Source organism: Callithrix jacchus, chromosome X (genome assembly GCF_049354715.1).
Source record: "Callithrix jacchus isolate 240 chromosome X, calJac240_pri, whole genome shotgun sequence".
NCBI lineage: Eukaryota > Metazoa > Chordata > Mammalia > Primates > Cebidae > Callithrix > Callithrix jacchus.
The window spans coordinates 90,063,197-90,135,285 of NC_133524.1; positions in this window are offsets into that span (position 1 = coordinate 90,063,197).

Here is a 72,089-nt window from a genome sequence, read left to right on the forward strand (position 1 = left end):
AGGAACCACTTACACTGCTTTCTTGTATGTACACGTACACTTATTTAACCTTTAGAATTTTGACTAAAGCTTTAAGCCCTTCTTTAATAGCTGATTGAAATTTATTATGTAAATTTACAAAATTAAGGGTAAATAAGCCTTCTGCAAGTAGTGTTGCCTTTTAAGGTAGAAAGCAGGTTTTGCAACTTATCAGTTAATTAGAAAATTCTTTTCTACTGAGAAGCAAAGCTATATGGCTTGCTTCTAATTGCTCCTTACTAATTCATGGGCTAGTTGTAATTTCCTTCAGAGGTTACTGCTTTACTTATATTAGATTTTAAAAGAGCCACATTTAAAGGTCTTACAAATCCTTAAATTTTACTTAAATTTCAGCAGAGAATTACAATGTGGGATGTTACTTGTTTACAAAGAACACATAAAATTTCTTTGTGGAACACCTGTAGAGTGCAGCGTGTAGGTGTCTGGACCTGGACCTGCCCAGCTGCTGCTTGCTATTTGCAGTTTTTGCCGGACTTTTGCTTCTGTGGCGCTCCCCAAGCCCGGGCAGCAGCTGCTGTCCTTGGGCTGAGACTGTTTGGCTTGAACGCCGCTGCTGGAGCAGCAAGTTTCACTTTTGAAACCGCCTCTGATTCCTCTAACGGAGAAATGTCAGGTGGCCACTCTTTGATAAAATACTGAGGAGGGGCTGACAGACTCCTTTTTCCTCATTTACTTTTTCCTTTGTCTTAGCTGGGTTATCTTTAATTTAATCATCCCATTTATAGTCTTCTTTTTTCCCATCTCCTTCTTTATAAAGCAAAGAAAGTAACAGAAAAACACTAAGAAATCACAGGTTCATTGAGAACAACTGACGGAGCAAGCAACTAATATTATCTCTCCCTCTTAAGAGGTTTTTTCTTTTAGCTCATCCCATTTGTTACCCTTGCATCTTCCCAAGTGCATCTACTTACCTTACCTGTAGTACTGATTAGTTTCATCCTTGGGGTTCCTTTGTCGTTTCTACACTTTACCAGGGTCAGGTGTGCCTTCACAGAAATTGTTGAGCTCCACAGTTGGGGGTCAGAATGTAGGGAACCAGCCCCACATCACACCCGTGGGTACCCCGAGTTCAGTGGCAACAAAGGAATGAGAAAAAGATTAAGAGAGAAAGTGGGACCAGGGGGCCATCACTCATTACTGGAGGAGACAGTAAAGGCCGCAGCTCTGATCGGATGATCACTATTTATTGATTACAATCACTTTGATTTTTAGGGTAGGAGTGGAGTGATGGTGGGGAGAAGGTGAAGTGATGATGGAGTGAATCAGTGAGCCAGAACTGATGTGTCATACTAAAGATTGATAACAATGATAACGGTTTCAGGAGTTTCACAAAACAAGAACATGTGGTTATCTTTAGCCTGTTATCTATGTACAGCTGGTGGAACACGGACCTTACAAGGAGCCTACAAGTCTGGCTACGTCATAGTGCCACGAAGGGGCTTTACGTCCTTGAACACAATGTTTACAGTAACAGAGCCTAGGTCACCCTGCACTGGAACATGAGGCATGGAGAGGCCTTCCCCCTTATGGGTCTCCTGCTGCCTTCTGCACTTTGTTTTTCCTTGTTTTTGTGTTACTCATAACCAATTTATGTGGGCACAGGTATTCCAGAACTTAACGTATATCAAAAATAATCCAATCTTACCATTTGCCTAGAAGAAAACATCCTGGCCAGACTTATTCAGTAAGCAGCACTAATGACTGCTGCAGCTGACAATCAGCAATAAACATATTCTTTGGATTCAGGAAGCATCTTCTGCATCACTGGAAAACATATATTTGAAAGTCATAAAAGAAAGTCTGGAGGGAATAAGTCATAGAACACTATGTTTAAATTCAAACTAAAAGCAATGTAAATTAATGTTAATATTCTCTTGTTTTTATTATTATCATTTTCTAAATCTCATTATTTTTTACTCTAGTTCATGCCAATTTTAGGAGCCACAAACTTTGCTGAAGTTTTCAACAATAACCAATAAACATTCCAAAAATATTGTTGGGGGAATATCACAAAGCAAGGGGAAAATATTAATATTATATTTAGAGACTATTCTAAAAAGTAAACTATGCCCCTTTTCATTAGACACTCATTTCAACTGTTCTGAATTAACTGTTTAAGGTTTGATTTTCACAAAACAGTGTTGGAGTACAATATGGTATTAACCTGTGTCCCAAAAAGAAGGCACATGCTGACAGCCAAGACAATCAGAAAGAGGCCTCACAGGTACTCCAGAGAACTTCAGAGTAGCCCCTCCTATCACAGGCTCAGAGGTCTAAGAGGGAAGAATGGTTTCCTGGGCCAGGCCCAGGCTCCCACAATCCTGCAGAGCTTCAGGACACTGCTACCCACATCCTAGTCCCTTCAGCTCCAGCCATGGTTAAAAAGGACCCAGATACAGCTTGGTCTGCTGCTTCAGAGAGTGCAATCCATAAGCCTTAGCAGCTTCTGTGTAGTGTAATGCTCACAAGTGCACAAAATATAAAATAAGAGGCTTGAGGACCTTGCCTGCTATGAAAAAAAAACATAAATATCCAGAAATAAGACTGCTGCAGAGACAGAATCCACATGGAGAACCTCTACTAGGGCAGCATGAAGGGAAAATGTGGGGTTGGAGCCCCCACACTGGGGTACTGCCCAGTGGAACTATGAAAACCAACATCTTCCAGCCCCCAGAATGTATATCCACTGACAACTTGCACCACACACCTGAAGAATCCATGGCTGCTCAGTGGCAGCCCATGAGAGCAGCTGTGTGGGTCAACGCCTGAAAAGCCAGAGGTGCAGAGCTTCCTAAGCCTCTGGGAGTCCACAACTTGCAGCAATGTGCCCTGGATATGGGGAATGGAGTGAAAAAAGATTATTTTGAAGCTTTAAGGTTTAATGCCTACCCTGCTGGGTTTAGAACTTGCACAATGCCTGTAGTCCCTTTCTTTTGGCAAATTCCTCACTTTCAGAAAGAAAACATATACCCAATACCTATAACCCCTCATATCTTGAAAGTAACTAACTTGTTTTTTTATTTTATGTGACCATAGGTGAATGGGACTTGCTTTGTCTCAGATGAGACTTTGGACTTTGGACTATTAAGTTAATGCTGGAATTAGTTAAGACTTTGGGGGACTTTTGGGAAGGCATGATTGAGCTTTGAGTGAGAAGAACATGAGATTTGGGAGGGTCCAGGGGCAGAATGATATGGTTTGAATGTGTGCTTCTGCCCCAATATGATGTTGAATTGTAATCTCCAATGTTGGAAGTATGGCCTGGTGGAGTTGACTGAATCATGGGAGTGGAGTTTTCATAAATGGTTTAGCACTATCCCCACTTTGAACTGCATAGTGAGTGATTTCTAAGGAGATCTGCTTGTTTAAATGTGTGTAATTCCTCTCCTCTCTCATTCTCCTTCTCCTGCTCCAGCCATGTAAGATGTTCCTACTTCCCCCTTTGTCTTCCACCAAGATGGTAAGTGCCCTGAGGCTTTCCAAGAAGTTGACACCACCATGCTTCCTGTACAGCCTGCAGAATCATAAGACAATTAAACCTCTTTTCTTTATAAATTACCCAGTCTCAGGTATTTCTTTATAGCAATGTGAGAACAGACTAATACAGAAGCTGACCTACTTAAACAGGCTCCTTATATAGAACTGTTAACCAGCATAAGGAAGGGTTAGTTGATAAGATCACAAAAACCAAATCCGAGGAAATACAATGTCTAGATCTTCTTCTAACTAGTTGGTACTCTATCAAATAATGAAAAGAGAGAAAAAATACATTTTACCAAAAGTATTTTACAAATATAGTAATACAATAAAGGAGTGTGATATAGGAAACAACAGCCCTATACTTGATTTTACAAGACATGAGTTTGAGGCTCAGTCTTTAGCTGTATGATTTTGAAACTTTATCTAATCTCTTAAAGCTTTAGTTTTCTCTTCTGTGAAATGGAGACATTATTACTTTATCTACCTTCCTGCTAAGACTATTTCAAGAATTATTTGAGGCAATATATGTGACCTTTTGAAAAGGTAAATTAGAAATGTTATATTTCTCATTATGAGTTACATAAGCAGCATCCCTCAGAAAACACTTAGGATATTAGGTGTTAAATTTCACAACTCACCTCAAGATTTTTATTTTAAATAATGATATTCTTTATAACGTTTCAAATAAAAAACAAAGAATAACACTATTTTGTATAAAAATATTGTGGAGGCCGGGCGTGGTGGCTCACGCCTGTAATCCCAGCACTTTGGGAGGCGGAGGCGGGTGGATCACGAGGTCAACAGATCGAAACTATCCTGACCAACATGGTGAAACCCCGTCTCTACTAAAAATACAAAAAATTAGCTGGGCACGGTGGCGCTTGCCTGTAATCCCAGCTACTCAGGAGTCTGAGGCAGGAGAATTGCCTGAACCCAGGAGGCAGAGGTTGTGGTGAGCCGAGATCGTGCCATTGCACTCCAGCCTGGGTAACAAGAGTGAAACTTTGTCTCAAAAAAACAAACAAACAACAACAACAACAACAAAATATATATATATATATATAGTGGATACATGATACTAGTCATTTGTCAAAACCTAGAGAAATTTATGGCAAAAAGAAAGAACTTTAATCTACACAAAAATTAATGTATCTTTTAGAAAGTCAGCAGACTACAGGATTAAATGCAGAATATAATGAAACAAACTAACTGTATTAGAAAATGTATGAAACAACCCTACTGAACGAGGTGAGGAGAAAGACACTAACCTCAGTAACTTAATGACTGAAAACTATAAGGCCAGAAACAAAACACACAGCACTATTTACTAGTTGATAAAGTTGTTTCCCTCAGGGGTATTTCTTAACAATTTTGAAATCATTATATATGCATACCAGGGTTGCAGGCATAAATAAGCAAATGGTGGGTAGTGCCAGTTATTTTTCTCACTGCTGAAAGAGGAGATTATAGATAAGCCAGAATGAATCAATTGGTGCCGGAGCAGTGATAGAGCCACCAGTGTGAACTCATGGTTAGCTTAATATAGATATTGATTAATAAATATAGAAATAATTACAGATACCTGTGTATACATGAGTTGGTGTAAACATGTATTTCCAATCTTTGTATACTAAGAAGACTTAGAAGCAATGACAGCTCAGTAGCAATGAGCATACCTGCTACCCAGATTTTGATTTCTAATGCCATTTTCAAATTAAGAAAAAAAAAAGCTCCATAGACAGATGGCTGATTCAAGGACTGGGGAAAGGAATATACAAGATGAGCTTAGGGACAAGACAGAACAAGGTGGCACAATAGAAGTGTCCACTGATTGTATACCACACACACAAAAAAAAATCAGTTTAACAGTATGTACACAAAAAACATCGCCTTCATGAGAACCAAAAATCAGGTGAGCACTCAGAGGACCTGGTTTTAAATTCATATTGATGAAAAAGACACTTAAAAGATAGAAAAAATAGTCTTAAAATCACTGAAGCCACCCCTCTCCCAGCCCCCAGGTAGTGGTAGACTTGTATAGAGAGCCTTTCTGTGAGCTGGGGGAAGGATAATGTAACAATTATAAGGCCTTGATCTCCATGCTGTCCTGTTAAAGAAGAAAGGAAAACCAGACCAAATGCAGCTGACACCTACCCACAGAGGGACCATTCAATCCAGCCCTCAACAAAATTGAATCACCAATCCCAGAAACTGGGACTTCAGTTCCAACACAAGCCTCACTACTGTGGACTAAAGTGTTCTGGGGCTCTAAATAAACTTGAAAGGTAGTCTAGGCCACAAGGACCGCAAATCAGATGTGAGTGCTAGAGGTAAACAGGACCCAGAGCTAGTGGACTGGGGGGCAGCATACAACTTACTGTTCCCCTCTTAACCCGAGGCTGCACAGCTCACAGCTCCAAAATTGCTTCCATTTGTTGAGGACAGGAGAGGGAAAGATGAAAAGGATTTTGTCTTGCGTCTTGGTTGCCAGCTCAGCCACAGAACAATAGGGCACAGGTCAGAGTCATGAGGTCCCCTTTGCAGGTCCTAGCTCCTGGATGACATTTCTAGACGGACCCTAGACATAAAGGGACATGCTGCCTTGAAGGAAAAGACCATGTCTGTGCAGCATTTATCACGTGCTAACTGAAGAGCCCTTGGGCCCTGAATAACCAGCAGCAGCACCCAGGTACTATGTCTAGGGCTTTGCGTGAAACTCTGAGACTTGCTGGCTTCAGGTGATACTCAACAAATTTCCACCTGTGGTGGCTACATGGTCAGATTCCTTATGCTTTATAAAAACAGAGGGAAATGATAAGGTGACTTTGTCTTGCAGCTTAGGTGCCACCTCAGCCACAGTGTTGTAGAGCCCCAGACATCCTCTTAGGATCCCCAATTCTAGGACTTGGATCTAGTGTGGCGTTTCTAACCTGCCCTGGGCCAGAAGGGGGCTTATTTCCCTGAAGATTGGATCACTGGACTGGCAGCATTTACCATAAGCTGATATAAGAGACCTTGCAACCTAAAAGGACATAGGCAGTAGTCAAATAATACTCCCCATGGGCCTGTGGTGGTGGTGGCAGCAGGGTAGCTCCTCTGCCTTTACAAAGAGAAGGAAAGAGTAGGAAGGACTGCATCTTGTGGTCTGAACACCAGCTCAGTAGTAGTAAAATTAAACACCGGGTGAAATACTAAGGCTTTTTACTCTAGTTCCTGCCTCCTGTGCAGTACATCTGAATATGCCCAGCACTCAGAGGAACTCACTGCCCAGAAAGTAAAGATACAGGCCTGGCTGGGTTTCCCACCTGATAGTTGTAGAGCCCCAGACAATTGAGGAAACATAGACAGCATCCAGGGAGTGGTAACAGTAGGGCTTGGGCAAGACCCAGTGCTGTGCCAGCTTCAGATCTGACCCAGCATAGTCATAGTAGTGGTGGCTACAGGGGTGCACCCCCAGCTTCAGGTGGCTCAGAGCAGTGACACAGAGAGAGTGAGAGACTCTATTTGATGTGAAAGAGTAAGAAAAAAGAACAAGAATCTGCCTGGGAATCCAGAGAATTCTCTCAGATGTTGACCCAAACCATCAAGATGATACCTCTAAAAGTCTGGAAGAATCACAACATTACTGGGCTTGTAGTGGAACCTAAACCAGATACAGCTTATATAACAAGACTCAAGTACTATGAATATCTAAAAAACCTTTACAGGAAGAATGGGTACAAAAATCCCAGACTGCAAAGACTGCAATAAATACCAAAGTCTTCAATGCCCAGAAACAGATGAACATTTGCAAGTATCGGGGTGACCCAGAAAAACATGATCTCACCAAATGAACTATGTAAGCGACCTGGGACCAATCCTAGAGAAATAGAGATATGTGATCTTTCAGAAAGATAATTCAGAATAGATACTTTGAACAAACTCAAGAAAATTCAAGATAACATGGAAAAAGAATTCAGAATTCTATCAAATGAATTTAACAAACATATTGAAATAATTTTTAAAAACCAAGCAGAAATCCTGGAGACAAAAAAAAAATGCAGCTGGCATACTATAGAATACCTCAGAGTCTTTTAATAGCAGAATTGATAAAGCAGAAGAAATAAATTAGTGAAATAAATAAATTTCAAGACAAGAACTATTTAAAAAAACAAAGAGGGTTACTATATTATGGCAAATGTATCAAATCAGCAAGAAAATATGAAAATTTTAAACATGTATGCACCTAACACTGGAGCACCAAGATATATAAAAGAAATATTTTTTAAACAGAGAGATAAGCCCCAATACATTAATAACCAGAGATTTTAACACCTCACTTTCAGCATTGGAAGCATCTTCAACACAAAAATCAACAAACATCAGATTAAATCTGCTCTATAGACCAAATATATCTAATATATATTTACAGAACGTTTCATCCAACGTCTGCAGAATACACATTTTTTTACTGAGCACATGGACCATTCTCAAAAACTGGCATATGTTAGGTCACAAAAGTCTTAAAACATTTAAATAAACTGAAATAATATTAAGCATCTACTCAGAACACAGTGAAATCAAACTAGAAATCAGTAAGAGGGATTTTGAAAATGTTACAAATACATGGAAATTAGACAATATGTTTCTGAATGACCAGTGAGTCAATGAATAACTTAAGAAGAAAATTTAAAAAGTTTCTTGAAACAAATAATAATAAAAACAGAGCTTACTAAAATCTGTAATATTCAGCCAAGCAGTAACCAGAGGGAACTTTACAGCTACTTGTGACTACATCAAAAAAGAATGAAAACTTCAAATGAACAATCTAATGGTGAATATTAAGGAACTAGAGACAGAAGAAACCCCCAGATTAATAGAATACAGTAAATAATGAAGATCAGAGCATAAATTTAAAAATTGAATTAAAAAATACAGATATCAATAAAAAACACTTGTTTTTTGAAAAGTTAACAAAAATTTACAGACCTTTCTTTAGGCTGAGAAAAAAAAAAAAGAAGCTCCAAATAAATAAAATCAGAGATGAAAAAGAAGACGTTACAAAAGACACCACAGAATTCAGATTATAATTAGTGGCTACTATGAGCAGGTATATTCCAATAAACTGGAAGATCTAGAAGAAAAAGACAAATTTTTGGACACGTACAACCTATCAAGTTTGAACTATGAAGAAATCCAAAACCTAAACAGAAAATAACAAGGAACAAGATCAAAGCAATAATAAAGTACCTCTCTGCAAAGAAAAGTCCATCACCCAATTGTTTTACTTTCGAATTTTGCCAAACATTTAAAGAACTAGTATCAATCCTACTCAAACTGTTAAAAGAACAGAGGAGGATAATATACTTCTAAACTCTTTCTACAAGGCCAATATTACTCCTGTACTAAAACCAAAGACACATCTAAAACAAAACTAGAGCTTAATATCTCTGATGACTATTGGTAAACTCCTCAAGAAAAGAATAGCAAACCAAGTTCAACAACACATTAGAAATCTTATTAATCATGACCAAGTGGGATTTATTCCTGGGAAGAAAGAATGGTTCAACATGTGCAAAACAACCAGTGTGATCCATCATATCAACGGAATAAAAGACAATACCATATAATCATTTCAATTGGTGCTACATTAGTATTTGATAAAATTCAACATTCATTTCAATATCCATTCATAATAAAAACTCTTAAAAACTGGGTATAAAAGTGATATAGTTTGGCTGTGTCCCCACGCAAATCTCATCTTGAATAGTAGCTTCTATTATTCCTAGGTGTTGTGGGAGGGACTTGGCGGGAGACAATTAAATCATGGGAGCAGTTTCCCCCATACTGTTCTCGTGTTAGTGAATAAGTCTCATGAGATCTGATTATTTCATAAGGAGTTTCTCTTTTTGCCTGACTCACTCTTTCTTGTCTGCTGCTATGTAAGACGCAGTTTTTGCTATCCACCATGGTTGTGAGGCCTACAAAGCCATGTGGAACTGTGAGTCCATTAAACCTTTGTTCTTTATAAATTACCCAGTCTCAGTTATATCTTTATCAGCAGTGCAAAAACTGACTAATACAGTAAATTGATACCAGTAGATTGGGGTTGCTGCTGTGGAAGCAACTTTGGAACTCGGTAACAAGAAGAGGCTGTAACAGTTTAGATGGCTTAGAATAAGTTAGTAAAATGTGAAAATTTGGAACTTCCTAAAGACTTGTTGAATGATTTTGACCAAAATGCTGATAATGGTATGAACAATGAAATCCGGTTTGAAGTGATCTAAGATGAAGATAAGAAACCTGTGAACTGGAGTAAAAGTGACTCTTGATATGTTTTAGCAAAGAGACTGGTGGCATTTTGCCCCTGTCCTAAAGATCTGTAAAACTTTGAACTTCAGAGAGATGATTTAGGTTATCTGGCAGAAGAAAATTCTAAGTGCAAAGCATTTAAGAGGTGACTTTGGTGTTGTTGAAAGAATTCAGTTTTAAAAGAAAAACAGAACATAAAAGTGGAAAATTTACAGTCTGAAGATGTGGTAGAAAAGGAAAACCCATTTTCTGAGGAGAAATTCAAGCCTGTGCAGAAATGATTTGCACAGGTAATGAGGAGTCAACTGTTAATTGCCAAGACAATAGGGAAAATGTTCCCAGGGGATCTCAGAGAACTTTGCAGCAACTTCTCTCATCACAAGCCTAGAACCAAGGAGAAAAATGGTTTCATGGGCAGGGCCTAGGACTGTGTGCAGCCTACAGACTTGGTGCCCTGCATTTCAGCCACTCAAGCCATAGCTAAAAGAGGCCAAGGTACAGCTCGGTATGTGGCTTCAGAGGGTGCAAGCCCCAAGCTTTGGCAGCTTTCATGTAATGTTGAGCCTGCAGGTCTACAGAATTCAAAAACTGAGGTTACGGAATTTCTGCCTAGATTTCAGAGGATGTGTGGAAACTCCTGGATGTCCAGGAATAAGTTTTCTGCAAGGGCAAGGCCCTCATGGGGAACCTGTGCTAGGGCAGTGCTGAAGGGAGAGTTGGATTGAATCCCCCACACAGAGTCCCCACTGGGGCACTGCCTAGTTGAGCTGAAAGAAGAGGGCCACAATCCTCCAAAACCCAAAATGGCAGATCCAACAACAGCTTGCACTGTCCACCTGAAAAAGCCACAAACACTCAATGCTAGCCTATGAAAGCAGCCAGGAGGGAAGTCAAATCCTGCAAAGCCACAGGAGCAGAGCCACCCATGACCATGGGAACTCACCTCTTGCATCAGTACAACATAAATGTAAGACGTGAAATCAAAACAGATTATTTTGGAGCTTTAAGATTTGACAGCCCAATTGATTTCAGACTTGCATGGGGACTTTAGCCCCTTTGTTTTGGCCAATTTCTCCCATTTGGGATGGATGTATTTAACCAGTGTCTGTATCCCCATTTTATCTAGGAAGTAACTAACTTGTTTTTCATTTTACAGGCTCATAGGTGGAAGAGACTTGCCTTGTCTCAGATGTAACTGTGGACTGTGGACTTTTTACTTAATGGTGAAACAAATTAAGACTTTGGAGGACTGTTAGGACAGCATTATTGGGTTTTGCAATATGAGAAAAACTTAAGATTTGGGAAGGGCCAGGGTGGAATAATATGATTTGGCTGGGTCCTCACCCAAATCAGGAAGAAACATATTTCAATACAATAAAAGCCATACATGACAGACTGGCAGCTTCTTTTATACTGAATAAGGCAATACCGAAAGCCTTCCCTCAAAGATCTGTGACATGACAGGGATGCTGACTTTTACTGTTGTTATTCAACATAATGCTAGAAGTGTTAGCTAGAGCCATCAGACAAGGAAAAGAAGCAATAGGCATCCTCATTAGAAAGAAAAAAGTCAAATTATCCTTGTTTGCAGATGTTATAATCTTATATTTGGGAAAACCTAAATACTCCACAAAGAGATTATTAAAACTTATAAACAAATTTAGTAAAGCTGAAATATACAAAATCAAGGTACAAAAATTAGTAACATTTCTATATGACTACAGTGAACAATCTGAAAAACAAATTTGTAAAGGAGCCACATTAACAATGACCACAAATAATACTAAATACCTAGAAATGTACTTAACCAAAGAAGTGAAAGATATCTATAATTAAAAACTATAGTACACTGATAAAAGTCACTGAAGAGGACACCAAAAAATGAAAAGCTATTTCATGCTCACGTACTGGAAAAATCAACAGAGTCAACATAGCTAAACTACTGAAAGCAATCTATCGATTTAAAGAAATCTCTATCAAAATACCAATGACATTCTTTACATAAATAGAAAAAAAATTCTAAAACATATGGAACTACAAAAAAAAATAGTCAAATATATCCTAAGCAAAAAGAACAAAACTAAAGGAATTACATTACCTAACTTAAAACTATACTACAAAGCTATAGTAACCCAAACTGCATGGTATTAATATGAAAACAGACACATAGGCCAATGGAACAGAACAGAGAACCCCAAAACAAATCCACACATCTACAGTTAACTCATTTTTGTCAAAAGAGCCAAGAACATACACTGGGGAAGAGAGAGTCTCTTCAATAACTGGAGCCAGGAAAACTGGATATCTATGTGCAGAAGAATTAAACTAGACCTCTGTCTCTTGTGATATACAAAACTCAAGTCAAATTGAATTAAAGACTGAAATCTAAGACTGCAACCTATGAAATTACTACAAGAAAATATTGGGAAAAATTTCCAGGACATTGGTCTGGGAAAAATTTTTTTGAGAAATACCTCTAAACAGAGGCAACCAAAGTAAACATGAACAAATGGCATCAAATAAATTAAAAAATTTTATATAATAAAGGAAATAGTCAACAAGGAGACAACCCTCAGAATGGAAGAAATATTTTCAAACTACACATCTGACAAAGGATGAGTAAGCAGAATATTTAAGAAGCTGAAAGAAGTCTATGGAAAAAAAATATATAATAATCTGAACAAATAATAGGCAAAGATTTGAATGAGTATTTTTCAAAAGAAAACATAATGGCAAACAAGCTTATAAAAAGCACTAGCACAACTTTGCTGATCATCAGAAAAATGCAAATCAAAACTAAAATAAGATATCATCTTTCCCCAGTTAAAATGAGTTATATCCAAAAGAGAGGCAATAGCAAATGCTGGTGAGGATGTTGAGGAAAAGGAACCCACATACACTATTGATGGGAATATAAATTAATACCCCTACTATCGACAACAGTTTGGAGGTTCCTCAATGAAACTATAAAACCCATGGGCATAGAGGGTGGAAGGATGATTATCAGAGGCTGGAAAGTATGGTGGAGACTATGGGAAATGGGAATAATCAATGAGTACAAAAAATAGAAAGAATAAAACCTACTATTAGATAGCACAACAGGGTGACTATGGTCAAGAATTATTAAATTGTGCATTTAAAAATAACTAAAGGAGTCAAATTGGATTGTTTGCAACTCAAATAAGAAATCCTTGAGGGAACAGACACCCCATTCTCCATGATGTGCTTATTTCACATTGCATGCCTAAATCAAAACATCTCATGTACCCCATAAATATATACACCATGTTCCCCCAAAAAAATTAAACACTGAAAAAATTGAAAGAAGCCAGGAAAAACATGACCATAAAAAATATGAGCTTCAAACCTCTGATAGTGCCAGAAACAGAGGAAGTGTTTAAAATTTAAAACAATTGAAGTATGCAAATCAACATGGGAGCTAAATGAAAAGGCCTCAATAGCCAAAACTGGGACAATTTTAGCAACAAATTAAGGAAGTACCAAACTGTGACTCAAAGTATAAAATAAATATTAATTAATTCATACTGATATAAATAAGTAATTAAATACATAATTAGGTGTGCTCCCATAGGTAAGAATTCCAAATCACTTTTTTAAATACTCTGCCATAAAAATAGTATAGCCTAATTCTCCACATCTTAAATGCAGTGGCACAATCCATATTCCTAGAAGCAACTTTATTCACAATAACCAAATGGTAGAAGCAACCCATATGTCCATCAACAGATGTATGAATAAATAAAATGTGGTATATACATACAATGAATATTATTCTGTCTTAAATAACGAGGGCGATTCTGACACATCATACAATATGAACGAACCATCGAACCTTGAGGACATTGTGCTAAGTGTAATAAGCCAGTCATAAAAGGACAAATAGTGTATTTTATCCAATTTATTTAATGTTGAGGCACACATTGACTTCCTTCCCAAGAGCAAAATATAAAAAGGGAGCAGGAGAAAAAGAATAACTGAGCAGCTAATAAATGTGAAAAACATTACCTGAGCCAGATGATTGAAACCACCGTTGCAGAATTACAACTGAGACAGTGAAAGTGATCTGATCTAACCAACTCTATCTTGCTGCTAAACTCCAAGCTGTCCTTGTCCATTCCTGAACAAAGGCCAAACTAACTGTGAGGAACTTAGTTTATAGTTAAAAAAAAAAAAAAAAAAGACAATAAAAGCCTTTTTCCAAAACAAACCCCCTTCTTGCCTGGGGACTAGACTGCTTCTGTAGTACTAACAAATTAGACAACAGATTAGAAATTATGATTTGAAGCCATGAAGCTGGAGACTACAAGATTCTGACCCTGCCCAAAATGCTCCTGGGAATACTATTACTATTGTAACACCAATGGTAAGTGCTTGAGATATTTTGCAGATCCTCTACTTGATGGATCACCTAGCACCATCCCTAGATTTATAAATTGACTCATCTGGTCTTGTGACCTCCACCCAGGTACTAACCCAGCACAACATAACAGCTTTGACTCCCTATAATTTCATATCTAACCCAACCAATCAGCAATCCTGAGTCACTGGCCGCCCACCTACCAAATTATCATTTAAAATTCTAATCTCCAAATACAAGACTAGTTTTACTATTAATAAAGCTTCAGTCTCCTGCACAGCCAGCTCTGTGTGAATAACTTTCTCTATTACAATTCTTCTTTCTTGATAAATTGGCTTTGTCTAGGGAGTGGGCAAGGTAAACCTGTTGGACGGTTACATAATCAAGGTCAAATTGAAACCACCTTTGCAAAAATTGTAACAATGAGAAAATAACAGTGAAACACATCAGATGTAACCAACCCCCATCTTGCCTTTAACCTCCAAACTGCCCTTAATCAATCATCCCTGACACTGTGGCAAACTCATTTCTGAATACATTCAGTCTATAGTTTAAATAATAGTCCTTCCCCCAAACTAAACCACTAATGTAAAGCTAATAAAAGACCAACAGGTTAGGAGTATATGTGGAGGCTGAATTCTGCTAAGGAGTAGACATAACAGATTAACAGCCATTATTCCAGAGCTCACAAGTTTTGCAACTTCTCCAATTACTCGTGCAGATAACATCAGTATTGTAGAACCTAAAATTGGCCCTCTGAGATGTCTTTTTGAGTTTTTGGATTTCTGATCATCTATGACTCCAAGTGGACCCACTGACCCCTAACCAGCCAGTCCTGTGGCCTCACTCAGATGCAGACTTCCTGGCCCACCAACCTGTATTTGAAAATCCCTAGCCTCCAAATTTTTGGGGACATTGATTTGAGCAATGATTTCATCTCCCACAGGGCATGGCTGGACTCATGCATATAAAATTGTGTGTTGATTGCAATGCCATGGCCTTAGTAAACTGGTTTTGCCTGCTCAGTGGGCAGAAAGAAGCTATTGGGTAGTTACAACATCATCAGTAATAAATCATTTTGATGCATGTATTACTGTGATGATGTGATAAGGACAGTACTTTACCTCTGTGGTCTTCCTTCCAAAAACATTATAACTCCAGTCTAATTATGAAAAAGAAAACAGACAATTTCAACATTGAATAGATCTTACAAAATACCTGATCAATACTCAAAATCATCAAGATCGGGAAGTCAGAGAAGATGGAGCTGTAGGACCAACTCAGGATTGCAACTCCCAGTGAAAGCGCAGATGGTGAGTGGATGCTGCATTTCCAGATGGATCTTTATTGCCCACAGACCAGGAGATTCCCAGATGTAAGAGTCCCACAGGCCGCCAGCACGGCTGTTTGGGCCGGCGCGGCGGTTTGGGCTGGGGCCACAGCACAGCAGCACTCCATACAAAATATACTGGTTTGGTTGCCCTGTTAAACCAGCAATTGGAGATTTCAGAAGGCAGATTAGCGCATTCATCTGATTAAACGGGACTTAAACAGAAAGCCAGGCCAGGAGATTCCCGGGCAGCAATTGGAAACCCTTGGGCTTGAGAGCTTCACGGCAAGCACAGCTGAACCCAGGATGGTGCAGGTCAGTGGAGGAGGGGTGTCTGCCATTACCGAGGCACTCGCCCCCTACGGAGGTACTCTGCCATTGCTGACGCAGCCTGCCATTGCCGAGGCAACCTGCCATAACAGAGAGAGTCCACCACTACAGAGGTGGGCCACCATAACCACGGCAGTTCTAACCACACCCATATAAATAGGACTACAGGGAATTACACACGGCAGCAGGGCAGAGCCCACGACAGCAGGGCGGAGCCCACAGCAGCATAGCATAGCCACTACAGGCAGGCAGTGGTTAGACTGCCTCTTTGCTGGGCAGGACAGTGCAACAGATACTCATAAATAAAGCCCTAACTCCCCGGGACAGAGCACCTGAGGAAAAAAAGGGGCTTTATGAGTTCTGCTGCAGCAGACTTAAACATACCTGCCTAGCAGCCCTGAATGAACAATGGAGCTCACAGCTCAGCACTTGAGTTTCTATAAAGTACAGACTGTCTCCTCAAGTATAAAGTACAGACAGTCTCCTCAAGCAGCTCCCTGACCCCTGTATATCCAAAGAGTCACCTCACAAAGGACTGATCAGATTGACATTTGGCAGGCATCATTCAGGGACAAAGATAGCAGAAGAAGAAACTGGTAGCAACCCTCACGGTTCCACAGCTGCTACAGGTGTTCCCCAGGCAAGCAGGGCCTGGAGTGGACCTCAGTAGTCCTACAGCAGAGGGGCCAGACTGTTAGAAGGAAAACTAAGAAACAGAAATACGTCATCATCAACAATCTGGACATCCACTCACAGACCCAATCGGAAAATCAGCAACTACTCAGATGACAAAGATGGGAAGAAACCAGCACAAAAAGGAGGAAAACACCTGAAACCAGAACACCTCGCCTCCTACAAGGGAACACAACTCCTCACCAGCAAGGGAACAAAGCTGGACGGAGAATGAGTGTGATGAAATGACAGAATCAGACTTCAGAAGGTGGGTAATAAGAAACTTCCGTGAGCTAAAAGAACATGTTCTAACTCAATGCAAAGAAACTAAGAACCTTGAAAAAAGATTTAGGAAATGATAACAAGAATGGACAACTTAGGAATATGAGTGAATTGAAGGAGCTGAAAAACACAACACGAGAACTATGCAAAGCATGCACAAGTTTAACAGCTGAATTGACCAAGCAGAAGAAAGGATATCAGAAGTCGAAGATCAACTCAGTGAAATAAAACAAGAAGGCAAGATTAGAGAAAAAAAGCACAAAAAGAAATGAACAAAAAATGTGGGACTATGTAAAGAGACCTAACCTACGTTTGATAGGTGTACCAGAATGTGACAAAGAGAATGAATCCAAGCTGGAAAATACTCTTCAGGATACTATCTAGGAAAATTTCCCCAACCTAGCAAGGCAGGGCAATATTCAAATCCAGGAAATACAGAGAACACCACAAAGATATTCCACAAGAAGAGCAACCCCAAGGCACATAATTGTCAGATTCACCAGGGTTGAAATGAAGGAGAAAATGCTAAGCAGCCAGACAGAAAGGTTGGGTCACCCACAAAGGGAAGCCCATCAGACTCACAGCAGATCTCTCAGCAGAAACCCCACAAGTCAGAAGAGAGTGGGGGCCAATATTCAACATCCTTAAAGAAAAGAACTTTCAACCCATAATTTCATATCCAGCCAAACTGAGCTTCATAAGTGAAGGAAAAATAAAATCCTTTGTGAACAAGCAAGTACTCAGAGATTTTGTCACCACCAGGCCTGCTTTACAAGAGCTCCTGAAAGAGGCACTACACATAGAAAGGAACAACCAGTACCAGCCATTCCAAAAACATACGAAATGCTAAAGAGCATCAACAAAATGAAGAATCTGCATCAACTCATGGGCAAAACAGCCAGCTAGCATCAAAATGGCAGTATCAAATTCACACATAACAATATTAACCCTAAATGTAAATGGGCTAAATGCACCAATCAAAAGACACAGACTGGCAAATTGAATAAAAAGCCAAAACCCATCAGTGTGCTGTATCCAGGAAACCCATCTCACATGCAAGGATACACAAAGGCTCAAAATAAAGGGATGGAGGAAGATTTACCAAGCAAATGGACAGCAAAAATAAAGCAGGAGTTGCAATTCTCATCTCTGATAAAATAGACTTTAAAGCAACAAAGATCAAAAGAAACAAAGAAGGACATTACATAATGGTAAAAGGATCAATACAACAAGAAGAGCTAACGATCCTAAATATATATGGACCCAATTCAGGAGCATCCAGATATATAAGGCAAGTTCTTAAAGACTTACAAAGAGACTTAGACTCCCACACAATAATAGTGGGAGACTTTAACACTCCACTGTCAATATTAGACAGATCAACCAGACAGAAAATCAACAAGGATATCCAGGGCTTGAACTCAGACCTGGAGCAAGCAAACCTGATAGACATTTACAGAACTCTCCACCCCAAATCCACAGAATATACATTCTTCTCAGCACCACATCACACCTACTCTAAAACTGACAACATAATTGGAAGTAAAGCACTCCTCAGCAAATGCAAAACAACTGAAATCATAACAAACAGTCTCTCAGACCATAGTGCAATCAAGTTAGAACTCAGAATTCAGAAACGAACTCAGAACCGCACAGCTTCATGCAAACTGAACAACTGGCTCTTGAATGTTGATTGGATAAACAATGAAATGAAGGCAGAAATAAAGAAGTTTTTCAAAACCAATGAGAATGAAGACACAACATACCAGAATCTCTGGGACATATTTAAAGCAGTCCCTAAAGGAAAATATATAGCAATAGGTGCCCACATGAGAAGAGTGGAGAGATCAAAAATTGACACCCTGTCATCAAAATTGAAAGAGCTGGAGGAGCAAGATCAAAAAATCTCAACACCTAGAAGAAGACAAGAAATAACAAAGATCAGAGAAGAACTGAAAGAGATAGAGACATGAAAACCCCTTCAAAAAATCAATAAATCCAAGAGCTACTTTTTTGAAAAGATCAACAAAATAGACCACTAGCCAGACTGATAAAAAAGAAGAGAGAATAACCAAATAGATGCAATAATAAACGATAAAGGGGAAATCACCACAGATTCCAAAGAAATTCAAACCATCATCAGAGAATATTACAAACAACTCTATGCACGTAAACTAGTAAACCTGGAAGAAATGGATAAATTCCTGGACACTTGTGTCCTCCCAAGCCTAAACCAGGAGGAAGTCGAAACTATGAATAGACCAATAACAAGGTCTGAAGTTGAGGCAGCAATTAAGAGCCTACCACACAAAAAAAAGCCCAGGTCCAGACGGGTTTACAGCCGAATTCTACCAGACACACAAAGAGGAGCTGGTACCATTCCTTCTGAAACTATTCCAAATAATCCAAAAAGAGGGAATCCTTCCCAAATCATTTTATCAGACCAACATCATACTGATACCAAAACCCGGCAGAGACTCAACAGGAAAAGAAAACTTCAGGCCAATATCCATGATGAACATAGATGCAAAAATCTTCAATAAAATACTGGCAAGTCGAATGCAACAGCACATCAAAAAGCTTATCCACCATGATCACGTAGGATTCATCCTGGGGATGCAAGGCTTGTTCAACATATGCAAGTCTATAAACATAATTCACCACATAAACAGAACCAGAAACAAAAACCACATGATTATCTAAATTGATGCAGAGAAGGCCTTTGACAAAATTCAACAGCCCTTTATGCTAAAAACCCTCAATAAACTTGGTATTGATGGAACGTATCTCAAAATAATAAAAGCTGTTTACAACAAACCAACAGCCAATATCAGACTGAATGGGCAAAAACTGGAAGCATTCCCTTTGAAATCTGGCACTAGACAAGGATGCCCTCTCTCACCACTCCTATTCAATATAGTACTGGAAGTTCTAGCCAGAGCAATCAGGCAAGAAAAAGAAATAAAGGGTATTCAAATAGGACAGGAGGAAGCCAAATTGTCTCTATTTGCAGATGACATGATAGTATATCTAGAAGACCCCATCGACTCAGTGCAAAAACTCTTAAAACTGAAAAGCAACTTCAGCAAAGTCTCAGGCTATAAAATCAAAGTGCAAAAATCACAAGCTCCTATACACCAATAACAAACTTAAAGAGAGCCAAATCAAGTACGAACTGCCATTCACAATTGCTACAAAGAGAATAAAATACCGAGGAATACAACTAACAAGGAACGTAAGGGACCTCTTCAAGGAAAACTACAAACCCCTGCTCAACGAAATAAGAGAGGACACAAACAGATGGGGAAACAGTCCATGTTCATGGTTAGGAAGAATCAATATCATGAAAATGGCCATACTGCCCAAAGTAATTTACAGAATCAACACTATCTCCATCAAGCTACCATTGACTTTCTTCACAGAACTGGAAAAAAACACCTTGACCTTCATATGGAACCAAAAGAGAGCCCGCATAGCCAAGTCAATTCTAAGCAAAAAGAACACAGCAGGAGGCATCACACTACCGGACTTCAAACTATACTACAAGGCTACAGTAATCAAAACAGCATGGTAATGGGACCAAAGCAGAGATATAGACCAATGGAACAGAACAGAGGCATCGGAGGCAACACAACATATCTACAGCCATACAATCTTTGATAAACCTGACAAAAACAAGCAATGGGGAAAGGATTCCCTGTCTAATAAATGGTGTTGGGAAAACTGGCTAGCCATGTGCAGAAAGCAGAAGCTGGACCCCTTCCTGACACCTTACACTAAAATTAACTCCAGATGGATTAAAGACTTAAACATAAGAGCTGGCACCATTAAAAACCCTAGAAGAAAATCTAGGCAAAACCATTCAGGACATAGGAGTAGGCAAGGACTTCATGACCAAAACACCAAAAGCATCAGCAGCAAAAGCCAAAATAGACAAATGGGACCTAATCAAACTCCACAGCTTCTGCACAGCAAAAGAAACAGTCACTAGAGTGAATCGGCAACCAACAGAATGGGAAAAAAAATTTGCAGTTTACCCATCTGACAAAGGGCTGATATTCAGAATTCACGAAGAGCTCAAACAGATTTACAAGAAAAAAACAAACAAGCGCATTCAAAAATGGGCAAAGGATATGAACAGACACTTTACAAAAGACATACATGAGGCCAACAAACATATGAAAAAATGCTCATCATCACTGGTCATCAGAGAAATGCAAATCAAAACTACATTGAGATACCATCTCACGCCAATTAGAATGGCAATCATTAAAAAATCTGGAGACAACAGATGCTGGAGAGGATATGGAGAAATAGGAACACTTTTACACTGCTGGTGGGAGTGTAAATCAGTTCAACCATTGTGGAAGACCGTGTGGCAATTCCTCAAGGACCTAGAAATAGAAATTGCATTTGACCCAGCAATCCCATCACTGGGCATATATCCAGAGGACTATAAATCATTCTACTATAAAGACACATGAACACGAATGTTCATTGCAGCACTGTTTACAACAGCAAAGACCTGGAACCTACCCAAATGCCAATCGACAATAGACTGGACTGTTAAAATGTGGCACACATACACCATGGAATATTATGCAGCAATCAAAAACGATGAGTTCGTGTTATTTGTAGGGACATGGATGAATCTGGAGAACATCATTCTCAGCAAACTGACACAAGAACAGAAAATGACATACTGCATATTCTCACTCATAGGCGGGTGATAAACAATGAGAACACATGGACACCGGGAGGGGAGCACTACACACTGGGGTCTATTGGGAGGAATAGGGGAGGGACAGCAGCGGGGGAGCTGGGGAGGGATAGCATGGGAGAAATGCCAGATGTGGGTCAAGGGGCGGAAGACAGCAAATCACACTGCCACGTGTGTACCTATGCAACTATCTTGCATGTTCTGCACATGTACCCCAAAACCTAAAATGTAATTTTAAAAAATCATCAAGATAATCAAAACAAGAAAAGTCTGATTTATTTCTGTCATAGTCTACAGAAGCCTAAGGAGATATGATGACTAAATATAATGTGGTATGTTAGATAGGATTCTGGAACAGAAAAAAAAAATAATGGAAATCTACGAAAATTCAAATAAAGTAGCATTTTTTGATAATAATAATAAATAAAAATTGTTTCATTAGTTGTGACAAATGTATCATAGTGTCAACCCCAAATACCTGAGACAGGTCTCAGTTAATTTAGAAAGTTTATTTTGCCAAGGTCGAGAACACATGCCCATGACCCAGCCTCAGCAGGTCCTAATGACATGTGCCCAAGGTGATCAGAGTACAGTGTGATTTTATACATTTTAGGGAGACATGAGAAATCAACATATTTAAGATGAATATTGCTTTGGTCTGGAAAGGCGGGATAACTCAAAGCGGGGCGGAGGCTTCCAGGTCCTAGGTAGATAAAAGACAAATGATTGTATTATTTTGAGTTCCTGATTAGCCTCTCCAAAAGAGGCAATGAGATATGCATTTATCTCAGTTAGCAGAGGAGCGACTCTACATATAATGAGAGGCAGGTTTTCCCTAATCAGATCCCACCTTGACTTTTCCCTTTAGCTTAGTGATTTAGGGGCTCCAATATTTATTTTTCTTTCACAATAGTAACGTAAGATGTTAACAGAAGAGAAAACTGAGTAGAAAACTTATAGAGTCCCTTTGTATTACCATTATAATTTTTCTGTGAATCTACAATTAAAAACATGTATGCATTTAAAAAGGAGGCAATGCAGTTTCAAGGCTCCCCATGCAATGAGATATACATTTGTCAGTGGTAATTTTAGCCAGGAGAAAAACACTTCTTCATATTTAATCCTGATCATGCTTCAATATTAGCAGATGAATTCAGTATGATTTAGAAAAGAACCGGCAACTTTGCTCAGGGCTTTAAGGAATACTGAAAAAATAAAACTTTACTAGTTCGTCTCTGATTTTCTAGTTTCTGTTTGTGTTTAGCCATAATAAAAATATGCAAGTGATGATGAATATGCTCTATTTTAAAAATTATCTGGAACGGGAATTTTGTGCTATCATAAGAGCATTTAATGTATATCTTGCCCACATGACCAGAAAGCTTACATAAATAGTTGCATTATTTTAAATTTCTCCATGGACCTATGATGTGGGTGCTGTTATCATCATCACTGTGGAGATAAGGAGAATGAAGCCTCAGAAAGGTTTAAATGCCGTGGTAGTCTAACAGATAGTCCCACACTTTCCCCACCCCACCACCACATTGATCTGGTCCTAATCCCTGGAATGTGTAAATGTTGCTTTAAAGAGTACTTGTAGATAGGATTAGGATTTTCAAATCTCACTTTTCTCCAGGTGGAACCATGGAGGGTGTTGAAAAGAGGAGGAAAATGTTCCTGCTGTGCCAGAAACCCTTAACAATAAGTAAAAGGAATTTCACGTAGCTGGAGATCAAGCACCAGAGAAAAAAAGTTTGCCCAAAAGGTGCTTTGAAAGTCAAGGAGAACGAAGGTGAGCATGCTTTGTCTGAAAAAAGTGAAGTCCTATCACGATGACTATTGGCAGATGTACAAAACTGAAATTTGAATGACTAGGATGGCAAGAAAAGCTGGAAACTTTTATGTGCCTGCAGAATTCAAAACGGCATTTGTCATAAGGCTTAGAGTCATTAATGGTGTGAGCCCAAAGATCCAAAAGGTGTTGCTGCTTCTCTGCCTATGTCAAATATTCAATGGAACTTTCATTAAGCTCAACAAGCTTTCAATTAACATGCTGAGGATTGTAGAACCATAAAGGTACCCAAACCTGAAATCAGTAAATAAACTAATCTACAAGCACAGTTATGGCCAAATCAATAAGAAACAAATTGCATGACAGTTAACACTTTGATTGCTCAATGTCTCAGTAAATACTGCATCATCTGCTTATGACATCTATAACTTTGGAAAATGCTTCAAAGAAGCAAATAACTTCTTGTGGCCCTTCAAATTATCCTCTCCAGAGGTGAAAAAAAAAAAATCCATTCTGTAGAAGGTGGAGGTGCTGGCAACAGGGCACAGCAGACCAATAGATTTATTATAAAGATAAACTAAAGTGTCTATCATGATTATTTTTGTAACCTGGTCAGTTAATAAACAGTAATTGCTTTCAAACTGAAATATTAAAAAGGGATTTTAAAGATCTTGAGAAGGAGAGATTATCTTATATTATCCAGGTTGGTTCCAAATTCAATCGCAAATAGAAGAGAAGACAGTGTGACCACAGAAGCACAGATTTAAGTGGTTCAGCCACAAGCCGAGGAATACTGGTAGTCACCGGAAGCTGAAAATCATAAAAGCAGAATCTCCCCTAGAGCTTCCATAAAAGAAAGCTGCTCTGCGAACATCTGAATTTTAGCCCAGTGACACTAATTTCAAACCTCCAAACTCCAGAATTGTAAGATACTAAATTTTTTATTGCTTTAAGCCATGAAATTTGTAGTAATTCTTTATGGCAGCCATAGGAAATTAATACAAGAGCCTCTTGCCAAATTCACATAGTTAGAAAATGATGAAGCTGGTTTCTCAAGCAGGCTTTCTGCCTCCAGAGCCTACATGCCTAATTACTATGCTACACTCCTTATGATATCTAAAGGCATGGAGGTCTAGAAAAATAAATGGTTTTAGGGGTGGGGTCCAGTGACCCCTGCTGTGTGCAACCTATGGACTTGGTGCCTTGCATCCCAGCTGCTCTAGCCGTGGTTAAAAGTGGCCAAGGCACAGCTTGGGCCATAGCTTCAGAGAGTGCAAGCCCCAAGCCTTGGCAGCTTCCATGTGGTGTTGAGCCTGCAGATACACAGAAGCCAAGAATTGAGGTTTGGGAACTGCTGCCTAGGTTTCAGAGGATGCATGGAAATGCCTAGATGTCCAAGCAGAAGTTTGATGCAGGGGCGGGACCCTCACAGAGAACGTCTGTTAGGGAAGTGCAGATGGAAAATGTGAAATTGAAGCCCCCAGACAGAGTCTCCACTGGGGCACTGCCTAGTGCAGCTGTAAGAACAGGGTCGCCACCTTTCAGATCCCAGAATGGTAGCTCCATTGACAACTTGCACTGTGAACCTGGAAAAGCCACCGATTCTTAATGCCAGCCTGTGAAAGCAGCTGAGAGAGAGGCTGCACCCTACAAAGTCACAGGAGAAGAGCTGCCCAAGATCATGGGAACCCACCTCTTGCATCAGCATGACCTGGATGTGAGACATGGAGTCAAAGGAGATCATTTTGGTGCTTTAAGATTTGACTGCCCCACCTGATTTTGGACTGGCATGGGGCCTTTAACCCCTTCATTTTGGCCAACTTCTTTTATTTGGAATTGGTTTATCTATCCAGTGCCTGTACCTCTATTGTATCTATGAAGTAACTAACTTGCTTTTGATTTTACTCTCTCATAAGCTGAAGAGACTTCCCTTGTCTTAGATAAGACTGTGGACTTTGAGTCAATGCTGAAATAAGACTTTGGGGAAATTTAAGGCATGATTGGCTTTGAAATGTGAGAACATGAGATTTGGGAGGGACCAGGGCTGGAATGATATGATTTGTCATTGTTCCCATCTAAATCTCATCTTGAATTTTAGCTCCCATAATTCCCAAATGTTGTGTGAGGGACCCAGTGGGATATAATTGAATCATGGGGATGGTTTCCCCCATACAGTTCTTGTGGCAATGAATAAGTCTCACAAGATCTGATGGTTCCATAAGGGGTTCCCCTTTCACTTGGCCTTCATATTCTCTTGACTGCTGCCATGTAAGTCATGCCTTTTGCCTTTTGCCATGATTGTGAAGCCTCCCCAACCACGTGGAACTGTGGGTCCATTAAGCTTCTTCTCCATTATAAATTATCCAGTTTTGGGCATGTCTTTGTCAGTAGCATGAGAACTGACTGATACAATATTATAGTGTAAGAATAACTATTATATGAACTTGGAAACCAAAAAACTTGTGTGACAAACTTTACTGTAATATTCTCTTTATTGCAGTGGGGGACTGGAACTCAACCTGCAATATATTTGAGGTAGAGTTGTACAAACCTTATTTGGATTTCATCAGTTCTTCGATTAAAGTTCTTTTCCGGTTCCAGAATATAATCCAGGATCCCACATTGGAATTCGTTGTTATGTCTCCTTGGTCTCAGTTCCCTGGTCTTTCTTTCTCTTTATGAGCTGGAATCTTTTGATAAGTACTAACCAATTACTTTAAAGAATGCTTCTCATTTTATATTTTCCTGATTTTTCAATATGATTCAATTCAGATTCGATATTTTGTACAAGAAAGCCAAAGAAAAGAGTCTGTGCTCCTTTTTGTGTACCTTACCAGTTAGCGGGTACATGGTGTCACTATGTCTCATCACTGGTGCTGTTAACTTTTATCTCTTGATCAAGGGCTTACTATTTGTCAGGCATTGAAACAAGCATATTGCATAGATCATTTTGTTTGTCTTCACAGCATTATACATTAAACACTATTACGAATCACAGTTTATATTTAATGAAATTGAGCCTTTTAGGGGTTGAGGAACTTGCCCAATTACACAGTGTGTAAATAGTGACAGCTAAGAGACTTTGAATGTGAGCAGTCTAGCTTTTGAACTTCCCCTTTTAATCCTTATGCATACTGCCTCCCTATACTTAAAAAGTGAGTTTACCCTTGTTTTAAACTTTTACCATTCAGTTATTACTGTCATTACCCCTTCAGCTCATCACTACATACATTACTGCTAATGAGTCATGAGTTATGGTATCTGCAAGTTCTCCCCTCTCAATTCAAAGAAGCATAACACATTGAAACTGGGTTTTGAGACTGTTTTACAAAATTCTTAAGTGAACCCATATGTTTGTCTATGTGCATTTGTGAACTTAAATGCAATCCATATATAAATATATACATGCACATATTTCTGTTAGCAGTCGTAAATATCTGGGTTACTGGCAGCAAATCCATACAGGTCTGCAGCGACCTAAATTCTTTCCTCCTCAGAAGAAAGAATTCAACTGAGGAGCATAAGGCAAGAAAACAGACCAAGGCAAGCTTCAGAGCAGAAGCAGAAATTTATTAAAACTTCTTTCCTTGCTTCAGAGCAGGAGAGAAAGGAAAGTACACTTGGAAGAGACCTAAGCAGGTGACTAGAAGGACAAGTGCAGGGTCTGACCTTTTGAATTGGGGTTTTATATGTTGGCATACTTCTGGGGTCTTGCACCCCTTTTCCGATTTTTCTTCTCTTAGGGTGGGCCACCCACATGTGTAACACTTGGAAGGTGAGCATGTATAGTGTGTTTAAAAAGTTATACCATGCCCACCTGAGACATTCTTCTCTTTTCTGATGGAACGCCCCCATAAGGTCATACTCTGCCATTTTGTCTCTTAATGTTCATGCTCCAGCTCACTTGCCCAACCCCTGAAAGCTGCCAATTATAATAGTCACAGTTGTTTCCTATTTGTATAGACAAACTGCCTTTCCCTGGTGCTTGCTGCAACCAGTTAGTATTTTAGAGATACAGTTAACAACAACCTTACCATCACCTGATATTCACCTGACTTTCCTGGTGGAGGAGTGGGGGACCCATCTCCTGCCCCACTCATGCCTAGCTACCTACTGTAATATTTTTTCCTTAAGAGTCCAAGACACCAAATATTTGTGAAAAATAAATGAAAGACAGTGTTCTGTAACTACTTCCTGCTGACAGAGAAGCAATGGTGGTAGTGCTGTGGGTCTTGGCCTTTTGCTAGCTGCTAGGGTAGGAGGGTGGCTCTTTGGGTTGATGAAAATGATCCAAGTAAGAAAGGGGCAGGATTTCACCTCTGTCCTGTCTCACCAGTAGGATGCAGAGGGATGTCTCTTACAGTAGTCTTCTCTGAGTATCATCTGGAGCTTGATGGCCTGAAGTTGAAAGGAGAAAAATCAGGTTATGAGATTTAGAAGAACGTTAAAATGAAAAAAGAGGGTGAGAGCAGTTCCAAAAAATCCCAAGCTTACTAATACACCAAGGTCACTGGTGGCTACAGTCATGCCTGCTAAGACAGGTTAATGTGACTAGTATCAACACACAGAAAGGTTTGAGAACTAAACTACAGTGTAGAAAATCACACTCTTATTCAGAATGCCTTACAAATGGTACACAAGGTAAACCAAAATAGCACCACAAGCGCTGGGGATAGTAATTTGTTATTGGAAACACAGCTCAAAAGAGGATGCTAGACTTGCACACTAAAATAAGATGAATCCCTAGTAATACAGAAGATTTAAATAGAATCTGAAGTCTCAGATGCCTAGGATACAATAGAAAATTGCTCATCATATCCAAAAGATGGAAAATTACAAACTGAAAAACCACCAGAGGTCAACATGAAAATTATTTAGATATTGCAATGATAGGACAAATACTATAAAGCAGAATTTATAAAAATACTCTAATCATCAATTATAAATATTGTTGGAACAAATGGGAAAATATATAATCTTGGCAAAGAAACAAGAGAAATAAAATCACACCAAATATAATTTACGGAATTAAAGAGTATATTAACAGATAAAAATTCACTGTATTAGCTCAACAGTAGATTAAAGATAAAAGAGAAAGAATCAAGAAACTTGAAGGAATAATAGTAGAATTTATTCATTATGGACAAGAGAGAAAAAAATAGACTGAAGAAAAATGAAATGAGCCTTAGAGTCCTTTGTTCAATAACAAAAAATCCAACATCAGATTTCCAGAATAAGAGGTAGAAATGATACCAGTAGACTGTACTAAGTTGCACAGTATATTGTCATACTTAGAACAACTATTAAGATAAACATACAATGTAATATAAAGAAAGGTACTGTAAGTAAATCAAGATAGAATTTTAAAAGTCTTCACATAAGAAAAGAGAAATATCAGAAAGAGAAACAGAAGAAATAAACATAAAACATAATAAAATGATAAGAAGTAAAATCTCAGGCCTGGTAGAATGAGAAACTTGGCCAACTTACTCTCCCTCTGAAACACTGTAAATACAGTCACGCATCACTTAATGACAGGACACATCATAGAGTGGACTTACACAAACTAGGTGATATAGCTTACTACACGCCTAGGCTATACTTACTGTATGGCTGATTGCTCCTAGGCTACACAGAAAGCCTGTATACATGTTACTTTCCTGAATACTGTAGGCATTTTTAAAACAAGAGTAAGTGTTTGTGTATCTAAATATATCTATATCCATAACAGGTGCAGTAAAAATGTGGCATGAAAAATTAAAATATTTAACACCTGTATGGTGCACATACCATCAATGGAGCTTTCAGGACAAGAAGTTGCTTGGGATGTGTATTAGTCAGGGTTCTCTTAGACAGAACAGGAAATAAATACATAATATATATGCATGTATATACATATAGACACATATATGAATATGCATATGAGTTTATTAAGTATAGGTATATGTATAAGAATTTATATAGATATAAATATATACATGAATTTATTAAGTATTACAAATTTATGAAGTATATATATATGAATTTATTAAGTATTAACTTACAGGGTCACAAGATCCCACAACAGGCTGTTTGCAAGCTGAGGAGCAAGGAGAGCCAGTCCAAGACCCAGAACTGAAGAACCTGGAGTCCGATGATCAAGGTCAGGAAGCATCCAGCATGGAAGGAAGATGTAGGCTGGGAGCCTAGGCCCCTTTCGCCTTTTCACATTTTTCTGTATTTACTGGAAGCTGATTAGATTCTGCCCACCAGATTAAGGGTGGATCTGCCTTCCCCAGCCCACTGATTCAAATGTTAATATCTTTTGCCAACACCTACACAGACAAACCCAGGATTAATACTTTGTATCCCTCAATCCGATCAAGTTGATACTCAGTATTAACCACCACAGGGTGAGTCAATGAATTACAGATGAGTTAATGTGAAGGCCCAGGACATTACTGAATAATACTGTGGACTTTAAAAACACTGTACGCTTAGGCTACATTAAATTTATTTTAAAAATATTTTTCTGTCTTGAATAATGAATTAACTTTAGCTTTCTGTAACATTTTTATTTATAAACTTTTTAATTTTTAACTTTTGTTTTTAAATAACATTTTAAACATAAATATATTGCACAGCTGCACAAAAATATTTTTATATCTTTATTCTGTAAGCTTTTATCTATTTTTTATTTGCTTGTTTGTTTCTTTATTTTAAGAGACAGTGTTTCACTATATTGCTTAGGCTGACCTCAAACTCCTGGGCTCAAGATACCTTCCAGCCTCAGCCTCCCAAGTCTCTAGGACTACAGGTACATGCCACCATGCTTCGCTTTCTATTTTAAATTTATTTATTTACTTACTTTCTTTTAAAACTTTTTGGATAAAAACGAAGACACAAACACACACATGAGGCTAGTTCCACACAAGGTCAAGATCATCAATATCATTGTCTTCCTCCTCTACATTTTCTCCGACTGGAATTTCTTCAAGGGCATTTACATGCATGGAGCTGTCATCACCTATGATAACAATGCCTTTTTGCTGAAATATCTTGTGAAGGACGTGCCTGAGGGCTCTTCTTCAGGATGTGTCACTATTGTCAGAAATATGTCCATGGTTAGTTGTTCGGTTTATTTCATCTTTCCATCACAGATTTGCTTAGTGCACCATAAACGTTTCTCTCTATTAATGAAAACCTTTTGTTGTTGGGGGTCCATATAACCTTTTAAAAGTCTTGTTGAGGTTTCCAAAGGCTTCCGGTAAACCCTTCACCGTGAATTTTCTTGGGGGCTCTTCACCATTTTTGTATTATTGTTTTCAATGAGGCAGCCCCTTCAACAGCTTTCATCACTTTCTTCTTGTTCTTCAAGACCATAGATTACGGTGGAATGGGATATGTGTGACTGGCAGGCAATAGCTATCACTGAGTTTTTATCCTTGTAGCTCTTAATCACTTTTTAAAATTTTATTTATGTGTTTATTTATTTATTTATTTTGAGATGACATTTTGCTCTTGTTGCCCAGGCTATGGTGCAATGGCGCAATCTTGGCTCACTGCAACCTCTGCCTTCTGGGTTCAAGTGATTCTCCTGCCTCAGCCTCCTGAGTAGCTAGGATTACAGGAACCTGTCACCATGCCCGGCTAATTTTGTATTTTTAGTAGAGATGGGGTTTCACCATGTTGGCCAGGCTGGTCTTGAACTCCTGCCCTCAGGTGATCCACCTGCCTCAGCCTCCCAAAGTGGTGGGATTATAGGCGTGAGTCACTGCACCAAGCCCTGAATCACTTAAATTTTGCTTCCAGGTCAAGCTCTCAACCATGGCTTTTACTGGTAACATTAGCAGTGGATTCTAGACACTTAAGGGCCATGATGAACAAAATAACTAGAGGTTAAATCAAGCACAAGAGAAAATGATGCAATTAAGAGTCTCACTAAACATGAGATGTAAGAGGTTGCTGCCTGCATAACACAACATACTGCTTTAGAGTACACTCTTTTAATAAGTGGAAGTACACTCTAAAATAACAATAAAAGTATATTAAATACATAAACCAATAACTAATAGTTTTTAAAATTATTATCAAGTATTATATACTGCATATAATAGTATGGGCTATCATTTCATATGACTGGCAGCACAGTATGTTTGTTTAAACTAGCATCACCCCAACACCTGAGTAATGCATTGCACTATTATATTGGGATGGCTACAATGTCACTGAGGAATAGGGATTTTTCAGCTTCATTATAATCTTACGCCACTACTGTTGTATGTGATCTGTTGTTGACCAAAATATCATTATGCAGTACACGACTGTACAACTAAAACAACCAAATCAACAACTGTTTTTATTGCGAAACCAATGAAAATAAACCTTTTCAGTACCCTAAACATTAATCAAATCCACAGAAAAACCTGTAAAATTTCCTATAAAAGAGAAACTATTGAACCTCAATAAGACAACAGAGACCGTAACATTTTTACTTGAGGTCATTCCCATCTACCTTCCCTCTCCAGTTCACTGGTGCAGGAGTCAAAACTGAACAGCATTTTCAACAATGGAGAGCTCTAAATACTTTTGCAGTTCTGTGAGTGCATAATCCCCAGAGAACAGTGAATAATTTCTCTGAACTTACAGCTCTCTTAGAAATCTCTGTTCTCAGAGTAGCATGGGTATTTGACTCACAGCTCACCTTAGTGAGAAAAAAATAATGTTATGTCTAACATAGGACATTACCCAAAAAAATTCATAAACTGCTGGCGACATCTCAGCTGTCTAAGGCTGTGATATCGATTGAGGCCAATAAGTACCTGAATGACAATTGAAAAGCAAATCCTAGAGAATTAAATGACTGTAGGTAAAGCCCCAGAAGATTCCAAGGGATTAAAAAAGATGCATATATGTACAACAATATGTACGTGCCCAGAAGAGGGCAGAACACAAGTCACTCAACTATGACTGATCTTGTCACCCTGTAAAAGCAGGAAGTGAAAGCTAAAGCTTTTTTGAAAGCTCCATAAAGTGTCAAGACATATTTTCTCACACAGATTCTCTTGACAAAGGGTAGAAGTCATTTGGGAAAGGCATTTAAGAAAACCTGACCAATCACTGGCTGACCACTAAATTTACAATGATCCAGGTGTGACCTTTAGGAACCCAGGCTTCAAATAAAAATAAGTACTTATAAAAACCTGGCAGAAATCCCAGAGGCCATACACTAGAGAGGATAGATAATTTAGAGAAATAGTTCAGGAAAGTGATAAAGAAATAAGCACAAACAAAAACAATAGCACAACCACAAGAGCAAAGCCAACAATAACAAATCATGGGGACATAGGAATAAGATACAAGAGTTGATACAGTATATACTTAAAATTTTCGTTTCTGAATAAAAAATTACAAGACAGGCAAAGAAACAAAAATTTATCACATACTAATGGGTATAGAAAGCCAATAGAAAATGGCACTATAGGGTAACTCAATTTTGGACTTGGTTGACAAAGACTTTTGATCAGCTAATGTAACTATCTTCAAAGACTCCAGGAAGTCATGTTTAAAGAATTAAAGGAAGGTATGACAAAATGTCTCCTCAGCTAAAGAATGTCAATGAAGAGTTAAAAATGATTTTAATAGAATCAAAGATTCAGGAGTTGGGAAATACAATAGTTGAAATTAAAAATGGACTAGAGGGGTTCAACAACATATCTGATTGACGAAAGAATCAGCAAAAAAATACATTTTTACCTGACAAAAAAATACAAAATAAACAAGAAGAGTAAAGAAAAAAACCCAGAACATCAGAAACCAGTAGGACACCATCAAGAATACCAACATATGCATAATGGGCCACATAGAAGGAAAAAATAAACAAAAGGAGCAGATTAAGTATTTGAAAAAATAATGGGTGTAATCTTGTTTGGTGAAAAACACTAACCTACTGGTCCAAATAGCTCAACAAATTCAAAAACAGTATAAACTGAAAGAGAACCGCATCAGGACATAGCACAGTCAAAGTGAAAAAGTCAAAGACAGGGAGAAAAATCTTGAATGCACCAAAGGAAAATAATTTAACAGAAACAAGTGTTTTTCAGTGAGATTAGCAGCTGACTTCTCTTTCAAAATCTTGAACAACATAAGATTATTGTGGGGTGACATCTTAAAGAATTGAAGGAAATTGACTATCAGTCAAGAACTGTAGGGTATCTCCTTACAGAAGATCTCCTTTGTAAAATCTCATTCAAAAATGAAGATAAAATTAAGATGTGGTTAGCATATCAAATGTACAGGAAATTCTAGAGATAATTCTTCAGACTGATGTGCCGTGATCATCCACATCAGCCTGATTTGCTTGGCTTCTGGTGAGTTCTTTAGGCTGCTTCTATTCCTGGCAGGGAGCTACATATCTGACTTCTAACATACACAGATCACATGGTGATAGAAGAAGCAAGAGAGGGGAAAGGTGCAAGGCTCTTTTTCTCAAGCAGCTTTGGGTGAGGAAGGGTGGGGAGCAGGGGAGGATGGGAGTATGATCCCCTGGGAGCTAATAGAATGAGAACTTGCTTATTATCACAAGTATAAGGATGATAGCATCAAGCCATTGATTGGGGATCCACTCCCATGACCCAAACACCTCTCACTAAGCCCCCTCACCAACATTTGAGATCAAATTTTAATACAAGGTTTGGAGAGCCAAATAGGCAAACTATAGTAATTCCATACAGGTACAAACCTATGATAGGCAAATGAATAGAGACAGGAAAGATTAGTAATTGCTTAGGGCTGGGGAAGAAAAAGTAGGATGAAGGGTGCTAGAAAAAGGGTATGTGGTTTCTTTGTGAGGTGATAAAAATGTTCTAAAATTCACTTTGGTAATAGTTGTACATATCTGTGGATATACCAAACCCAATGTGAAATGTACACTTTAAATGGGTAAATAGTATGCTATGTAAATTGTAGCTCAATAAATCTGTTAAAAATTAAATTTAAATTAAAAAATAATAAGTCCTGATTTGAAGACATATGTATTAGTTTCCTTTTGCTGCTGCCACAAAATTGTACCACAAATTTAGTGCCACACTACATCACAAATTTATTATCCTGCATTTCTGGATGTTAAAATCAGATACATGTCTCCTGGGCTAAATTCAAGTTAACAACAGGGATTCTTCAGGAGAAAACCAGTATCCTTGCCTTTTCCAGCTTCCAGAAACTGTATTCCTTGGCTCATGGTGCCTTCCTCCATCTTTAAAGCAATCTCATCACTTTGACCTCTACTTCTATAATCACATTTCCTTCTGACTCTTGCCTCCCTCTTTCATTGTTAAAGAGAATGAATGTTGACATTAGCCACCCCCACCTCAAGATAATCCTAGGTCATCTCTCATCTCAGCATCTTTAACCTAATCCCATATCCAAAGTTCCTTTTACCATGCAGGATAACATATTCACAGATTCCTGGGATTCACAGAATAGTGCCCTCTACCCATTCACACCAAAAAATGTGGACACTATTCTGCCTCCCACATCTTCTAAATATACCCTTAGTAATTTAATTTATCACCCTGACCTATAAGGATTTTATATATAAGTCATTTAATTATTAGAGGACAGCTTCGAAAGGAAAGAAAATGCTATTATTTGTTTTGAAGAACTACTTACTGAGCCATTTATTTTTGACAACAATTAAACAAAAGGTCCAGTTGTCTATCAAGACCTGTCAAGAATAACATAAATAATTTTTATTTCCTAGGTTTTTAAATACTTTTCTTCCTTCATTAAGCAAGTGTTCTTTATATAATTTCTAATATTAATATAAAGGAAGAGAGTGAGAGAAAGGAACAGATTCAGCCAACCTTAATTCTCAAAGCAGGATTAAAGTGCAAGTTTTATATCAGCATCAAGCAACTAGGGGTCTACATTGACGTCATACAGTTCAGCCAATCAATAGTCCTTTTGTTTAGTCAAACAAACAACCAATCACTAGTCCTTTTGTTCAGTCAAACAAAAGCTGCAGAATCTTAGGTGGTTGCTAATATATTACTCAGAAATGGTAAATAGAGGAACTTCAATTGGATATTAAGGCCTATTGATTTTACCTCCTGGAAATCTCTCTAGGGCCTCCACTTCTGTCCTTCAGCAATGCCGACACAATAATCCAGGTCACCCTCCTCCCTTACCAGAATTATTGTAAAAACGTCCTAATTGGTCTCTTTTGAAATAGGCTGAATAGGAAGAGCTATCATTCATGGAGCAATTACTATGAGTCAGAAACTCTAAGTGCTTTGTATTTATCAGCTCCTATAATCTCCATCACAACCCTCTGAGGGTGATGCTATACTCATCTGCATTTGACCAGTGAGGAATCTGAAGATTTGAAAGAGATTTAGTTACACTATGTAAATTGTGGAGCAAAATTGCCCAAAGCTAAAGCACATGCTCTTTAACGCTATGTTACAGCCCCTCTGCCTTGCCATGCAATCCACACTGTAGCTGGAGTGATGTTTCTAAACCATCAGCCTTCTTAACTCTTTGCTTAGATGTTTCCAGAAGCGCATTATTAACCTCAGGGTAAAATCCAAACTCCTTAACATAGCACCCAAGGCCTGATATTACCTGTTCCCTGCCTACATTTCAAGCCTCCTCTAATTTCTCTCCCCATCACACACTGGGGGCTCCTCTTGCTGAACACTGGGTTCTTTAAAGTGCCTATCCTTTCCTGACTCCACAGCTTTCTCCATGTTGTCCTTACTGTTGCATGTAATTCACTCTCCTATTCTGCCCACTCCACACATGCAATCTTACTTCAGGACTTAGGTCAAGGTACAATTCCTTTCCCAGATATCCAGGCAAAGTTATGCACTTCCATTATTCACAATATTTAGTCAATCACCTATGGTAGGCTGTGCTTTTTATGGTAGGTTTCATTTACTTTTTAGTCGCTTCAATTAGACTAGAAGAACCTGCAGGGCAGAGATTTTTCTACTTGCATTTATGTCAACAGTATATTGTATGATGCCTGGCACATGGTAAGAGCTTAAATATGGGTGTTGATTTAAAAATTAACAGAAGAATTGTTTGTATAGGCCTACTTACTTCTATTTTCATTTCTCTGTTTCCTGAATACAGCCCCATACTAATAACTCCTTACAATATCTGTTGTTATTCTCCTCATATAAGAATATACTCTCAAAAAGTATGTCACATAAGAATAACAGGTTTAGGTTACACGAACATCTACAGATATAACAAAGTTTAAGATCTGTATACAACTTCAAGTATAACATTCTAAGAATGATATTTCAACCTACTTATCCCTTTATTTGTACACAAATGTGGTAGAAAGCCTTTATGATGAACCCCAATATTCTCCACCTCATAGTATTCTGGCCTTGTGTCATTATCTCCCCTTGAGTGTGGGCTGGGCCTAATCAGTTGCTTCTAAGGAACAGAAATAATGGGATTTCATTTCCGAGATTAGGTTATATAAAAATAAAATAAAAATTCTAGCTCGGCTTCTTCTGAGCTGTCTTCTTCCTTTTCTTTTCTCTCTCTCTGAATTAAAGAGCCATTTCTGAGCAGCCCAGTGGAGCTGCTATCTTCAGCCAGCAGCCACATGAGTGAGCTTGGAAGTGGATCATCTCCCTGCCAAGCCTTTAGGTAACTGCAGCCCCAGCTCGCACCTTGATTGAAGCCTTGCAAAAGACCCCCTGCCAAAACCACTCAGCTAAGCTTCACTCAAATTCTTGACTTACCAAAGTTGTTAAATAAAAATGTTTATTATTGTTTTCAGGCACTAAGTTTTGGGGTAACTTGTTATAAAATGTTATAACTAATAGAGCAGGCCTGAAACCCAAGTACCAACTCTCACAATCGGTGGGAAATGGTGAAAAGAGGAACTTCGATTGGATACTAGACCTATTGATTTTAACTGTGGCATGGAGACTGAGGAAATTAATAAAATTGAGTGAAGTAATCATGAAAAATGTAGGTAGGGCAATTTAGAAGTGTCAGGTAGAAGCCTTTGCCATTGAAATCTTAAAGAATAATTTATTGTGAGACAGTTTTAAAATTCTAACAAGTAGATGTTAATTCATTTGCTCTCTTTTAAAATATAAAGCTCCTCTGGGGGAGTTATTAGCTATTTAACGTCTTGAAAATGGGTGATCTGGTTAAATATTAAAATGAACTCTAAAATGTGACTCAGTATGGAGACAGAGTGGAGAGAGGAAGAGAGAATTTGGAAGCATGAAGAAATTTGGCCTGAATTAATGATATCATTGAAAAGTTTGGGCAACAACAGGAGAATCAGACAAATGGGGGATGAAGGCAGAGAGCACCAAGTGATGGTAGAGACTCTCTTTTCACTATACTGTATGCACTAGAGAAGTTTTGAAATACCCCATTTTCTAATATCTCCAGAATAAGTTTTCCTTCGATTATGAGCAACAGAAAGAAGACAGCTATTTTATACATGCATAACATTGGCTTGTGTAAGACTCAGTTTGTGTGTGTGTGTGTGTGTGTGTGTGTGTGTGTGTGTGTGTGTGTTTTGCTTTGCTTTTTGTTTTTAGAGATGGAGTTTCACCGTGCACCATGTTGATCTGCCCACCCGAGCCTGCCAAAGTGCTGGGATTACAGGCATGAGCCACTGCGCCCAGACATAAGAGTCAGTTTTTAAAAGTAGCTTGAGTTCAGAGTTCTTGATCCACATACAAAAGAATTCCTAGAAGGGGCTAAGATTCGCTCTATGGCAGTTATTTCCCCTTGTGTTGGTAAAGATTCTAAACTCCATATGGCTTGCAATCTAATTCACAGGATGAAAAAAATCAGACAGGACCCATTTGATCTCCATTTTTAATCATATATTCAACTTTAGTGTAAGCCAAAGAATAAACTCATATTGGTCAGAAATGAGTGTTTTAATTTAGTACTTTTTTAATGGGGTGGTGGCATAATCTTATGCCACATCTCTATAAGTAGAACTGCTGGATTAAAATTTATATTTGGATTTCCAACAAACAACAAAACTATAATCATCTGCTAAGTTATTTTAAATAACAAAATAACACTCATTAGGAAGAATGCACTCACTTAGAAAAGGGCTAAACACTTTGAAGCTGATCATGCAATGTATCGACAGGAGACAAGCAGTTCTGTGATGGATATATTCTTGTTGACCTTGTAATGTGACTGTCACTAAGCCTCCAAATGTAAGTATGCTTTTCCTTACTCTTTTTCTGAACAGATAGAAACTAATTTGTCAGCATGTCAGCTTTAACTAGCCTGGATGAAGCTAAGCTAATTTAATAGAAACTGTTCAATAGCTTTGACCGACCTGACAGTGTCAGTTAAAGTGGCTCTATGCCCCACTGTCTTTTATTATTCCCAGTTCTTTCATTAGAATGGTTGAACACCAAGTAAAATAATATGCTGAGTAGTCAATAGGTCCTACTTTTTTCTCAAGGACATTCTTTTGGTATCAAAAACTGTCAAGTGGAAAAACATGTACTGTGAAGGTGAGAGGACGCTAATTAAATATACATAGCTCTAGCCAAAGAAGCATGAGGCACAGCTTGCTGCATAAAAACACTGCCTGCTTCACTGAGGTCACAGCTGTTTACTGGCCAAAGTTCTCGAGCTGCAGTTTTCTCATGGATATGATTTAACATTCCTTATTTAGATTAAGTGCAGGCCGTCTTCAAGGAATGCTGCACAGTTCCAAGTGCAAATATTCTTGTTCACTTAAGCATATTTTATCCTTAGGTCACTGAATTTCTCTACCTCTTTAGATTCATGTACTGTTTCCCAAGTATTAAAAGTTATTCTGACCTGTGCTAGATATGTAATGAGAGTAAGAAATAAACTTTGATTGGGTAAGCCAGAAAAATTAAATAAAGGTTGTTTTTGGGCAGTACTTTCAGGGAGCGATAACCCTCCTTATTCATGGGTTTGGCATCTTTGTGTTCAGGAAACCATGGATCGAAAATATGGCAAAATAATTCCACAAAGTTCCAAAAAGCAAAACTTGAATTTGCTGCACACCAAGTATAATGTTGAATTTATGCAAATGAAGTGATGCATATAAATTATATTAGGGATTATACATAATCTAGAGATGATTTGAAATATATGGGAGGACACACGTAGGTTATATGCAAATACTACACCATTGTATATAAGGGACTTGAACATTTGTGGATTTTGGTAACCAAGCGGGGGTCCTGGAACTAATCTCCTACAGATACTAAGACATAATATTATAATGTGATGAGGCTCTAGAGTAGAGCAAACTTCTCTTGAAACCAAGGGCCTGTCTATGCCTCAGTTTCCTCATTTTTAACAGCTTAATGGGGTAATAAGTTTCCTTACCTCTCGGAGTTATTGTGAAGACTAAAAGAAAATACATGTAAAACTTGTAGCACAATATCTGGCACTTAGTATGTGTTCCAAAAGCTGTAACTACTAGCATAGGTTGGAATTTAAGAAACAGCACTTTGAAACATTTTAGATGGCTTTTCCTCTTTCTTAATTAAATCTACCTTTCACCTCTGCCTTAAACACTCCACCTTTGGTGTAACTGACCTAAGAACAGTTGGTTTGATCTTCTTTAAGCATCGCAAGGCCAGTGACTTTTTTCATCCTAAAATAGCTTGTAAAATTTAACCGTTTTAGAGGCATAGCAATCTCACTTCATAAAGTCTATTATAGAAGAGTGACTCATAGGTGAAAATAAGATATGTCTATGCTAAACATTTTGATTACATTTATACTCTGATTCTCAAGGAACAAAACATTCTTAAATTAAGCCCCGTATTTAAGAAACAGTAAAAAATCATCAAACACAAAATACATTTCTGTGCTCTGGAAGCCAAGCATAGCCAAAACACTATGGTATGGATTATGTTTGTCCATTTCCAATTCAGGGTAAACAACACCAAGTATAAGGAAGAAAAAGGCAACACATCCAAGTCTTCTGCCCTAAATTCCCAAATGCACACTGGTTTTACAAACCATTTGCCTATTATTTAATATATTCAGATATAAACCCCTATATTTGTTAGGTCAGCATACATCGCCATGTTATTTGTAAAGTTGATCTCTGGTAAAGACATTCTGGATGAAGAATTATATCATAAGAATGCGATGTTTTGACTAACAAAAGTGGCAGATATTATTTCTAATAAAGGCTTACTCTAGTTTGCTTTGGACAAGCAGTGAACATTTACTCTCTTCTCTGATCCTTGAATTAGGCTTTCTTTTTTTGCCAAAGTATCAATGGTTTTCTTATTTAAGAAGAATGCAGAGTTGTATCTGTATACTCTGAATTTTAAAATAATGCATGAATTTAAGGAAATAAGAGTAAATAACTTAGAATATGCCACTCAGAAGACTCAGAGATAAATGTTCTTAACATCTTAGTCATTTACCTTCCATATTTTTTAAAGATACATTTACATGGAAAAATACATTCACAGATAGTTTAGAAGAATGAGCTTATTCCATAAATATACATATTTTAACTTTTTTGTCAAAATAATAATAGACTTAAGGCATCTTTTCATGACTGTACTCATAAAACTACATCATCATTTCAGGTCTTTACTTAAAAAGATACATGGAATACTAAAAAGCTGAACTCATAGAAGTAGGTAATAGAATGTGGTAGTTACCAGAGACTGAGGAATGTATGGGATGGTTGGGCAAGGAAGGACATTGATCATAGGGAGCAAAATTTCCATTAAGCAGGGGGAATAGTTCTGGCGATTTATTGCACAGCGTGGTGACTACATTTAAAAATAATGCATCGGCCGGGTGCAGTGGTTCCCGCTTGTAATCCTAGCACTTTGGGAGGCCGAGGTAGGCAGATCACCTGAGGTCAGGAGTTCGAGACCAGCCTGGCTAATATGGTAAAACTCTGTCTCTACTAAAAATACAAAAACTAGCCAGGATTATACCTGTAATCCCAGCTACTTGGGAGGCTGAGGCAGGAGGATCACTGGAACCCAGGAGGCAGAGGTTGCAGTGAACCGGCTTTGTATCACGCCACTCCAGCCTGGGTGACAGAGTGAGACTATGTCTCAAAAAAAATTATGTATCTTGTATTGCAAAATTTCTAAAAGAATGGATTATAAATATTCTCACCACAGAGAAATAATGAATATGTGATAGGATGAATATGTTAATTGGCCTGATTTGATCTTTCCACAATGTATTCATGTACCATAAATATATAAAAGTATTATTTGTCAATTAATTAAATTTAAGTAAATAAATTAGAAGACATGTAAAAATGGCTTCTTATTTTGAAGACTATTGTTTCAAATATTCTCCTTCTAAATTTCTGATGTAATTTCTACTTCCTGTAATTTAGATAGTTCACATCTCCTTTACTTTTATACTCTAACACCTTGACTGGGGCTAAGGTTTTAAAAATCAATACCCACAGGTAGACAGAACCCTAGGGGGATATAATATTAGTGAAATAAAAACTTATCTTTCATGTATTAAAACAGCTAATTAATGTTACTATGTAGCAAGTACCATGCCACCGTTTTTAGAGATTAATTCATTTAATCTTTTCAACAGTCATGTAAGGTAAGTAGTATCCTCATTTAACAGATGAAGAATCACAGTTTAAGCATCTTGCCAGCAGCCAGATGGCTAGGAAGTTGTGGAGCCAGAATTTAAACGAAAATAGCTTGAATTCAGGGCCCACATGCATAACAACTCTGCCTTAGTGCAAGAGATAGCTGCACAACAGCATGCAAATGATTAATATATGATCTGCAACATAAGACAATAAGTGGTAGCTGGACCTGGAGATGCATACCTGTAGTCTCAGCTACTCAGGAGGCTGTGGTGGGAGGATCCCTTGAGTCCAAGAGTTCCAGGCTAGCCTAGGCAAAATAGAAAGACCCTGGTTCTAAAGAAATAATTTTTAAGAGACAGTAAGTGGTATTGTGAAGTCCACTATAGTGGAATTTCAAAGAAGATTCTGTGATGTGTTTTAAAGAAGAATAATGTATCAGATGCAAGTTTTCTGAAGAACAAACAGTACCAATCTCATTCCTACTTTGCCCTCATAGTAATGCATGGCTTCTGCTCATGTGTGAGTTTCCAGTTTTAGGCTGTTTTTTGGTTTGTTTTTCAAGAACAACAAATAGCTGCCAACTTCTCAAGTTGTCTAAATTGTATATTTTAGGTATCTTGGTTGGCATATAGCAAGCTTAATAGGAAGAAAAGGGATTTATATATTCTGTGTTAATGTTATAAGTGAAAATGCTGCTATGTACACTGTACATTGAAATTTAAGTGTCTTAACAAGATTAGAGTACACAAATAGTTTTAATCACCCACTTTTAATTTCACTAATAGCTCTCCTTATTTTGCTGTAGCTGAAGTGAAATGTCCTATTACTTTTCACACTTGACAGCTGAAGAATAAAGAGATAAGGGAGGAGAAATTCCATTAAGATTTCCACAAAATGCCTAAAAATTATGACTCCCAATACTTATATTAAATGTTCTAACCCCAATACAAATGAATGCAATTTTTTTTTCTGGATGAAATCTGATAGCCTCTAGCTATTACTAAAGCTCAGCGGATATCGGATATATCTAGCATGTCACTGAGATCTGTGAACAACAAAAACAAGATTCAAATATAGAAACATTAATGAAAAAGCCTATAGCAAGATTTTTCTTAAAAAAGAGAGAAGGTAAAATTATATTATAACTAAAAAATGAAATATGGACATGGTTAAAGAAGACATTAGAAAGATTTTTTAAAAACCTTGTGTCAGTAAACTTGAAAAGTTAGATAAAATGAAAAAGTTCCTGGAAATATGAAAATTACCAAAATTGACTCAAGAAGAAATACAACTGTGTGAAGATTTCAGTAAGTGTGATAGAAATTAAAGCAGTTACTTAGAAACTTCTCACAAATTAAGTACCAGGCTCAGAGAAAATTTACAAGCAAAATTTTCAAAAAACTTTTTAATATTATGCAAACTCTTCCAAAAAATTGGACAAGAGAACATATTACATAACTTATTAGGCGAGGCTGGTATAATCATGATAATAAATTCAAAGAAGGATAGGAAGAGAAAACACAATTGTAGGTGATTTCTATTATGACTAGAGATGGTATGATCCTAAACAAAAAGATAACTAAATCTTATGGTTTATGAAAAAGAAAACACAGCATGATAAAACAAGATAATATACAATATCATATGTAATAATTAGACGATAAACAGTAGTTTCCAATTGCACAAAATATGAATAGTTAGATAAAAATCTAACAAAACACATGCAATAGCTACATGTTAAAAAATATAAAACACTCATGAAACAATCATAAATACCTTAAAAAATGTTCATATTCAACATATGGACTCAATATTTTCAAAATGTTAGTTCCCTAAAAATAATCTGTAATTGCCATGCGATTCTAACAAAATTATCAGAAAAAAATATTTATAGAAATCAACAAGTTTATTCTAAAATTGATATTGAATATCAAAGGAATTATAATAGCCAAAACAATCTTGAAATTCATAAAGTTGGGGAACTTTCACTATCTTATTTCAAAACTTACAATAAAGCTGAAGTAATTGAGACAGCATGGTGTCGATGAAAGAAAAAATATATAGATTAATTGAGCATAATAAAGATTCCAGAAATAGATTCACAGATAAATATCCAATTAACTTTTGTCCACGGTGCAACAAATAGTGTTTGAGTTATTGGAAAGCCATACCCCAAATAATAAACCTTGATTCATACATCCCACTACATACAAAATTTAAGTCTAAATAGATGACAGACCTAAATGTAAAACCTAAACTATACACCATTTAGATGAAAATATAAGGGAAATCCTTCACAATCTCGAGTTAGGCAAAAATTTCTTAGATATGACACCAGAAGCAAAATCTAAGAAAATAATGGATACACTGGATTTCATCAGTATTTTAGCTTCTTTCCTGTATTGGGGTAAAAATAATTAATAAATAAACTGAAAAACAAATAAGTAAAAGATGTTAAAACTTCCACTCTTTGAAAGAGAATGAAAAGATAATACAGACTAGGAGAGCAAATTTGAAGAACACAAATCTGATAAATGAGTGGTATCTAAAATATATGAAAGATTTTAAAAATTAAAAAAAATTATAAAACACAAAGCTGAATGAAAAGGGCTAAATATTTGAGCAGATATTTCAGCAAAGAAGATAAATAAACATCAAATAAGCACATTGCTATACTTTGGTTGGTTTGACTTCTCAGAATCTCGTGCTATAATTTGAACTCTGATGTTGGAGATAGAGGCTAAAGGAAGATGTTTTGGTCATGGGAGCAGATCTCTCAGTAATGGCTTTGTTCAGTCCTTGACTTGAGGTAATGACTGAGTTTTCACTCCACTAGTTTTCTCAACAGCTGGTTGATAAAAACAGCCTGACATTTCCCTTTTCTCTCTGTCTTGCTTTTTGTTGGCATATAATCTCTGCACATGTGGGTTCCTCTTCCTCTTCTGCCATGAGAGGAAGCAGCCTGAGGCTCTCAGCAGATGCATATGCTGGTGCCATGATTTTATACAGTCTAAAGAAATATGAGCCAAATTTATTTTTTTTTTCTTTTTAAATTACCCAACCTTAGGTATTCCTTTGTAATAACACAAACAGGACTAAGACAGTCATGAAAAAAAAAGTTCAATATTGTTAGTTATTAGGAAAAAGCAGATTAAAACTTCAGTGAGATAGCAGTACATACATATTAAAATAAAATGTAGAAATAAAATAGCAAGTGCTACTAAGTATTTAGAGCATCTAGAATGCTTTCAAAGATAAAGTAATGAAAATAGGTTTCAATTCAACAACTACTGGAGACTGGGGGAAAGAATTGACCTCTCTTTAAATTTTTCCAGAGGTAACTGGTCTTTTAAAGGAACAATGAGGAAGTAGAGATGAGAGAGAGATCAGGGCTGAAGTGCAAAATAACCAGGGGTTGTTCTCTGTAAATGTGATTTGGCCAGCTGTGTCTGCTAACTGGCAATTACGCAAGTTAGGATTCTATCCTCTGATAGAAACTAACAGAGACAGGCCCTATCTTTCCCGATGATTACATTTCAAAGGAATGGCTTTCAGATCCTTAATAAAGACATTCCAGAGTCTTAGGAGATGCATATATATCTCAAAGGGACAGAGAAAGGATTCACAATTGTAAGTCCTTTTTAGTAAATGCTCTAAGAAAGGGAAGTCAAGGGCATATCATCAACTGTTGGCTAAAACAAACAGAAAATTCTGAGCTTTCTCAGGCAGGAATTTTAATGTGGGGCTGGGGTCATCTTAAGGATACAGCTTTGCACTTCTGGAAGACATGCTAGAAAGCTGGTTATCACTTAGTACAGAGTTTTGAATAAAGTCATGTGCCCTGAGTTAATGCAAAATTACAGTCTCTTTGGAAAACAGTTTGACAGTCTCTTTTATAAAGTTGAAACCTGCACTATTAGTGGGACATGATGGTGCATGCCTGTAATCCCAGCTACTCAAGAGCTTGAGGTGGAAGGATAGTTTGAGCCTCAGAGATCTAGGCTACAGTGAGCTGTGATTGTGCTGCTGCACTCCAGCCTAGGCAACAGAATAAGACCCTGTCTCTAAAAAAGTGAAATATACACTTACCATTCAACCCTGCAATCCTACTCCTAAGTATTTACCAAAGAGATATCAAATTTATTTTTATAAAAAGAACCTGCATGTGAATATTTTAATGGCTTTACTCTAACCAAACATTAGAAACAATTGGTAAATGAATGAGCATGCTGTGCAGTACATCCAAACTGTGGAATACTACTCAGCAAGAAAAATGAATGCACTACTGATGCACAGAACAGTGTAAACAGACCTCAAATGCATGTTGCTAAGTGACAGAAACCTGACTTAAAAGGTCACATTTTCAAAAATGCAGAATAATAAGGCAACAATTCATTAGTAGTTGCCAGAAGCAAGAGTTGATTGTAAAGGGGCTTATAAGGGAATTTTGGAGGGTGATTGAACTCTCTTATATCTTAATTTTGGTGGTGTTTTCAAAAACTCATAAAATCATATATTTTTCATAAGTGTGGATTTTAATTAATGTCATTTATGCCTCCATAACCCTGAATGAATGAAAGATGAATTTACGAATGTCAATTCTACATTTATATACATGCACAAACAATAGGAAGTACAACTTTCTTAAAAGACAATGCTTACAATAGCAACATAAACTGCAAACTACTTGCCAATAAATCTCACAAACTATGTGCATGGCCTAAATTAAAGGTATTAAAAAGCATTGAAATATATTACATAAGACAAATAAATGGAGAAATATCACATGTTCATTATTAGAAGACATTGAAGGTATGTCTATTCTCTCCAAATGTATCTGTAATTAAATTTTAATGCAACTCCATTCAAAACCCCAGCAGGGTTTTCCTGTAGAACTTAATAAGCTTATTCTAAAATTTAAATACAAATACAAAAAGTAAGAATAGAGGTAATACCATACCAGATGTTAGGTATAATTATGATGTTATAATCGTCAAGACACTGTGGTATTACCAATGGAACAGAAAATTTTCCAAAGGAATATAATAGAGATCCAGAAACAGACCCATGCATACATGGAATGGTGATTTATGTCACAGGTAGTGTTTAAAGATAAGTTAGGAATGTTTAAATGCTGAAGAGTTTATTTGAGCAGACAGAGATTCACGAATTGGGCAGAACCAGACCAAAAGTTGGGGCTCCACCAAAGAGGCACAAAAAAAAACTTTCACAAGGCAATCTAGGAAATAAGATTTAAATATATATATTTGATTATTTAAAGTGAGACAGTAGCCATAAAGTCTCAAGTGGGAGGTTAGTTTATGATTGGTTAAGCTTAAGTTTTATATTGTTAGGCTATTACCACCTAAACTGAGATGAGTATTGATTTCCTTACATATAAACCAAGAATACTGGAGCCACCTCAGCCTAGTGGCTCCTAATTTCAATTAATTAATTTTGTTTAAATTAATTGAAGATCAGTTGCATAGAAGATCAGTGAAAAAGAAGAAACCATTCAATAAATGGACCTGAGAAATACCCATGTGGAAAAGTTGTAATTGTGTCTTGGCCTCATTCTATACCTAAAAATAAATTCTAAATGTATTTCATATGTACTTGTCAAAAGCAAAATTTTAAAACTTTTAGCAGAAAATGAGTAAATAACTTTTTCCTTTAATGTCAAGCATTTCTTACACATTGCTCAAGAGACTATAACTATAAATAAGTATACATGTAAAAATGATCAATATTACCTTGTAAGTTTAAAATTCACATACCAAACAATGCAGTAATTCCATATATACACATTTATAGGTTCACACATATTAAATAAGAGCAACATTTCATAACAAGTGGTATTTGAGAAGGTTGATTTAATTATTGTTAATTTTAAGAATAAAATTTTATTAAAATAGTCCCCTTAAAAATTAAACAGCTGAAGAACCCATGTCAATATGGAGTGAGCATATGTGGCAGTTAGAGGAGAACAGATAAGCATATTCATCATGTCCACAACCTGGATTGTCAAATAGGGTATCATACATTTGAACAATGCTTGCTTTGGCAATGGTTTTGAATATTATTTTAGTTTTTTTTTTATTCTTAGCAACATTGTTTTCAAACATTTGAACTTACATTGGCCAATAATTACATACATATAGCATAAAAATCAGCAATGTTCAAAGGCAAAGGGAATAAGAACCCTAATACTGACAATATGTTTGCAAAATTGCTTTGGGATCATCTACATGAACCTATACATTATAATAATCTAATCAATATTCTTATTCAGGAGGTTTAGATACCGATTTTTCAAACCGACCTTTTTATTTATTGGGAAAAATAAAATTTTTACATTTGCAATTAATAATTTTGTAAAGAACTTCCTGCAAAAAACATCAGAGCCACAATTCTGAGTTGGAATTTAAAAGAATTTGGGCAGACAACATATTTGTGCCTTACTGTCCTCATTTTGAAGATGAGAATAACAATAGTACTTACTTCATAAAGTTGTGAGGTTTAGATGAGTTATTACACGCAAAGTGCTTAAAACAGTGCCTAAGAATAATGTTTATATTAGCATTAGCTACTGCTACTATTATCTTGTTATTTTGACATATAATTATAAAAATAAAACAGTCAAATTTGTAAGACCAACATGTGAGAGTTCTATACATTATTTGAAAAATCAGAGGGGTGGAGCAAGATGGCGGAATATATGCCTACACCATTTGTTTCTCCCACCAGGACACCAAATTTTAACAATTATATACACAAAGAAAAGCACCATCGCAAGATCGGAAAATCAGGTGGGAAATCACAGTACTTGGTTATTTCATATCATGGAAATATGCATTGAGGAGAGCTGGAAAGACAATCTTGAATTAACCCTTCCCAACCCCCTGTCAGGAGCCATGCAGCAAATAGAATCTGTGCATTTTTGGGAGGAAGAGCACCGTGAATGGGAAACTTTACATTGAACTCAGTGCTGCTCTGATGTAGTGAAGAATAAGCTAAGCCATGCTGGGCTCAGCTAGCACCCATGCATGGAGGGAGCATTTGGACCGGGCTTTGCCAGAGAGGATCACTGATTCCAGTGGTAGGAACTAGAGTTCTAGGAAAGTCTTGCTACCACAAGCTGAAGTGCTCTGGGGTACTAGGTAAACTTGAAAGGCAGTCTAGAACACAAGGACTGCAATTCTTAGACAACTCCTAGTACTAGGTTGGACTTAGAGCCAGTGAACACATCATGTGACCTAGGGAGTTTGCATGGCTAAGGGAGGGCTTTGGGATCCCTCCTCCAACCCCAGGAAGTACAGCTTACAAGAAAGGTGAGCTCCTTTCTTCTGCTTAAGCAAAGGAGTGCAAAGAGTAAAGAGGACTTTTACTTGCATCTTGGATACCAGCTCAGCCACAGTAGGATTGGACACTAGGAAAAGTTGTGACAACCCCATTTTAGTCCCTATCTCCTGAAAAACATTTTTAGACACACCCTGGGCAGAAAGGGAACCCATTGCCTTTAAGAAAAGAACCCATTCCTGGCAGGAATTGTCACCCACTGAGTAAAGAGACCTTGGGTCCTGAATAACCAGCAACCCAGGGATTATTTAATAGGCTTTGGGCTCTGAGGCATGTTGGCTTCAGGGGGTAACTGGCATGTTCCAGGTTGGGATGGCTGTAGTGCAAACTCCTTCTGTTTGAGAAAATCAAAGGGAAAAGTAAAGGAGACCTTGTCTTGCACCTTAGGTACCAGCCTGGGCACAGTGGGGTGGAACAACAAGTAGGCACTTGAAGTCCCTGAGTCCAGGCCTTGGCTCTTGGACAGCATTTCTGAACCTGCCTTGAGCCAGAGAAGAGTTCATTACCCTAAAGGGCGAGTCCCAGTCCTACCAGCATTCAGCATAAGCTGATGGAAGAGCTCTTGGTCTACAATCAAGCATCAGTGGTAGCCTGGTAGCATACCCTGTGAACAGGTGGTGGTGGTGGCCATAGGGAGAAGCCTATAGAAACTAGAGGGAAGAATGGAAAAAACTTTGTATAGTGGTTTAAGTGCCAGTTTAGTCACAGTAAAATTGAGTATGTGGTAAATTACTATGGCTTTAGACTCCAATCCTTGGTTCCCAGAAATATTTTTGGACAGGCCTAAGGCCTAGGGGAACTCACCAACCTGAAGGGAAGGGTCTTGGCTAAGGCCCAGTGCTGTGCTGGCTTCAGATCTGACCCAGCATAGTCCCAGTCGTGGTGACCAAAGAAATGCTTATATCACCAGACCACGTCCAGTGGCTCAGCGGAAAGACAGACTGTTTTAAGAGCGTAGAAAGGAAGGGAACAGAATAGAGCCTTTGCTTGGTAAGCCAGAGAATTCTTTGAGATTGTATCCAAGGCCATCAAAGTGGTAGGTACCTGTATGAGTCTGGAAAAATTGGGCTTGCAGCCCAAGTCCTTATGAATACCTGAAAAGTCTTCCCAAGAAAGACAGACACAAACATTCCCAGACTGTAAGTACCTAACACTTTAATGCCCAAACACGAAGGAACATCTGTAGGCATCAACATCATACAGGAAAACATAACTTCAACAAACGAACTAAACAAAGAAGAAGGGGCCAATCTTGAAGAAACAGAGATATGTGATCTTTCAGACAGAAAATTCAAAATAGCTATACTGAGGAATCTCAACTCCAAGATAACACAGAGAAGTAATTCAAAACATTATCACATACATTTAACAAAGAGATGAAGATAATAAAGAAGAATCAAGCATAAATTCTGGAGCAGAAAAATTGAACTGACATACTGAAGAATGCATCAGTCTCTTAATAGTGGAAATGATCAAGCATGAGAAAGAATTAATGAGCTGGAAGACAAGCTATTTGAAAATACAGTCAGAAGAGACATAAGAGAAAAGAATAAAGGGCAATGAAGCAAGCCTACAAGATCTAGACAATAGCTTCAAAAGAGCAAATCTAAGTTATTGGCCTTAAAAAGGAAGTAGAGGTACAGGTATATCTCTGATATTTTCCCATTGAATTAACATTTAATGGGAAAATATCAGAGAACATTTCAAACCTAGATAAATATATCAAAATTCAAGTGCAAGAAGGTTGTAAAACACCAAGCAAATTTAACTCAAATAAGACTACCTCAAGGCATTTAATAATTAAACCTCTGAAAGCTGATGATAAAGAAAGGAGCCTAAAAGCAGCAAGGGAAAAGAAATAAATAGCATACAATGGATCTCCAATACATCTGGCAGCAGACTTTTCAGTAGAAACCTTATAGGCCAGGAGAGAGTGGCATAACATATTTAAAGTACTGAAAATAATTTACTCTAAAATAGTATATCCAGACAAAAATATCCTTTAAGCATGAAGGAGCAATTAAGAACTTCACAGACAAAGAAATCACAGAGATTTCATTAACACTGGAACTGTCTTACAAGAAATGCTAAAGAGAGTTTTATAATCTAAAAGAAAAGTATATTAATGAGAAAAAAGAAATAATCTGAAAATAAAAAACTCACTGGTAATAGTAAGCACACAGAAAAATATGGAATATAATAACACTGAAATTGTGGTATGTAAACTACTCTTATCTTAAGTATAAACACTAAATGATGAACCGATAAAAATAATAACTACAACTTTTCAAGAAATAGTACAATAAGACACAAATAACAAAAAATGAATAAATAAAAAGCAAAGGACAAAATAAAAGTATAGTTTTTATTAGTTTTCTTTCTGCATGTTTGCTTGTTTGTTTGCACAATCTGTTTTAAGTTGTCATCAGTTTAAAATAATGGGTTATGAAATATTTGCAAGCCTCAGGGTAAGCCCATATCAAAAAACACAAACTGGATACACGCCCATATCAAAAAACACAAACTGGATACACAAGAAAATAAAAAGGAAGAAATTAAAATATAAAAATCACTTTCTTGAAAGAAAAACAGGAAGGAAAGAAGAGAAAACTTCAAATAATGAAACACAGAAAACAAATAATAAAATCACAAGGGTAAGTCCCTGCTTACCAACAATAACACTGAAGGAAAATGGATTAAACTCTACAACCAAAGGACGTGGAGTGACTGAATGGATGAAAAAACAAGACCCAATGATCTGTTGCCAACACGAAATGTGCTTCACCTCTAAAGACAAAAATAGACTGAAAATAAAAGATATCCCATGAAAACAACAAATAAAAGAGCCAATGAAAACAACAATAAAAGAGCAGGAATAGCTACACTTAAAACAAACAAAATGGATTTCAAGACGAAAACTATGAGACAAAGTAGGTTACTAGATAATTATAATGGGGTTAACTTAGCAAGACAATATAACAATTTAAAATATAGGTGCACCCAACACTGGAGAACCCAGTTATATAAAGTGAATATCATTAAAGCTAAAGAGAGACATAGGACCCAAAACAATAGTAGCTGGAGACTTCAAAACCCAGCTTAAAATGAATTACTTCTATATGTATTAACATCATAATATTAGTCAAAAAAGTAAGCCACAGAGGAATAAATAGATGTGATATTTAATATTATGTGTCAAATTGACTGGGCCACAGGGTGATCAAATATTTGGTCAAACATTATTCAGGTGTTTCTATGAGGGTGCTTTTGGACATGATTAACACTTATTGGCAGATTTTGAGTAAAGCAGATTGCTTTCTATCATGTGAATGGGCCTCATCCAGTTAGTTGAATGTATAAATAGAAAAAGGCCACCCTCCTCCAAGTTAGAGAAAATCCTCCAGCAGAGCAAACTGCCTTCAAACTTTATCTGCAGCATCATCAGTTCTTTCTGGTTCTATAGCATATGGCATTCAGACTCAAACTGGAACATCAGCACTCCTGAGTCTCCAGCTTGCTGATATTTGGACTGAAACTGAACCATTGGCTCTCTGGGATCTCCTGTTGCTGGCTCACCCTGCAGAATTTGAGCTTACCAGCCTCCATAACTGTGTCAGTCAATTCCTTATAATAAATTACTTTCTATATAAATTTATATCCTATTGGTCCTGTTTCTCTGGAAAACAGGACTAATAGAATGTAATATGATTCCATTTATACGAAGTCTCAAAATAAGAAAAATAGACAGTATGTTATTTTGGGATAAATACACATGTGGCAAAACTGTTAACAAAAGCAAGGGAATAATTAAAACCAAATTCAAGGCAGTGGTTACCTCTTGGGGGAAAGCAGGAGGATATTATCAGACATAGACTCACAAGGGCCTTCGAGAGTACTAGTAATATTCCATTTCTGAACCAAGATGCCAAGTACATACCCATTTCTTTCATTTTACTCTTTAGCTTCTAGAGATGTATTTCATACAGAGATATCCCAACACGCATGGGTTCACAGGTACATGCACGCACACAAACACATACACACGCACTTTTGAAAAGCAAATATAAGGAAGCACTATAAGAAAATATAGGATAACATTTTTTTTAATAATCCTGGGGTAATTCTGGGATGGGGAAGATTTTATTAAACTAGGCAATAGATCCCAGAAACTGTAAAGGACAGAGATAAATGACTTGAATATATAAAACTGATAGATTATTGATGATATGATAAAAGACAGAGTGAACAAGACTAAAAGAAATGTGACTTCTCCACATATTACTACCATCCCAACAGAGCTTCTGTAAAATGACAGTGGATATTACAGCTGAAAAAGCTACAAAGCTCAGGTCCTATCTAAGGAGGAGTTCTGGGGGAAACCCGAAGACAACTGGAGAGACCAAAACAAGGACAGAGGAATTTGAAGCCTTTGATGCGTATAGCTATAATGAGCGTGAAACACAGCACAACACACAGCCATATTAACAGAAAATTTTCCACTAAAGACTTATTTACCTGTTTCTGTTACATGATATGTCATATCAAGTTTTCTGCAAGAAAATACGTGGCAAAAAGGCAAGAAGAAACATAGTCTTAAGAGACAAAGCAAGCATCAGACAAGACTTACATGATACTGATTCTGGAATCATCAGACAGGGAATTTAAAATAACTATGATTAATATGTTAAGGGATCTGATGGAAAAATGTAGACAACATTCAGGAACAGAGACACGCAGTATAATAAAAAAGATGCAGACTCTGAAATAATCAAAAGGAAATGCTAGAAACCAAAAACTGTAACACAAATAAAGAATGCCTCTTACATAAGCTTATCAGTAGACCAGACATGACAAATGAAAAAATCAGTGAACTTGAAGATATATAAATGGCAACTTCTCAAACTGACATGCAAAGAGAAAAAAATGAAGAGAAGCTCCAAGAATTGTAGGACAACTGTAAGAATATAAACACATGCATAATTGGAATACAAGAAAAAGCAGAGAGAGCAGAATAGAAGCTATTTGAAATGATGATGTCTTAGAACCTTTACAAAATTAATGATAGCTGTCACACCACAGAGCCAGGAAGCCAGGACGTTCAGAGAGCACAAAGCAGCACAAATACCAAAAACTCTACATCTAAGCATGTTATATTCAAACTAATGAAAACAAAAAACAAACAGAAAATCTTGAAAGAAGACAGGCATTACCAAAAAGTAACTGATGCTGGCGAGATTGTGGAGAAAAGGGAACATTTATACACTGTTGGTGGGAGTGTAAATTAGTTCAACCATTCTGGAAAGCAGTGTGGTGATTTCTCCAAAACCTAAAAACAGAACTACAATACCACCCAGCCATCCCATTACTGGGTATATACCCAAAGGCATATAATTCATTCTGCCATAAAGATACATGTATGCATATGTTCATTGAAGCACTATTCACTATAGTAAAGACATGAAAACAATCTAAATTTCCATCAATGGTAGACTGGATAAAGAAAATATGTACATGTGCACCATGGAATATTGTGTGACCATAAAAAGAACAAGATCATGTTCTTTGTAGCAACATAGATGGAACTGGAGGCAATTAACCTTAGCAAAATAATATCTGAACAGAAAATCAAATACCACATGTTCTCACGCGTATGTGGGAACTAAATGATGAGAACACATAGACACAAAAATGAGGAAAACAGACACTGGGGCCTACTTAAGGGTGGAGGGTGGGGGAAGGAAGAAGATCAGAAAAATTAACTATTGGGTACTAAGTTTGGCACCTGCATAATGAAATAATCTGTACACCAAATCTCCATGACACGACCTTACTTACATAACAACCATGTGCATGTACCTATGAACCTAAAATAAAAATTTTAAAAACTGTGGGTTTTAAGTCATCTATCTAATTTTCGTTTTCTGACAAGGCTAATCCACAAAATGTGCAACATGAAAGTATTTGAAATATAGCTCATGAAAGAGACAAAAAGAATGGTTTATTTCATTTGCTAATATGCTATAATGAATAATAGTTTTAAAAACAAAAATACCCCCCCCAAAAAAAAGAAAAAAGAAGAAGGCAGGGGAAAGAGGAGAGGGAGATACGTTTACTACAGAGGAACAAAGATAAGACTTACAGTAGGCTTCTAATCTAAAACCCTGCAAGCAAAATGAGAGTTAAATGAAATATTGAAATTCTTGAAAGAAAAGAAAAATAATAGGCTGTGTAAAATTATTTTCAATATATGTATTACAGTTAAACACCAAAGCTTTATATCCTCAGACATAAGTAAGTGCCTACAAATTGATGAGAAAAAAAAACCATCTGGAAAAACGAATGAACAAACATAAATAAGCATTCTAAAGAAAAATACACTTGCCCATTAAAGACAGGGAAATGTGCTCAATCTTATTAGCAATCAAAGTAAACGCAAACTATAATAAGATAATACATGTGTGTTTTTCCATCTAATTGTCAAAATTGTAACAATGTTTCAGTTGGCTAGGATGTGCAGAAATAGGTATTTCGACACACGACTTGTTGGGGAATAATTTTGAAGGACAATTTGGCAGCATCCTTTAAATTTAAAAGTGGCCATATTCTTAATCCTAGCAATTCTGCTCTTGAGACTTTATCTTATGAAGACATGTTTGCACTGTGTCCAAAGATACATTTACAAGGATGTTCACTGCAGCATTCTTTGTTTTTATTTAACTTTTATTTATGTTCAGGGGTATATGTGCAGGTTTGTTATACAGGTAAACTTGTTTCATGCAGGTTTGTTGTACAGAATATTTCATCACCTAGGTATTAAGATTAGTAACCATTAGCTATTTCTCCTGATTCTGTGCCTCATTCCACCCTCCACCCTCAAGCAAGCCCCAGTGTGTATTGTTCCCCTTTATGTGTCCATGTGTTCTCATCATTTAACTCCTACTCACAAGAGAGAACATGTGGTATTTGGTTTTCTATTCCTGTATTAGTTTGCTAGGAATAATGATTTTCAGCTCCATCCATGTTCCTGCAAAGAATACAATCACGTTCTTTTTTATGGCTGCATACTCTTCCATGGTGTATATGTACCACATTCATTTATTCAGTCTACCATTGATGGGCATTTAAGTTGATTCAATGTCTTTGCTATAGTGAATAGTGCTGTAATAAACATATATGTGCATGTGTCTTTATAATAGAACAACTTAATATTCTTTGGTATATACCCAATAATGGGATTGCTGGATCAAATGGTAGTTCTGTCTTTAGGTTTTTGCAGAATCACCACTCTGTCTTCCACAGTGGCTGAATTAATTTACACTCCCAACAACAGTACATAAATATTGCTTTGTCTCCACAACCTTGCCAGAATCTATTATTTTTTGACTTATTAATAATAGCCATTCTAAATGGTGTGAAATGGTATCTCATTTTGATTTTGATTTGCATTTCTGCCTTTTTTTAAATATTCTTGTTGGCCGCACGTATGTCTTCTTTTGAAAAGTGTCTGTTTATGTCCTTTGCCCCATTTTTTTGTGGGGTTGTCTGTTTTTTTCTTGTAAATTTGTTGAAGTTTCTTATGAATGCTGGATATTGGACATTTGTCATATGAATAGTTTATAAAATTTTTCTCCCATTCTGTAGGTTATCTATTCACTCTGTTGAAAGTTTCTTTTGCTGGGCAGATACTCTTTAGATTGATTAGATCCTATTTGTCAATTTTTGATATTTTTGCAATTACTTTTGCTATCTTCATCAATAATTCTTTGCTCATTCCTATGTCCAGAATGATATTGCCTGGGTTGTCTTCCAGGGTTTTCATAGTTTTAGGTTTTACATTTGAGCCTTTCATCCATCTTGACTATTTTTTCATATATAGTGTAAGGAAGAGGTCCAGTTTCAATCTTCTGCATATGGCTAGCCAGTTACCCTTGCATCATTTATGGAATAGAAAAACACTACTACATTTTCCCAAGTGATTGGCTTTGTGAGGGATAGCTAAGAATGAACATTTTTGGGGATTATGGAGGGGAAGCAATGAATAACTTACAGTCCCGTCTTTGACACCTGAGTTCAGAAACAAGTGAGAGAAGAAGATCACAATCATATCTATCCATGATAAATGCTGGAGGACCGAACTTGACTTATACAGGCAGTCGTAATGGACTTCTTAATGTTTTATGCCTGAGGAAGATAAATCTACCGATCTAGCCACTATCACAGCCAAGATTATGCCACTGCACTCCAGCCTGCGCAACAGAGCAGGACTTCATCTCAAAAAAAAAAACAAAAAAGAAAAAAAAGAGAGAAAGAAAAGAAAACACAAAAACACATACAGCTGAACCCTCATTTATATTACCATCTGTGTCTATTATTGGTAGAAACATATTTATTTCAGATTTACTCACTGTTCCCTGTCTACTCCCTTTAATATTTATATATTTACCAATAGAAATAATGAGTACGTATTTTCACTTCATATAGTCATATTTGCTTTAAAGAATAAGATTATACCAGGCACCCTATTAAGTGATTTATTTATGTTATTTGAGAGAACTGGATCCTTGATCTCATTATCATTGTACTATAAGTAAAGAAACGGAAGTTCAGGGAAATCAAGTAACTTTTCCAAGGTTATACAGCTTGAAAATGACAGTACTATGAGTTGAATTCAGTCAGGACTGGCTGACTCTCAAGCTCATGTTTTTGACCACTGCTTATGGTTCAGGTTGTGAAATTACTTTGGGGAGTTTTCTTTGGTTCTTAAGTTTCATCTTGAAAGCATTTTCTGAAAAGTTGAGTTTTACAGTGAACACCAATATAGGCACCACGTAGATTCTGCAATTAACATTTTATAATACTGATTTTACCCCAAATCTGTCCACTTACCCATCCTATCTGTCTGCCACTTCTTCTCATTTTTATCCATTTCAAAATAAGTTGCAGATATTAGTACATATTCCTCAAATACTTCAGCATGTATATCATTAACTAAAGCTCAATATTTATAGATTTTTTCTATTCAGTTAAAATTTACATACAATAAAATGCATAAAACTTAAGTGTACTATTCCGTAACTTCCTCCCTAAGTCAAAGCACACACCTGTGCAACCCAAACCCCCATAAAGATGCAAAATATTACCATCACCCTAGAAGGTTTCCTCATGTCTGTTCCCAATAAATCCCACCTCCAACCCACAGAGGTTGTCCTCATTTGTTTTCACAACAGATTACTTTTGCCTTTTCTGTGACATCATATCAAAGGATTCAGGTAGTAAGTACTCTAGTGTAAGGCTTTTTAAAAATGCAACCTAATGTTTCTATGATTTGTCCATATTGTGTTCATCAGTAGTTCATGCCATTTTACTGCTCAGTAGTATTTCATAGTGTGAATATATCACAGTTTGTTTATTCATTGTCTTATTGTTGAACCTGGACTTTTTTCATATTTTGGCTATCAAGAATAAAGCTGCTATAAAATTGTACAAGTATTTTAGTGGTATTCAAAGCATATTACTTAGCAAGGCTCATGGTCTAGAAAGAAAATGCAAACCGATTTAGAAAATATGTGTTAGAGAGAAATACAGATTTGGGGGTTAGGAAAACTGAGACGTTGATCTCCAAACACAAGATGAGCTGTCACAGGAAGGAAGTGAATCAGGGTGATGTGCTTATTCAGTGCTCAGGCTCTGTAGCGCTGTTACCTAACTGTAGGAACTTACCTTCTCCAAGTCTTAGTTTTCTCATTTGTCAAGTTGAGATAAAAGTATATCTCTCCCAGAGTTTTTATGAGCATCAAATTAGATAATGCATATGAAGTGCTTCACAATTGTTTTTATTTTTATTAAAGCATCCCTTTTTATTTTTAAAATTCCTAGAGTGCAACTTCTATGATGCTATGCTGATAAACTAGCTTGAGCTGGGATTAGTTATGAACTCCAAAATCAGGATAATTAATATACAATAATTGAGGAACCACATTGTGATTAATCCATAAACTTTCCTAATAAGTTTATCTAAAATTCAGTTTCATTTATGATCACCTACTATACCCTAGACCCTATTCTAAGACATGGGTATATCACAATATATAAGAAAGACACAGCCACAGCCTTCCTGGATTCTTAGTTGGAAAGATACAGACAAATAATTATGAATGAGAGGTGGTTAATGAAAGAAGCATACAGAGGGCTTTGGAAAGCACATACTGGTGTGACCTAATGCTCAAGTCTCTCATAATTCTAAGAGAGAGAGTTGCCTTTCTTAGGACTGAACAAAAACCAGACCAGGGATTATTTTTTTGTCTGAGAACTGCAGGTAAAATTATGTTTCATTCTGCTTTGAATGCACAGGTTTCTTAATGCATATTCAAAGAAGCAATATGTCTGGAGGCGTGTAAATAAGGTTATTAGCCCACCTTTACATTCTAAACCTAAAACAATTAAATCACACTAAAACTATTTACATATATATAGAACAGCAGAGTAGAATACCATCCCCAAAGGAGAACAAATATACAAATATGTAAATATAAATATATAAAATGTATTTACTCATTTTTTAATATGTGATCATAAATATAACCATATTTATTTATTTATTTATTTATTTATTTATTACTTCCATTCTAATAGAGTCTTGAGTTTTGGCTGCTGAACATGAGGGAAGGAGGAGAAAATACGGTAAACTGTTGTTAATTAAGGGATCATTAGAGGATGAGGAGTCTTATTGCTTCTTTGTCATTCATGTCTTTTCAGATGCTTTCACTAACCCTTCACAATCTCAGCAAGGAGAATGGCAAAGAGAAGAGGGATGTAGTGAAAATAGAATAAAATGAGTACACATATTGTATATATTTATATTTGAATATTTGTATATTTTGTTCTCCTCTGGGTATGGTATTCTAACTCTGGTAGAGTAAGATGGTATTCTACTCTGGTGTTCTATTCATATGTAACTGCTGTATTAGTGAGATTTAATTATTTTAGATTTAGAACATTCAGGTGGAATAATAGCCTTATTGACACACCTCCAGGCATATGGCATCTTTGAATATGCATTAAGAAACCTGTGTCTTCAAAGAGGGATGAAACATAATTTTTTGTTTAACTCTCAGAAAAGAAAATAGTCCCTGGCCTGGTTTTTGTTCAGTAGTAAGAAAAGCAACTGCCTCTCCTGCTGCCACTCCATCTCCTATCCTTAGCCCATGCACATAATCATATAAGTGTATCTTTCCATAATGTTTAGAGCCTATTTCTCCCCTTTAGAAAGAGGTTTCTCATATTCATTATACTATTGTTTACGTTGACTTTTGTTCTATTTTTTCGTTACAGATCTCCATAGTTTATTCATAATAATCCCATTAATGAGCACATCTTTTTTGTCAAGCATTTGGATGGTGAAAAAAAAATGTAGGAACCTGATTTATCTATTGGAACCCTTCTAAAAGACCAGAGGGGTTTCAACCTCATTAAAGATTTTTTCATCAGCCAGGCAGATCAGTACCAATCGGAAGGCAGAATCAATCACCTAGGGAAGAACATTAAGTCATTTGTACCATTTTAATAAGACTAATTTCAAAGTAATGGAAAAAGGACTCAAGCCTTCAATGTATTTTCAATAACACCTCCACTTGTTGGAATCCTTCAAAGTCATTAGTAAAATCAGACACAGTCTATTTTTGAGGCTCCCAATCTTTTAAGGTGAGTTACTACACATTTCCTAAAACAGCTACCAATTGTTTAATATTAACTCTAAGAGGCTGTTTTGGTATATGTGCATTATTTCATTTTATCCCTACAACATTACTATGATAGGCATTGTAAAAATCTACAATCTAAAGATGAGAATACAGACTCAGATAGGTAAGACAATGTTCCCAAAGTCATACTGTCAGTAAATAGTGGAATTAGGAAGCTGAACTTAGATCTCTCTGATAATAAGGCCTGAGCACCTGGCCACTATATTGTACTGAGGGAATGAGATCCCTGGGTTCCTCTGAAGTCTGGCATACACATTCAAATGCAGAAAGAAAAACATACAAACAAAAATTTCCAAGGTGTGGAGGAAGGCAGAGGAAAATGCCTGTGTTCTCTGAGCTCTACTTCCTGTAAGCACCGTCAAAGCCATAACCAGTCCTGAAGGGGAATGATGGTGGGGTGTGAGTTAGACACTTGATACAAGAAGTTAAGCTTCAGCAAAGATTCCTATATCTAGGTTTGGCACAAAATCAACTTTGTATCCCTATACCGGACAGATTCACTCAGGCGAAGATAATGGTCATCTCAGTGATAACCGCATGGTCAGAGATTGAAGACCAAAATCTTACCTAAAATATTAGTGTAGTGTGAGATCCTAAAAGTATAGCATAAATTCTACAGGGTAGAGAACATTGAAAATGAGAGTTTAAATTTCCATTATTCCTCTAAAATGGAGACTAAGCAGCAGAAATTACATTACTATAGAAAACAAAGTGATATTTCCAGCACACTTAAGTCCATCCAAGCCTTCTACACTTGTTCCTACACTTGATGGCACAGTATAACCTCAGTTAACAACACAGTATGTGAAGCAATTTGCACAGAGCTTGGCACATAAGAAGTGATCCATAAATGTTAGGTGAGTTTAAAATAGATGTATAAAAAATACCTTTCATTTTGAACTAAATGTATTGTTCATACAAGCCGTTTAGTGTATCCATTACATAATACAAATTACATTATTCAAACTAAATAATCATTATTTCAGTGTAATAGTAGTATTACTACTCTATATATTTTAAAGGCAGAATTTTAAAGCAATTGACAACTTTTCATTATAATTTCAAAATTGGTTTTTCCATGAAAAGCAATGGCAACAAAAGCTAAAATAGACAAATGGGACATAACTAAACTTAAGAGCTTCTGTACAGCAAAAACAACAAAAAACAAAAAGTATCATTAGAGTGAACCAGCAACCAACAGAATGGGAAAAATTTTTGCCATGTACCTATCTGACAAAGGGCTAATATCCAGAATCTAAAAAGAACTTAAAGAAATTTACAAGAAATAAACAACCCCATTAGAAATTGGGCAAAGGATATGAACAGACCCTTCTCAAAAGAAGAAATTTATGCAGAGAACAAACATATGAAAAAAAAGCTCATCATCACTGCTCATTAGATAAATGTAAATCAAAACCGCATTGAGATACCATCTCATGCCAGTTAGAATGATAGTCGTTAAAAAGTAGGGAGACACCAGATACTGGAGAGGATGTGGAGAAATAGGAAAGTTTTTACACTGTTGGTGGGAGTGTAAATTAGTTCAACCATTGTGGAAGACAGTGTGGTGATTCCTCAAGGATGTAGAACCAGAAACACCGTTTGATCCAGCAATCCTGTTACTGGGTATATACCAAAAGCATTATAAATCATTCTATTATAAAGACACATGCACACATATGTTTATTGTGGCACTGTTCACAATAGCAAAGACTTGGAACCAATCCAAATGCCCATCAATGATAGACTGGATAAAGAAAATATGGGACATATACACCATGAAATACTATGCAGCCATAAAAAAGAATGAGTTCATGTCTTTTTCAGGGACATGGATGAAACTGGAAACCATCATTCTCAGCAAACTGACACAAGAACAGAAAATCAAGGGCCGGGCACGGTGGCTCAAGCCTGTAATCCCACCACTTTGGGAGGCCGAGGCGGGTGGATCACGAGGTCAAGAGATCGAGACCATCCCGGTCACATGGTAAAACCCCGTCTCTACTAAAAATACAAAAAATTAGCTGGGCGTGGTGGCGCGTACCTGTAATCCCGGCTGCTCGGGAGGCTGAGGCAGGAGAATTGGCTGAACTTGGGAGGCGGAGGTTGCAGTGAGCCGAGATTGTGCCATTGCACTCCAGCCTGGGCAGCGAGAGCGAAACTCCGTCTCAAAACAAACAAACAAACACTGCATGTTCTCACTTATAGGCGGGTGTTGAACAATGAGAACACATGGGCACAGGTCGGGAAACATCCCACACCAGGGCCTGTCAGGGGTGAGGTCCTAGGGGAGTTATAACAGGGAGTGGGGGAATTGGGGGGGATAGCGGTGTTTATCTCTTAGAAACTATGATGACAGACATTATTGTATGCATATTCTTCTTGCCTATATATTTGTGTTTCAGAATTTTAAGATAAATTGACTGTAATAGTTGGATTACAGTATTTTTTTTTCTTACCAGAAAGATTTCTAAACTTTCTCATCCATGATTAGGTCTTTTGAAGTCAAAAAGAAGCTGGTCAGAAAGTTTTAAAATAATGAATATTAGCAATATGCAACAACAGAAGAAATGCCCAATATATTTTGATATAAAAGAAAATACATCTGACTAAAGGATTAAAAGGATTAATCTGACTAAATGGAAAAGTACTATAAGGAACTTTGTATAAAACTTTCTCTTCTCTATCTTTTTATATGTGGCAGTCTCCCACCCTTAAGAATAGGTACCATGGATCTATTATATTTCAATAGGATTTTTGCTTCCAAGATTGGAATTTACCTTTAGAACTTTTAGTCTATTTGTTAGATAACAACACTGATGAAGATGTAACAAACTGTAAATATGGGGACAAAATGTACAGAATCACAAACCTTGTTCTTTAATTTATGTGTACAGAGAAAATTGCCAGATTTACGTTATGCTCTATCTGTAACTTATTGTACACATAAAACAGTTTGGATAAATTCTTATCTATTTTATTTACCAAACTAAATCTTCCCAAGCTGGTTTTACTCAAATAGAAATGAGGGCTGAAAAACACCACCACCAACAGCCTTACTATAGCTGATGATTAAACTGAATCCATTTTTTTCAAGTTTTTACTTTCATCCCCTGTGATAGTTTTTTTTAACCATATAACCACTAGAAACTTCATATGCAGTGTTGAAACACGTAACTGAATTACCTTGTATATCTGCTACTGTTTCAAATTTTAATATTCTGGCAATTATGTGCAATGTATACTTTCAGAGGAAAATTATGCTTAGGTGATGAAAATCTCAGAATATTATTTGATCACAGGTATTTATTTCATAAACATTCAGTTATTCTTTATTTTTAGAATAAGTAGGCCAACCCAAGCTAGTTATGAATATAATAGTAAAGCTAAGATAAAACAGACTTTTTTCAGTATATGTGTCTAGATATTTAGGTAAAATATACGGAGAAATTCTTGAAATTCATCTAACCTAAATCTTTTGTCAGCGGACTGCAACAGAATTTTGTTGTACTGAATATTGGCTAAAATAAATGAGTCCCCGGTAAGACTAAATTTTTTAAAACTATATAAACTTTTTTTGTTGTTGTTGAAAGAGGCGTCCTGAAATAAAAGTTAACCTTTAACAATGACAAGTGTCAACAGGATTATCTAGGACATGAGACAAGCCTGATTTCTCTCTGTGAGATTTGTAATATCAATCTATGTATTTCATCTTTCCTACAGGCAAATGAGTTGACAGTGGGGAATTTGGAGAGAGTAAGCTGCAGGACTTTGACGACAAATGCTCTGGTGATCAGGGGAGCTGGTCAATGAGAGAGAGAAGCAACTGGATCAACACAAAACATTCTGGGCACACTAGAAATTGAAGCACTATTTTTTAAGACAAATAATACTGTAGACTACCTAAGGCAGGATGAAATACATCACGTTTGCTTATGCAGACTTTCCAAATTACATTAAAAGAAACTTCACTGCTCTTCTTACACGTACTCCTAAAGACACTTTTTTTTTTTATCAGTACAGAGCCCAGCACAGAATCCTAAGTGATTTAATGAACAGGACTCTCAAATTCCATCTCTGCTCATGTGTGTTTTCTTGCACAGCATGTGCATACCCCAATTATAGCCTGTCAGATTTTACTATTTGTTTGCTTATCTTCTTATTCCACTAAAGGATTTTCTTAAAGACACAATATTTTACTACTTTTTGTCAGCAAAGGTCAGCCGCATTCATGGTACTGAAGAAGGACTCCAGAAATATCTTCTGTATGCATACTGAGTGAAAGAAGCTAACTCCCTCTTTGGAAACACACTTATATTCTGTAATAAAAAATGGAATTTAAACCACAAAGTATATTTTATGTCTTATATTTTAATATTGAATTTGATGTTTATATCAGTTTTTATGAAAACAATTACAACAAACAGTACAGAAATGTAATAATACAAAAAAAAATGTAAAATGAAAAGTAACACACTTCCATGTGTGTACCTATGCAACAATCTTGCATGTCCTTCACATGTACCCCAAAACCTAAAATGCAATTAAAAAAAAAAAAAGAAAAGTAACTACTAACAGTAAACCCTGCCTTCTCACTCAAGATATTACTGTTAACAGCTTCTTCTGGATCCTTTCAGAGATTTTTGTATTTCTATTTAACTTTTTATGCGTACATTATTAGTTTCCTACCTCCCTAATTAGATGCTGAACTCATTAAGTTCAGCAACTGCAGCATCTATTTCTTTCATATTCCACATACTGTTTAGCTCTGTTCTGGACACTTAGTAAGTACACAATAAAAATAACTGTACTTGTGATTATTCTGCTGACTCTGTTAACTACGAAAAGACAAATTGCAAGCCATGCAGAATATTATAACAAACCAGGACAACATTTAAGGCTGAATAAAAATGTGAAATCTTTAATGACATTGGTTGAGTAATCTCAGGGTCACAGCACTAGATAAAGTTATATAATTATTAAATTGTGGGTACACAGCATTTATTTAACATGTTTGTGCAGAGTAAGTATGTGACCATATTCTGTGGGGTATACAGATGCACAGCCACTTTTGAAGCAAGCATTGTTATCATCTCCGGTTCATAGATGAAGAAACTGAGGTTTAGAGAGATTTAGTATTTGCCCAAGCCTATAGAATTATAAGGTAGCATAGCTGGAATTCAAATTCAGACAGTCAGCCTCTGAATAATATTACCGGGATTTTTTATAGCAACAGAACTAGTTGACTTTTTTTTCTTTTTTTTTTTTGCCAATCAGTTTGAGCTTATAAGGTTGCTCAGGTTAGCCTTGAACTCATGACCTCGCCTTCGCAAGCGCCACGACCTCCGGCGGGAGCCACTTTGGACCCCTAGATGACTGTTATATTCTTGGCTAAAGTTCATCTCCCAAACAGACTCACAAGAAGCAGATTAATAAATGATGGTTTCTTGCACTTAGAGGTGAAAATCTTACCAAGCACAATCAAAGCAAGATCAAGTGTCTGCCCATCAAGTATTCTTTCCTGTATTTGCTGGTATTCAAGTTCACGTTAGCTACTGAAATAAATAAGCCAGCAGAAAACCACAGCAGGAATATGGAGAATAATCTTTTCATACAAATATACTTTCTTGACCAGGGTAGGCATTCTTTATTTCTTCTTGATTTTTAGGGTGCCTTTGTTTTCTTTTTAAAGGTTATCTAATGATTCTTCCAAAAATTATGGTTATCTAATGATTCTTCCAAAAATGACATATACAGATGTAAGGTCCAACAAGATTGAAGAAATGTTAATACAGAGGAATTTCAAGAATATTGTGACTTTCATAGAGACTGACATATGCAACACCATACCAGAATGCCTAAGTTTAGTCTTATAAAAGTATTTGGTTACCTCTGTCCTATGAAATAAGCCAGAACTGTCTCACTCAATTCGATAATAATTATCTCCTGGAACATTCTTTCCCTGAATAGTAGGTATCTCCCTAAATGTTTCTCTCCAAATATCATATAGTTGTCTTTTCCCTGAAAGCCTGTCCCTTGAAGTGTTGGTCTTCTTCCTAAAAGCCAGTCACGTGCAGAGGGGAAAAATGCAAAAAACAGCCAAAGTGATATTTGATGAGACGTGTTTTACTGACATGCTTCTAATATGAAAATCTTCAACTTGCATGCAAGTCTCTATGCAGATTTTTACTGTAGAGACTTTGAAAATATCTTCAGTATCAGCTTCTAGAAGAAGATTCATTTCCTCCTCCCAGTCGATCTCATAAAAAGGAATACTTCTGTGAAATAAAATATATGCATCATGGAAGTATTCAAGGATTTAGAATGCTTATTATTGTTACTAATTACTAACTTATAGCTACATAGTGATACATGGCACATAATAGGATAGAAGTAAAATATTCAGTTGTCTTGAATTTTCATGGCCTAATCTGACCCAGAGGATGGCAAAGATCCACAAATAAAAGATACAGTGCCATCTACCTTACACCGTTGTCTTAACGGATCACAGCAAATAAGACCCACTGGTCACATTCTTTATTCAGTGTTAATAGTAGGTAGGAGAAAAATATATTTTGAAAAGAACATATTTGTCATGAATTATTTCATAAAAATGTTTCGTTCAACAGGTATGTTACTTGCCTAGGGAAGATCTCTTATCACAGCATATCTGCATTTTCATGTAAGTGGCCAAAATCATGTTTAAGGCTTGTCAAACAATTTTAAAAATTGGAAATATATTTGAACGAAAATGTGTCTAGAAATATGAGAACTACTAAATCTTAATTAATACTCTGCTCTTTTTGTTAACATGTAAACTCCTAGCCTGCTAAAAAGTGTCCTACTATAGACTCAGTTTAATAACATAAATTCTTTTCATCAATGTATATATTCAGAATTTAACTCCGAAAGTAAAATGAATAGTGTAAAGAATATGGACACAGAGTCATAACTCATAACTCTATGTATACCCTAGTTTTAAAAGTGATTCTCTTGCTCAAGATGCCTTAGCTAATAACTGGAGAAGCAGTATTTAAATCTTAGGTTTGGTCACTCCAAGGCCGATGGGCATCTTGCAACACAAAGTTGCCTTCCAGAGATTAAGAAGAAAAGGCCAAAAAAAAAAGAGGCAAAAACAACATTTTCAATGGGCCAAGGATTGAACATAGAACTTCTTGCCTTAGTCAAAATTAATTTAGGGAAAAACACAATGTCAATGCTCTAAACTTATTTGATAATTAAAAATAAAGTATTTTTCTTTATTTAGTTTATTCAGAGCATGGGCTGGTCATCAAACACTTTTGCCAATATATAACTTGATAGTTTCACTTTCTTCCTGAACAGCTTGAGAATCTAATGATTATTTGAATTTGTACATATCGTAAAAGAAATGTGCTCTCTATATTTGAATAGCTAAGCCTGTCACTTTTGAAAATGAAAAATTGAAAGTAATCAAAATCAAATAAAACAAGGTAGCAAAGATAAATTATTCAAAAATGATATTCTTAAACATGTATACTTCAATTCTTTTAACATTTTGCTAAGAATATACTTGTGTCTATGTATAGCAAAAAGTATTAATCTTATTTATTCATAAATTTTGATTTTCCTAAAAAATACAAGCTATGATCTACTTGAGCAGCTGGAATATAACATTATTAATAATTTTCTCTCTGCTTAGAAAATTAAAGACAGGGACTGTTTATGACAGGTAATGATAAAGTTGTCTACTTTGGAAAGTTACATTTGTAATTCCCTCATATTTGAATATTCATGTAAAGTCTCTTAGGTATACACTTTACAATAATTCATTTCATTGCTTCATCTATCATCATAAATGACTCTTTCTGATGTCCACCTAGATTCATCACAGGTTATAAGAGGTTAACTTCTTTTACTGAAAACCCACCATAAATATTACTAATCTGTGTTTATATTCTCTATAGATAGAGCTAAATAAAATGAGCTAGATTTTCCAGAGATTCACTTTATATATAGGATTAAGAAAATATGTATTAGAGGCTAGGCAGCAAGCTGGAAAGAATAGAACTAGAATTTCATTAATAACCTTAGTCTACTGAATAATAATACTAATATTAGTAATAATGAGTTTATTAATCATTTACTATGTAGAAGAAAACCAGTGCTAAGTATTTTGTACATTAGCTCAGTTATTCCATACAGCTCTATGAAGCACATGTCATTATTATTCCCATTTACTGATGAGAATCTGACTTTACAGATAATAAAGTTGCTCCACATACCTTGACATTAAATTTAGATTTGTCCGATTCCTAAACCAATCTTCTTATATATATGTGTAGCAGAGGCATTATTAGGGAAGAAAACACAGCAATGATGCAACTTGTTTACCTGTGTGTGTGTGTGTGTGTGTGTGTGTGTGTGTGTATGAGCAAGATTGCCAGGGAAGTCAGAGTTAATTTGCAAGTAGGATTTCAATAGATGGGACAAATATTGATTAAAAAAATGAAAATTCCTGGAAAATACAAAATAACCAGTGGATAGAGGGCTATTTCTTATCTAGTGGTAGACAGACTAGAGCCTCAACACACACACACACACACACACACACACACACACGGGGGGAGAGAGAGAGAGAGAGAAATCTTTATAAGGGCAGGGGACATTGGACCTTCAAGAGTCACTGAGGGTATCCTCTCAGAAGGGTAGTTGTAGGTGGCAGACTGCATAAAAGTTACGAGAGAAAAAAGGTTTTCTCAAGATGGGGATGGGGTGGTGGGAAGAGTTACTGTGAAGTAAGGGTAGGATACTGGCTTGTCAGGGTTCTCCAGAGAAACAGAACCCATTGAAGATATATTAGAGAGGGAAAGAATGAGGAGAGATTTATTATAAGGAATTGGCTCACATGATTGTGGAGGCTGACAAGTGCCAAGATCTGCAGTTAGCGAGCTGGCGACCTAGAAGAGCAAGTAGTATAATTTGAGTCTGGCAGGCTCAGGATCTCAGAATAGCTAATGACTGGATTTTAGTCTGAAGGCAGAAAAAAAACAACGTTCCAGCTGGAAGGCAGTCAGGTAGGATGAATTTCCTCTTATTGGAAGGAGGGTCAATCTTCTTGTTCTATTCAGGTGTTCCGGTGTTTGGATGAGTCCCACACACATTAAGATGGGCAATCAGATTTACTTACTCTACTGATTCAAATGTTAATTGGATCCCCAAACACATTCACAGACAAACCCAAAATAATATCTGAATGAATGTCTGAGCGTCTCACAGGTCAGTCAAGGTGACACATAAAATTATACACACTGGTTATACTGATTATAGTTTATTAAAATTATGGTTTTTACAACTAATCCTCTTAACACTCTGTTTCTGGAAGGACATGGTTATGTGGGAAATTTGAAACAGTTGGCTGATAGCTATTAACATAATGGGCTCAAGTATGGCACAATATTAAGGCCCTGACATTAAATAGCTCCTCCAAAGAATTACTGCAATAGAGCTATTTATAATACCAACTGAGCAGTAGGTGTACTAGAGTAGTATAGTATCTTCTTTCAATTTTGCTCCCAGGAAAAAGCCTTTCTCCCATCTCCCTATCCTTCAGCCCAGTACTACTTAAGCAATTGACAGGAAAAAAATTTCCTAAAAGATCATGAAGTTAGAAATTTCTGTGATGGATCTGACGGAAAGGCCTATAAGGAAATGAGAAGTCTTATTTAAAGAAGTATTACAAGCTACAGAGTTACATGTTTAGCCCAATTTCCTCTTTAGCGCTCTCTAAGATGAAGTAAAAATGAAAATAATAACTTTTTTTTAGGAAGAAATGCAGACCCTTACTCAAGACTGATAAAATGAACAAAGGCTGCAAAGTAATAGAAGATTTATGGAAAAACAAGATAGAGTAAAATAAGGACTTTGATATGGTTTAGATCTGTGTCCCTGCCCAAATCTCAAGTTGAATTGTAATCCCTAATTTTGGAGGTGGAGCCTAGTGGCAGGTGATTGAATCATGGGTGCAGTTTCTCATGAATGGTTTAACATCATCACACTGGATATTGTTCTCCTGATGAGTTCTTTTAAGACCTGGTTGCCTAGAAGTATGTAGCACCTCCCCATATCTCTTCTTCCTGCTCTGGCCATGTGAAGTTCTGGCTCACCCTTTGTCTTCCATCAAGATTGTAAGTTTCTTGAGACTTCCCCGAAGCTGAGCAGATGGCCACCATAATGCTCCCATTATGTGGCCTGCAGAACCATGAGCTGATTAAACCCCTTTTCTTTATAAATTACCCAGTCTCAGGTAGTTCTTTATTGCAATGTGAGAACGAACTAATGCAGAAAGTTGGTACCAAGGAAAGGGTCTTTGCTATAAAGATACCTGAAAATGTGGAAGCAGCTTTGAAATTGGATAACAAGGAGACTTTGGAAGAGTGTGGAGAGCTTAGAAGACAGGAAGTTGAGGGAAGGTTTGGAACTTCCTAGAGCCTTGTTAAATTGTTGTGACCAAGACTGGCATGGTGGCTCATACTTGTAATCACAGCATTTTGGGAGACTCAGGCTGGTGGATTACTTGAGGTCAGGAGTTTAAGACCAGCCTGGCCAACATGGTGAAGCCTGTTCTCTGCTAAAAATACAAAAATTAGCCAGGCACAGTGGTGTGTGCCTGTAATCCCAGCTACTCGGGAGGCTGAGGCACAAGAATCTCTTGAACTCAGGATAGAGAGGTTACAATGAGTCAAGATTGCACCACTGCGCCATCGCACTCCAACCTGAGTGCAATCCAACCATCTCAAAAAAGAAAAATATTGTGACCAAAATGCTGATAGTGATATGGACAGTGAAGACCAGGCTGCGGAGGTCTCAGACGGAAATGAGAAACATATTGGGAATTGGAGCAGAGGTCACTTTTGTTACGTGTTAGCAGAGAGATTGGCTGTATTACACCCCTGCTCTAGGAATATGTGGAATTCGAACTTAAGAGTGATGATTTAGGGTATCCGGCAGGAGAAATTTCTAAGCAGCAAAGCATTCAAGATGTACCATGGCTGCTTCTAACAATGTATACTCATATGTGTGGGCAAAGAAGTGACCT